Here is a 72,089-nt window from a genome sequence, read left to right as displayed (position 1 = left end):
CTTGGATATTTTCACAGCATTTCAATCTTACACTCAATATAAATAGGTGAGTGTAAAACTAAAAACAAATTTCAGACAATTCAGAAACAGATCAATAACTAAAAATTGATATATAGTAGAAAGTGGCAATAGTTTATTATACTGAAGAAGAACTTAATTTTTTTTCTCATATTTATAGCTTTGAAGCATCAAGTTCTATGTGCAGTCTGAACTCAGCTCTTCAGAACAAAATAAAATCAAGGAATATCTTTACTTTGCATATTTCATCTTTGTGAGTGCAACATTCTCAATTTTTTCCCAAAGAATATTGATTGAGTCGAATTAGATGCATTCTGCTCAAGTGAACTGAAGAAAATCCATAGCAGATACAGTGATTCTTGGAATGAACAACAATTGGAAGCATATCTGATGTTGAATTTAAAGGCAATTCATTCGATTCTTAGATATTTTCTAATCAACATTCAGAGCTGCTCTGGCACAGCTCTGTACAAGTTGGGAATTGAAATTGTACCCTCTGGTCTGGTAGCAGAGACACGACTAGATTTGCACAAGATTCCTTCATAACATTCCCAATCAGGCTGGGCAGGGCTGAAAACTAATCAGATGTTGATTGTGATAATTGGATTGGAATTAAATGGTTGGATACTGTGTGTAATCGTCTGACAATTCAGTAGTATTTACAATAATGATGGGAGTTAACAAATGTCTTAATTAAACATGATTTTTATGCTCACTTGTGGAATGACAGCTTGACAGGATTGTGTGATTACTATGCATTATAAATAAAAAATGAATACAATTATTCTATATGGTCAAAAGTTTCTCATTTTCTGAAATGCAAATTAAAATGTTTTTGCTCTACACGTAAATTGGAACAAACTGATGACTTGGTCAGTCAATGTGCCTATTCAGCTGAAGACAACTTTCATTCTTTCCGAAAATGCACGATTTCTAAGAAGTCACCATTTCTTGTGATTGTTTAATGAAATAAGAGAGATGTGTACTTCAAAAAAATTCAAACGTGTTTCCAAGTTTAAAATGAAAAGCAATATTCAGAATGATTGAGAGATTGTACATTGCAATGTCCTTGCATTAGTTATTATATGGAAATATAGTTCCACAATTACACCCCTTACCGAATTGAACAATTATTAGGTATTGGCAACAAATCGTTTTGAAAACTTTTATTAATGAACTTAAGAATAATGATGTATCTCCTCTTTCTATTCCACTGAGTAATGTACAGAAATGGAGAGAAATATTGCAGTGTAAAGTAACTGGTGTTCTCTGAATTCCAATGGCTGAGAAGAGTGTGATCTTTCAAATGAGCAAAAGTCAGATATTTACAAATGATGTTGCAATGGCAATTATTGGTCTTTTGTGGGTATATTGGCCTGATCAGACAGGTTTTAATATTGTAGCACTCACACTAAGAAATATGGAAGATATTAAAAGCACATTGTGCTTGTTATAAAGCCTAAGTTAAAGTATCACGTAATTATTGTAATTGATCATTGTTTCTAAAATCCTGATAGATAAATTGACTTAATATTTTGAATACACTTTGCTCTGATGACAATTGTATATTCATTAAGATTAATAAACTGAAAATTAAAATATAAAACGTGGCTTTAATAACTAAAAAAAACTCAGTAATGATTGGACGCAGTTCAACATGTTTTTTGCTCGTTTCATGCTATTTTATTAATGTAACTTTTATCATGATAAATGTTTAGACAAGTGTCAGATCTACCAAGAAAACAATTAGGCCGGGAAAGTGAGTATTATTATGAACAAAACATCGAATTAATGACATTTGGTACAGGAAGTCATTTTGTAGCAAATGACTAATAATTGTGTGATTATTGTTCATTGACAACTAATGTTGGAAGAAATTAACCTATCTCCAAATGAAATTAAAATAATTATCATTCAGGAGGTCACATGATTTGAAAAACGGAAACTGTCACATTTGAGCTGAAAAATCGTTCTTCCTCCATCACCCCCCCCCCCCACCCCAGTGTAGTCTTTTCAATCATTTAAAATTTAGTATTAGTTGAACTAAATAACAAATGGACGGACCTACATTGTTTTCTTGCTCACGAAAAAAGTAAAACAATTTTAACATGAAAATGACATCGCTCTGCAAGTAATAATTTCACAGTTAATAAGTGTTTGTATTGAATTTAAATGTCACCATAAATGTAGGAGTCATTTCCCCTGACAGAGAATGAAGACTCAGGAGACAGACAGAACTCAGGCAAGTGGAAGATGTTTACTCATGCTGAAATCAGTTAATGCAGGGATCATCCCCCGAGGCCAAGCTCGGAAGGGAGTTCCATGACACACTGTAACGTGTACAGTAAAAAGCAGTAATTTTTGCACACTTTCTGTATTACAATGGCCACATGGTTACAGTTCTTCCCTCCTTATACAGACTCCCGATCCTGTAGAACACCTAATCTCAGATGGACGTCGCTATGGATAGCCCCAGCTTCCTATTGTTTCATGTTGTTATACAAGTGCTATAATCTCCAGGCCTTGGGATCTCTCTGTGCATTTTATTTCCGCAGATTACAAAATTAATTGCTGCAGTCCTTTGGGCCTCTCACTCTGCCTTATTTACGATTCTCAAGAGTATGTAATTAGAAACTTTTAAAATGTTCTGAGCAACTTTAAAATAGTAACTATTTCTGACAATCAAACCCTGTCTGTTTCCCTGATAGCAGCTGTGGAAGTTAGCTGGGCTCTATCCTGCAGTTGGTGTTTATTCATTCACTGAGACAATTATTCCTTCATTAATGAAGTCAGGGTTGGTCATTTTTCTGTATGCTGGCATTCTCGTATCACTATCTGGAATATGACTGTCTGGAATGGCATGCTTATGGCATGCTTATGGACTTGGAGTAGGATTGTACAAAATGTTCTTTTTTTTTACTTAAGACTGAAACAGACTGTTAGTCTTGTTTATCTCCCCTCCACCATTTATGTTTTAATTCCAAGGCAGGCTGCTCAGGGCATCCCTACAGCAGCAAATCAACAAGGATTTCAGCATAAAAACAAAAATCAACATTCGCTACCATTAGGAAACAGTACCATGCAATATGCTTACGTCACTGAGACTTAATTCCACACTTAAAGCCGATTATACTGATTTGATCAATGATTAAATATTAGATATAAGTAACAATTAGTGTTGAAACTGGTCACTGTAAACATAAAATGATTAGAAATGTCATATTGCTATCCGTAACATGTAGAATTGAAGATTAACTATTGGAGTCTAAAACAATCAGACATATCTTCATTTGTAAGGCCGAATATTAATCCAATGATTTCTGTGAACATTAAAATGAGAAGATATCAGATATTTTCTGTCAGTGTTGGATGAGGAATCATTGTTTGGTTTGTGATTGTGTTGAACTGGAATGAAAGATCCATTTTTCTTTATAAAATTGGCACTAAGTAATAATGCCTTAAATTGAAATATGAATCTCACGATATTTGTTACAAAACCTAAACTGAATTACTGTGTGATTGTTGGACAATCTATTTTAGAACACTGACACATTAAGTGATTCAATAATCCCGAACGGGTTTGCTGTGATATTGATTACATAATAATTAGTATCAGTGAACTGAGAATTAGAATGCTGGCACGATATTTTGGAAAATACATTCGATGTGCAATCATTATTGATCATTCAACATTCTCAGAATGTCCTGCAATCCGTACTTGCTGTCTCAGCTTTTCTTCTGTTGAAATACAATATATAATCCATGCAACTTTTCATGTGATCAATATTCAGACATTTGTGTCAGCATTACAAAGAAAATAAATCAACAAGGAACATGGGTAGCATAGCAAAAAACAGTCGACAGCATTTATAGAGGACATTTTTAAACATTGTCTCTGAGTGAATACATGAAAAAGTTTAATAGGGATCTGTACAATGTCCTGAACCGCAATTACATTTTTATCATGATGACTGGGGGGAACCTATCAGAAAACTCGCCTATATTTAAAAAAAACATGTTTCTATCAGCATCCTTAGTCGTAAATAATGAAGTCTGATTAATGGGGTGGGAAAGATGTGTGTAAATTTTAAGAAGGTATCTCTTGTATATATTTGGGATGGTGTGAAAGTGTGATGTTTGTTGTGGTTATTCATCTTGAGAACAATACAATACTGACAAAAAGTTTTGCACTGAACAGTAGTTAGGTGGCCTTGAATCCCATCGTGTGGCTTTATGTGCAGTGATGAATTTATTTCAAGAGCTTTGAGATATTTTCCATGATTTGTATATGATTCATAATTTTGTGACAAACATCCACATGTGGTCATGAGCTGGATTTAAAGAATCTACTGTATTGGTGTGAAAACCCTTCATTATTGACATTTCCAAGAGAGGTGTATAATACTCAGGCACTGGCTGGAAGTCAAGGTGTAAGAAAATCTGATTCTTCCTGGAGCTGATTGATTCTCGCTGCTGTTTCATTGAGTTTGATTGATTTTGTATTTGTCCCGATTTCTCTGCCTGTAGGTGAATTTAGAACATCCAATTTCTGTCCAAGGGTCACTTCACATCACTGGAGAGTTAAAATATAATTCATATATTGTGATAACAATGACTTTTCAATTAAAGTTTGTGTTTTAACAAACAAAATGATTTGAACTTTTCCGGGAATTTACACTGATATTGATTAGATATTTATGAAGATAGATAAACTGGGAATTATAATCTCGTTGCAGGATTGTTGAATTGTTCAACCACAGACTTAAGAGTTTTATTTTTTGAATGATTTGGAGGCGCCGGTGTTGGAGTGGGCTGTGCAAAATTAAAAATCAAACACCAGCAGGTTACTAACCAACATGTTTTTTTTGAAGAACTAGCTTTCAAAGCGCTGCTCCTTCATCAGGTGGTTGAAGGAGCAGCGGTCCGAAAGCCAGTGCTTCCGAATAAACATGTTGGACTGTACCCAGGTGTTGTGTGATTTTTAACTTTGTTTTTTTTTTGAAGGAATGTTTTCTTTATTCAAATCGACAGGCTATTCAAGAATTCTAACTCGCCTTTCGTGATTTTCTTTTAAAAACCACGCATGTATAAGTCATACAATTTTCACTGTAATCAGTATTTCAAATTTCCATCAGATCTAAGATGAAAATGAGGACCAATTAATGAGAACTTCTATGAATGGAAAGCACAATAAATTCACTTTACAGAGGCAAGATTCAAATTTGATCTGAATAAGCAAATAAACAATTTGAATGGAAAATATCTGAAAATGCTTACATTTAAATTTGAACGATGTCAAATTACTTCTTTTTGAAATATATTGCCTGAAAACGTGTTTGAAAACATGAACAAATCAAGACTATCAATATGTCTTGCTGTCAGTAACCTTGGCCAATTGTCATAAAGAATAAATACCACTTTCAGCAACAAGTATAATGTGTAATTACTGAACTGAAAAGTAAGAGGATAGCTCTTGTAATTATTGGCAAGAATGATAACCAGATGTTTACTGTGGTTACTGCACTCAGTAACAATAAGATCAAGATCAATGGCTGTTAGAATCATTGGCCACTCGTAATGAAGAATAGACACTGCTTTGAGCAACAAGTATCATGGATAATTACTGAACAGAAATTTCAGAGGACACCCATTTTATTTATTGGCGGGAATGATGAACAGATGCTTACTGTGATGATTAATCTCAGGAACAATAAGACAATTACTCAGATTATTTCCTGAACAGTAATTAGATGGTCATGAAGACCATTGTGTGGCTTTATGTATCGTGCTTTGTGTGAGCATCCATAATGCATGGATGTTTCAGGTTAGGTGCATTATATTTTGTTAGAGTGGTGCTGGAAAAGCACAGCAGTTCAGGCAGCTTCTGAGAAGCAGTAAAATTGACGTTTCGGACAAATGCCCTTCATTAGGAATACAGCCAGTATTCCTGATGAAGGGATTTTGCCCGAAACGTTGATTTTCCTGCTCCTCGGATGCTGCCTAAACTGCTGTTATTTTCCAGCACCACTTTAATCTAAACTCTGGTTTCCAGTGTATGTAGTCATTGTTTTTATCTAGGTTAGGTGCATTAGTCAGGGAAAATGTCGAGTAATACAGCAAGGGAGAGTCTTGGTTGGTTACTCTTCAGATGGTCAGTGTGGACTGTTGGGCCAAATGGCCGGTTTCAACATTGTAGGGATTCTATGATTCTATGATTTTGGATTAAATTGATAAGTGGGTGCTAAACATAATACTTAAAGTCAACAAAATATTTTAAGTTTAGCAAGGTACATTGAAGCCATCACGAATGAAGTGAGATAAGTGAGAGAGAGAGAAAGACAAATTAAATGTTCAAATGAAAACACGCCAATAGTTTCACAGCATGTCAATCTTACGTTCAATATGAATAGGTGAATGGAAAATAAAAATAAATTCCTGACAATTCATGAATAAGTAATAAATCGAAAATAAATTTGATCTAAGCACATACCAGTATTTAGATGAATTGAAATATTTAGTTATAAATGTAGGTGATCAGCTGACCAATGAATAACATGAAGTTCCATTTGGTTATTTTGCTAAAGAGGAATTTCGACTGTTAATATTTTCCTCTTTATACTACCGGAGAATAAGTATTTATGTGCTTGAAACGTTTGAACTTGGTTCCTTTAAATAGTAAAATAAATCATGATTTCCATGTCTTAGACTCTTCCAACTCTAAGGTTGCAACATCATCAACTATTTTTCCAAGGAATATAGAACCAGCAGAATTAGATGCATAAGTTTACGAGTGAACTGAAGAAAATAAATAGGATGATTGAAATGCAGAACAGATTGAAGAATATCTAATGTTGTTTTGAAAAGTAGTTCAATGTATATTCCATAAGACCATAAGACATAGGAGTGGAAGTAAGGCCATTCGGCCCATCGAGTCCACTCCGCCATTCAATCATGGCTGATGCGCATTTCAGCTCCACTTACCAGCGTTCTCCCCGTAGCCCTTAATTCCTCTAGACAACAAGAACCTATCAATCTCGGCCTTGAAGACATTTAGCGTCCCGGCTTCCACTGCACTCCGTGGCAATGAATTCCACAGGCCCACCACTCTCTGGCTGAAGAAATGTCTCCGCATTTCTGTTCTGAAATGACCCCCTCTAATTCTAAGGCTGTGTCCACGGGTCCTAGTCTCCTCGCCTAACAGAAACAATTTTCTAGCATCCACCTTTTCAAAGCTATGTATTATTTTGTACGTCTCTATTAGATCTCCCCTTAATCTTCTAAACTCCAACGAATACAATCCCAGTATCCTCAGCCGTTCCTCATATGCTAGACCTGTCATTCCAGGGATCATCCGTGTGAATCTCCGCTGGACACGTTCCAGTGCCAGTATGTCCTTCCTGAGGTGTGGGGACCAAAACTGGACACAGTACTCCAAATGGGGCCTAACCAGAGCTTTATAAAGTCTTAGTAGTACATCTCTGCTTTTATATTCCAACCCTCTTGAGATAAGAGACAACATTGCATTCGCTTTCTTAATCACAGACTCAACCTGCATGTTTACCTTTAGAGAATCCTCGACTAGCACTCCCAGATCCCTTTGTGCTTTGGCTTTATTAAGTTTCTCACCATTTAGAAAGTAGTCCATTCCTATATTCTTTTTGCCAAAGTGCAAGACCTCGCACTTGCTCACGTTAAATTCCATCAGCCATTTCCTGGACCACTCTCCCAACCTGTCTAGATCCTTCTGTAGCCTCCCCACTTCCTCAGTACTACCTGCCTGTCTACCTAACTTTGTATCATCGGCAAACTTCGCTAGAATGCCCCCGGTTCCCTCATCCAAATCATTAATATATAATGCGAACAGCTGTGGCCCCAGCACCGAACCCTGCGGGACACCGCTCGTCACCGGCTGCCATTCTGAAAAAGAACCTTTTATCCCAACTCTCTGCCTTCTGTTAGATAGCCAATCCTCAATCCATCCCAGCAGCTCACCTCGAACACCATGGGCCCTCACCTTGCTCAGCAGTCTCCCGTGTGGCACCTTATCAAAGGCCTTTTGAAAGTCCAGATAGACCACATCCACTGGGTTCCCCTGGTCTAACCTACTTGTTACCTCTTCAAAAAATTCCAACAGGTTTGTCAGGCATGACCTCCCTTTACTAAATCCATGTTGACTTGTTCTAATCAGACTCTGCTCTTCCAAGAATTTAGAAACCTCATGATGGATTCTAGAATTTTACCAACAACTGAGGTTAAGCTGATTGGCCTATAATTTTCCATCTTTTGCCTTGATCCTTTCTTGAACAAGGGGGTTACTACAGCGATCTTCCAATCGTCCGGGACCTTTCCTGACTCCAGTGACTCTTGAAAGATCTCAACCAATGCCTCTGCTATTTCCTCAGCAACCTCTCTCAGAACTCTAGGGTGTATCCCATCGGGGCCAGGAGATTTATCAATTTTAAGACTTTTTAACTTTTCTAGCACTATCTCTTTCGTAATGGCAACCATACTCAACTCAGCCCCGTGACACCCTTTAATTTTTGGGATATTACTCATGTCTTCCACTGTGAAAACTGACGCAAAGTACTTGTTAAGTTCTCCTGCTATTTCCTTATCTCCCATCACGAGGCTCCCTGCATCAGTTTGAAGTGGCCCAATGTCTACTTTTGCCTGTCGTTTGTTTCTTATGTACTGAAAGAAACTTTTACTATTATTTCTAATATTACTGGCTAGCCTACCTTCATATTTGATCCTCTCATTTCTTATTACACTCTTTGTTATCCTCTGTTTGCTTTTGTATCCTTCCCAATCTTCTGATTTCCCACTGTTCTTAGCCACTTTATAGGATCTCTCTTTTTCTTTAATACATTTCCTGACTTCCTTTGTCAGCCAAGGTTGTCTAATCCCTCCCCGGTTAATCTTTCTTTTCTTGGGAATGAACCTCTGTACAGTGTCCTCAATTATACCTACAAACTCCTGCCATTTTTGCTCTAGTGTCTTCCCGGTTAGCCTCTGCTTCCAGTCTATTTTAGTCAGTTCCTCTCTCATGCCCTCATAATTACCTTTATTCAACTGTAACACCATTACATCAGATTTCGCCTTCTCCCTTTCAAACTCCAGACTGAACTCTACCATATTATGGTCGCTACTTCCTAAGGGTTCCCTTACTTTAAGATCTTTTATAGAGTCTGGTTCATTGCAAAGCACTAGGTCCAGAATAGCCTGCTCTCTTGTGGGCTCCATGACTAGCTGTTCCAAAAAGCCATCCTGTAAGCATTCCATGAATTCCCTTTCTTTAGATCCACTAGCAACATTATTTACCCAGTCCACCTGCATATTGAAGTCATCCATGATCAATGTAACCTTGCCTTTCTGACATGCCTTCTCTATTTCCCGGTACATGTTGCGTCCCTGGTCCTGACCACTGTTAGGAGGTCTGTACACAACTCCAATTATGGTTTTTTTGCCTTTGTGGTTCCTCAATTCCACCCACACAGACTCCACATCATCCGACGCTATGTCATTCAATACCATAGATTTAATTTTGTTCTTAACTAACAAGGCAACCCCACCCCCTCTGCCCACCTCTCTGTCTTTTCGATAAGTCGAAAAACCATGGAGATTTAACTGCCAGTCCTGACCCCCCTGTAACCAAGTCTCTGTGATGCCTACTACATCATAATCATTCACTATTATCTGTGCCATTAATTCATCGGCTTTGTTATGAATGCTACGAGCATTCAGGTAAAGTGCCTTAATGCTAACTTCCTTATTAGAGATGTTGTAAGTCATATGTCCTAAGTTATCCTTGCTTTTTTCTGCATTCTCAGTCTGCCTCAATTTTAAATCCGCCTGGAAACATGCTATCCTGCTGCTTATCTTTCCATTTACCTCCATACTCCCTGTTGCTTTCACTTTCCCTTCCCCCCAACTCAGAAGTTTAAAGTCCTACTGACCACCCTATTTATCCTCTTCGCCAGAACATTGGTACCTGATCGGTTCAGGTGGAGACCGTCCCAACGGTACAGATCCCCCCTGTTCCAAAACTGATGCCAGTGCCCCATGAAGTGGAATCCCTCTTTCCCACACCAATCCCTTAGCCACGTGTTTACTTGCCTAATTTTCTTGTCCCTATGCCAATTGGCACGTGGCTCGGGCAGTAATCCGGAGATTATGACCCTTGAGGACCTGTGCTTCAATTTCCTGCCTAGTGCTTCGTAATGCCCAAACTAGTCCTCCACCCTAGTCTTGCCTATGTTGTTGGTACCAACGTGGACCACAACAACTGGATCCTCCCCCTCCCGCTCCAATATCCTTTCAAGCCGGTCAGAGATGTCTCGCACCCTGGCACCGGGCAGGCAACACACCATGCGAGACTCCCGATCCGGCTTGCAAAGGATACTATCTGTCCCCCTAATTATAGAATCCCCTATAACCACTACCTGTCTATTAGCTCCCCCCTCTTGAATGGCCTTCTGCACCATGGTGCCTTGGTCAGTTGGCTCATCCTGTCCAGAGCCCTTTTCCTCATCCGAACAGGGAGCAAGAATCTCGTACCTGTTGGACAAGGTCAAGGGCTGAGGCTCCTCCACTCCTGAACTCTGGTTCCCCCTACCTGCCTCACTTACAGTCACACTCTTTTGTGCCTGATCACTAGCTGAGTGGGAATTAATTAATCTCCCAGGTGTGACTGCCTCCTGAAACAAAGCGTCCAGGTAACTCTCCCCCTCCCGGATATGCCGCAGTGTTTGAAGCTCAGATTCCAGATCATCAACTCTGATCCGGAGTTCTTCCAGCAACCAACACTTGCTGCAGATGTGGTCACTGCCGTTCACAATGGGATCAGCCAGCTCCCACATCATACAGCAACAGCATCATCATCTGCCCAGCCATCTCTGCTTAGTTAGTTAATTACTTACTTAGTACAAGTATGAGTTAGAATACCTTCTGATACCTCTCTGCTATAGTTTTGTTTTACCCTACGTAAGGACTTGATGTATACACACAAAAAAAAACACGAAGTAAATTTTTTAACTAGTCCCCAGTAAAGAAATAAAAATTCTTACCTTAAAAGAAAAAGCAGAGTAGTTAAGAAGGTTAGAGGAGGGCGGCGGGTGGGAGATACTACAGGTGTAGAATCTCGGGTTTAGCCGCCTTCCGGACTTATATACTCACTTTTCCGTCCCGGCTGCCCCTCTGCTCGCCGTCACTTCCTCTGCAGCTCCCGGTCTTTCTGTGGAGAGAGGGGGAAAAAAAAACACCGCTGCCCGCTACAGGTAAGCAATTTTAAAACAAACTGTATTACCTTTGCTGTAGTCTTGTTACCCCCTTCTCCTGTGCATCTCTCTCTTTTCATAATCCTCTTAGACCTTTACAGTTATGCCTTTTCTAGGAGATATCCCCCCTTCCCATTCTTCCAAGCATTTACTAGGAGCACTGGGCAGTGGGAAGCAGGCAGAGCTGCTATCTTTTTAGGGATACGCTTTGGAGTGATTGAGAGGATCTTCCTACCCATTGGTCAGGATGGAGACAACGTGCCCATCGTTAGGCATTAGCCTTTCACACCCGTGTCTTATTGATGAGGCAGAGCGGCAGCACGGAATGAAAGAAAAGAAAGTCATTCTTGTTCCCCATATCTCACTGACGCTTGGATCATTTTCTCCAATGTGTCAAAGAACAGCTGTGTTCAGTCACATGAGATCTCAAGTTGGAATCTCCTAGAAACCCACAGATCTCCCTCTGAGTTGACTGCTAATGTCGTCATGGGAAATATGTACAGTAATCCTGGGCGACGAGGAGGGGATGGTGTGAGTCTCTAACTTGAACTGATAGTGACAGATTTTATAAACTTGTATTAGTAATCTCAGTAAATATTCTGCTAAACTCTGATTGAATTACTCAGTATATCAGGATCTGGATATTCGCATTGTGTGTGTGAGTATTGTGTTCCAGATCAATCCCATTTGCTGCTTAAAAACTCTCCTTTGAATCATCGCATTCTCTCAAAAGGTCTCCCCAAACCTTCAATGTGTCATGTAATCCTTTTATGATGACCTGATGAGTGTAAGGTTTATTACTCGAATGTGTAATTTTTGTATAAGGATGTCTCCGAGAGGGAGCAGAATATTCTTAAAGGGGAGAATAACCATTTTGAGGGGAGGCTGTTGTTTATTGGTATCAATGACATAGGAATAAAAGAGTTCACATTATTGGATCATTGGAATCTCTTGTGGGGTAGAATTGACCTCCATCCGAAGGTTGGATTGTCCTGGCACTGGAAGGGAACAGTTGCTAGTGCTATTCAGGAGGCATTAAACCAGTGAAGGAATGTGGGTAAACCCAGAGAGAGAGTGAGGGAAGAGCTCAGTCTGACGCTGGTACAGTTCAGACGTCAAACAGTCAAGGCAGACAAGGGCAAGGCACAGAATGAGCAGTTTCACTGCATTTATTTCAATGCAGGAGGCCCGATAGGTCGGGCAGAGGAGCTCAGGGTATGGTTTTGAACATCGCACTGGGATATTATAGCAATTACAGAAGCATGATTTGATGATGGATAGGACCAGCAGCTTAATGTTCCAGTGTATAGATGCTATAGCAAAGATAGAAAGGGGGCAAAAGGGCAGGGGGAGAGGTATTTTTGATAAGGGATAACATTACAGCTGAGCTTCAAGAGGGTATTCCTGGGAGTACATCCAGGCAGGTTATACAGGTGGAACTGAGATATAAGAAAGGGATGATCTCCTTATTGGGACGGGACTATTGACCCCCCCCCCCCCACCCTTCCCCAATAGTCAGCAGGGAGTTGAGAAGCAAATTTACTAACAGATCACTTATCTGTAAGAACAGTATGGTTGGGTACAAGACTTGACTTTCTTTGTTATTCATTCACAGGTTGAGGGTGTCACTGGCTGGGCCCAAAGGGCAGTAAAGAGTCAACCACATTGCTGTAGGTCTGGAGTCACATGTAGGCCAGACCAGGTAGGGATGGCAGATTCCTTCCCTGAAGGATATTAGCGAATCTGATGAGGTTTTTTTTTCGCAATAATCAACAATGGATTCATGGTCTTTAATAGATTCTTAATTCCAAATTTTTATTGAATTCACAGTCCACTGTCTGCCGTGACGGGATCCAAACCCTGGACCCCAGAATGTTATCTGGGTGTCTGGGTTATCCATCTAGTGATAATCTCGCTAGGCCATTTGGCAGGGTGAGTGACTGAGGTATCCATGGGGCAGCACATCAGCACCAAAGATCCCATGGTCTCTGTGGAAGATAGAAAGGGTTGGGGAAGGAGCTATATCCCTGGTGGTGGGGTCTGACTGTAGGTAGCGGACATAGCAGAGGTTAATGGAGATTAGTGGGTGGCAGGTGAGGACCGGGGGATTATATTCTTATTGTGGTTGGAGGGGTGGGGGGAAGTCGGAGGTACAGGAAGTGGAGGATATGCGTTGGAGTGCATTGTTGATCAAGTAAGAGGGAAATCCGGTCCTTGAAAGAGGAAACCTTTCTGGGATGTCCTGGAGTGGAATTGCTTCTCCTGGGAGCAGATATGGCAGAGGCGGAGGAATTGGGAGTACAGGATCACGTTTTTACAGGAATATACTCGAGGGTAATCAGGAGTGCAAAAAGGGGACTTGAAATATCTCTAGGAAATAGTTTAAGGAGAATCCAAAGAGATTCTACAAATACATTAAGGATAAAATAATAACCAGACAGAGAATAGGACCCCTTAACGATCAACAAGGCCATCTGTGGAACAACAGGAGGTGGGAGAAATACTATGCTATTCTATTCTAGAGAGTTTGGGGAAATAAATAGTGATAACTTGAAAAGTGTCTATATTACAGAGGAGGAAGTACTGGATGTCTTAAACAGTAGCAAGGTGGATAAATCCCTGGGACCTGATCAGGTGTATCCCAGAAATTTGTGGAAAGCTAGGAAGGTGTTGGCATTGCCCCTCCCTAAGGTATTCATATCATTGTTTGTGACAGGTGAGGTGCTGGAAGATGGGTGCCATTATTTTAAAAAGGTGGTAAGGAAAGGCCAGGGAACAAGAGAACAGTCAACCTAACGTCAGTGGTAGGTAAGTTGTTGGAAGGGATTCTGAGGGACAGGATTTACATGTATTTGGAAAGATGAGGATTGATTAGGGATAGTTAACGTGGCTTTGTGTGTGGGAAATTCTCTCTAACTTGATTGAGTTTTTTTGAAGATGTGACAAAGATGATTGATGAAGACAGACTGTGGACGTTGTCTGTATGGACATTGAATGATGTTCCACAAAGCAGACTGGTTAGCAAGGTTAGATAACATGAACTGTTGGGAGAACTAGCCATTTGGATACAAAACTGGCTTGAAGGTAGGAGGCAGAGGGTGGTGATGGAGGCTTGCTTTGCCGACTGGAGGCCTGTGAGCAGCATTGTCCTGCTGGAATGGATATTGGGTCCTTAAATAAATGAGTTGGATGTGAATATATGAGATATGGTTAGTGGGTTTACAGAAGACACCAAAATTGGAGGTGTCGTGGACAATGAAGAAGGTTAGTTCAGAATGCAACAGTATCTTGACCAGATGGGCCATTGGAGCGAGGAATGGCAGACTGGGTTCAATTAAGACAAATGTAAGCTGTTGGATTTTGGAAAGGCAAATGAGAGCAGGTCTTGTACACTTAATGGTAAAGTCCTTGGGAATGTTGCTGAACATAGAGACCATGGAGTGCAGGTTCATTGTTCCTTGAAAGTAGAGTCGCAGGCAGGCAGACTAGTGAAGGTGGTGTTTGGTATGCTTATATTTATTGGTCAATACATTGAGTACAGAAGCTGGGACATCAAATTGTGGCTGGACAGGACATTGATTAAGCCATTTCAGGAATTATGTTTTAAGTTCGAAATTCCCTGTTCTGGAAAGGATGTTGTGAATCTTGAAAGAGTTCAGACAAGATTTACAAAGACTTTGCTAGGGTTGGAGGATTTGGGCCACAGGGAGAGGGTGAATAGGCTAGGGGTAATTTCCCTGGAGAGTCAAAGACTGAGAGGTGACTTCATGGAGATTTATAAAATCATAAGGGGCATGGATAAGGTGAACAGCCAGGGTCTTTTCCCCCCAGTTATGTGGGTTCAAAACAAGATCACATGGGCTAAAGTTGAGAGGGCAAGGATTTAAAATGGATCTAAGGGGCAAAGTTTTCAAGCTGTGTGAGGTGTATGTGTGGAATGAGCTGCCAGATGAAGTAGTGGAGGCTGATACAATTACAACATTTGAAAGGCATCCGATTGGGTACGTGAATAGGAGGAGTTTCCAATGATACGGACCAATAGCTGGCAAATGGGGCTCCATTTGTTGAGGATTCCTGGTTGGCATCGACCAATTGGACCAAAGGTCTGTTTCTGTGCTGTACATCTCTATGACACTAATAAATGAAAATAAGAAGTGTTCCTCTTTTGTGGAGAGCTAGCAGAAGCACAGATAATTGTCCTTGGAGCTGAGAAGGTTAAGCAGTGATTTTGACCAGGTGCAAATTTGTTTCTAGGATCTCTAAGCTGCAGAGAGAGGGGAATTGTTAACAATGTCACAATTTTCATAACTATTTTCAGGTAATTGGCAAATAATATGTGAACATTATTTTATTCAGTAAGTTCTGAGTATCTGGAACAGTCTGAATGGCAGCTGGACACAGACTCAGCAGTTATTCATTAACAGATTTGGAATTTTACTTTTTAAGGGAAGATTTGGGGGGCTATGGGCAAATGGGAAGGGAATTGGGACAGATTTGCAGCATCTCCAGAGGGAGAGGGTACATCCCAAATGGGCTGAATAGCCCCAGCCTCTGTGCTCTGTGATACTGCCCCATTGACTGTGAATGTTAAAGCTCATCCCAGGGCAGAGAGAGGGAGGATCCCACCACTCACCTCACAATGGGCCTCGATGATTGATGTCAGCGCAGGCCAATAGTGGGCAGAGGGCAGTACTGGAGGACCAGGTCGTACCAGTTTGTCCTCCAACCAATCGGAGTGAATGAGGACATCCTCAAGGCTGGAACTAAAGAAAGGCACATATCGCAGAGATCTGAGAAACTGGAGGACATGAGATAGGGAGCGTTCTGTGGCTGGTGAGGAATTATATAAATAAGGAAGAATTGTGAGGCTGGATGAGGTGACAGTGATCTGGAGAGTTGAGGATGGAGGAATTTAGAGTTAGTGAGGATTAGAGCCATAATGTTATACAGCAAGGAAACAGGCCCTGTGGTCCACCCAGTCCATGCCAACCATAATTCCAAACTGAACTAATTGTACCTGCCTCTGATTGGTCCACATCCATCCAAATATTTCCTATTTATGTACTTATCTGAATGTCTTTTAAATATTGTAATTGTATTCACAGCTACCACTTCCTCTGGAAGTTCATTTCACACGTATAAATTTTTTTTAAAACCCTAATGTTTTTTCTCAAATCTTTCTAATTTCTTCTCAAAACGAATGCACCCGAGTTTTGAATCCCCCTCTCCCCCAGCTATTCACCTTATCTACACTCTTTCTGATTTTGTAAACCTCTAATAAGGTCACCCCTCAACTCGTGCACGCCAGTGAAAAAAATTTCCAGCCTATCCAGCCTCTCCTTAGAACACAATCCCTCCATTCATGGCAACATCCTGGTAAATCTCTTCTGAACCTGCTCCAATTTAATATCCTTCCTATAACAGCACAACCTGAACTGGACAGAGTATTCCAGAAGAGGCCTCCCCAACGTCCTGTACATCCTCAACATAACGTCCCAACTCCTGGACTCAAAGGTCTGAACAATGAAGGTAGGTGTGCTAAGCAAAGCACCTTCTTCACCACCCTGTCTACATGTAACACAAACTTCAAAGACGTGAAGCTCTCAGTCTCTTTGTTCCCATATCACTACTCAAGGCCCTATTTTTATTGAGTGTAAGTCCTACCCTCGTTTGTTTTGTCAGGATGTTATATTTTGCATTTATTCCAATCCAAAAAAATTTTGAATATAATTAAGAGGGAAATCAGGAGGGAAAAAAGGGCCGTGAGATAGCTTTGGCGCATAGGGTTAAGGATAATCCAAAGGGCTTTTGTAAATACATGAGGAACAAAAGGCTAACTAGGGAGAAAATAGAGACCCTCAAAGATCAGCAAGGCAGCCATTGTGTGGAGCTGCAGGCGATGGGCGAGATAGGAAACAAGTATTTTGCATTAGTGTTTACTGTGAAGAAGTACTTGGGAGATATAGAATGTGGGGAAATAAATGGTGACATCTTGAAAAATGTCCATATTACAGAGGAGGAGGAGGTGCTCAATGAGTGGCTAAGGAGCTGGTGCAGGGGAAAAGGATTCACGTTTTTTGGATCGTTGTGATCTCCTGGAGTAGAGTTGACCTGCATAAGAAGGATGGATTGTACCTGAATTGGAAGGTGTCTAATATCGAGGCAGGGAGACTTGCTGGTGATACTCGGGAGGCATTAAACCAGTGAGGGAGTGGGTGTACACCCAAGAAGGTAGTGAGGAAAGAGATATGTCTGTGGCTGGTATAGTTCAGAAGTCAAATAGTCAAGGCAGGCAAGGGCAAGGCACAGAATGAAGTCGGACTGAGCAGTTGCACTGCATTTACTTCAATAGAAGAGGCCTGACAGGGAAGGCAAATGAGCTCAGGGTATGGTTTTGAACATGGCACTGGGATATTATAGCAATTACAGAGGCATCACTCAGGGATGGATAGGACTGGCAGCTTAATGTTCCAGGGTATAGATGCTATAGGAAGAATAGAAAGGGGGAGAAGGAAGGAGGGGGGTGGCATTTTTGATTCGGGACAGCATTATGTTTTTGCTTAGGGAGGATATTCCTGGGAGTACGCCCAGTGAAGGTATTTAGGTGGAACTGGGAAATAAGAAAGGGATGATCACCTTATTGGAGTTTTCTGCATGGATCTCGTCTGGGTCCTCTGGTTTCCTCCCACAGTCCAAAGATGTGTAGGGTAGGTTGGATTATCCAGGCTGAATTGCCCACAGTGTTGTGGGATGTGCCCATTGGGGGGATTTTGCAGGCTGAATTACCCATAATGTTCAGAGATGTGTAGGTTGGGTGGCCCTGGGAAATGCAATGTTCTAGGGGGAAGTTTGGAGGCTCTCAGGGTCAGTAGTAATATATGGGCTGAATGACTTGAAAACACAGTTTGGAATTCTGATATTTCTACTAGTTTTAAAATAGTTACAGAAAATAATACACCAGATCTAAACGTTAAGGTTCTGAATTGGACAAAGGCCAATTTTGATGGCACAAGGCAAGAACTTTCATCTGGCCCCTCAAGCCTGCTCTGCCATTCAATAAGATCAGGGCTGATCTTTTCATGGCCTCAGCTCCACATTCCTGCTCTCTCACCATAATCCTTAATTCCTTTCCTGTTCACAAATCTACATTTTGCCTTAAAGGCATTCAAGTTGATAACGTCAAATGCTGCACTCGGCAGGGAATTCCACTGATTCACAACCCTTTAGCTGAAGAAGCTCCTCCTGAACTCAGTCCTAAACCTGCTCCCCCTTATTTTGAGGTTATGCTCTAGTTTGACCCGCCCCCAGAGGAAATAGCCTCCCTGCTCCAAGCTTATCCACTCCCTTCATAATTTTATTTTTTTCCTCTCCAACCTCCTATTCTTCTAAATTACAATGACTATCAAACCAGTTTTCTCAATCTCTCCACATATACCAACCCTCTCAACTCCCAACTCAAACTAATGACTCTCCACTGTACTCCCTCCAGTGCCAGTACATCCTTGCTAATGTAACGGGACCAAACCTGTACACAGTACTCCAGGTGTGGCCTCCCCAGCACCCTGTACAGCTACAGCATAACCATCCCTCTAGCAATGAAGGACAATATTCCCTTCACTGCCTTAACTACCTGCTGCACCTGCAAACCAACTTCCTGTGGTTCATGCACAAGGACACCCAGCTCCCTCTGCACAGCAGCCTGCTGCATGTTTTCACTATTTCATCAGTTAGCTGTTAGTCCGACCAAAATGGATGACCTCACATATCCCACCATTGTCATCCATCTGCCAGACCCTTACCTACTCACTTAACCTATCTGTATCCCTGTGCAGACTGACAGTGGCCTCTGCAGACATTGCTCTACCTCATCTTTGTATCAAATATGAACTCTGACACTGTACACTTGGTCCTCAACTCCAAAACATTTGTGTAAATTGCAAACAGTTGTAGTGCCAACACTAATCCAAACACCCATTTATCCCCATTCTTTATTTTTTGTTGGTTAACCAATCCTGTATCAATGATAATACATTACCCATAATGCTGTGCATCTTTACCTTATACAGCAGCCTTTTGTGTGGCAACTTATCGAATACCTTCTGGAAATCCAGATACACCACATCCACCAAGTCCACTTTGTCCAATGCGCTCATTGTATCCTCAAATAATACCAGTAAATTCTTAAACGTGACCTGCCTTTCATGAATCCATGCTGTTTTTGCAAAATGAGACAATTTCTACCCAGATAACTCACCACTACTTCCTTGAGAGATTCAAGCATTTTCTCCCCTCAGAAGTTAAGCTAACGGGTCCTTTTTGAAAAATAGTGGCACCATATTTGCAGCTTCCAGTCTTTCAAAACCATCCCAGAATCCAACAAATTTTAAGTGAATTATCACAAGTCTATTTGTTATTCACCACCCCCTCCAACCACTACCCCCGCCATCTACTTTAGTCCCTGGGATGTATTCCATTAGAGCCAGGAGACCCATCTACCTTTAGGCTGTTAACTTTCCCAATATTACCTCTTTACTGGGAATGATTGCATCTCTGTCCTCATCTGCCATTGCTTCCATAGGCCTGCGACAACAAGAGTACAAAGACAGTATGTTCCTGTTAAGGCCAAGGCTGGAAGGTGTAGGGAATGCTGTGTATCGGAAGAAATTGAGGGCCTGGTCAAGAAAATGAAGGAGGCATATGGCAGGTACAGAGAGCTGTTTTTGTGTGAATCCCTAGAGGAGTATAGGGGCAGTAGGAGTAGACTCGAGGTAAACCATGAGGGCAAAAAGGGGACATGAGATAGCTTCAGGAAATAGGTTTAAGGAGAATCCAAAGTGATTGTACAAAAACATTAAGGACAAATGAGTAAGCAGGCAGAGAATAGGTACCCACAAAAATTATCAAGGTTGTCTGTGGAACCACAGGAGGTGAGAGCGATTCTGTATGAGCGGAGAGGTTTTACAAACAAACTGTGCACGTCGGAAAACACAAATTTGAACGTCCCAGTCTCTTGTTTTCAGTAAACGGTGAATTGCCTCAGTGTAGCTGCAGGCATGGGTGCGTGCCGCCATCTTTATTCGGGGCAAAAATTCACTGGACACGTGTGGAGCCGCCAGCTTTGTAGGGGGCAAGGTGCAGCCAGGCGCATGTGCAGCCTTTCTCTGGTACAGAGTCATTGGGCAGGATTTACACAGAGCACATTCAAACTCCGAGAAATGGATGTTTATTTCTGGATTTGTTTCGTCATTCATTTAAATGATTTGGTATCATAAATGAGTTTGCAGGTCATACAAAATGGGAGGTATTGTGGATAATGAAGAATGTTACCTCAGATTACAATGAGATATTGATCAGATGGGGTTTCATTTAGAGAAATGTGAGGTGCTGCATTTTGGAAAAGCAAATCAGGGCAGGACTTATACACTGAATGGCAAGGCCCTGAAGACGTTTGCGCAACAAAGAGACCTTGGACTGTAGGATCATAGTCCTTGCAAGTCAAGTTGCAGGTAGATAGGATGATGAAGAAGGTGTTCAGTGTATTTTCTTTCTTTCGTTCGAGCATTGAGTATAGGATGTGGGAGGTCATGTTGCTGTACAGGACATTCGTTAGGCCACTTTTGGAATATTGTGTGCAGTTCTGGCCTGCCTCCAATCAGAAGGGTGCTGTGAAACTTGAAAGGTTTCAAAAAGGACTTACAAGGATGTTGTTAGGGTTGGAGGATTTGAGCTACAGGGTGAGGTGTAAAAGGCTGGGGCTGTTTTCCGCTGAGTGGTGATGTTATGGAGGTTTATACAATCATGAGGGGCATGGATAGAGTAAATGAACAAGGTGTTTTCCCTGGAGTGGTGGTGTCCAGAAGTAGAGGGCATTGCTTTAGGGTGAACAGATAAAATTTCAAAGGGCCCTAAAGGACAACTCTTTCATGCAGTGGGTGGAATGAGTTGCAGAGGAAGTGGTAGAGGCTAGTACAATTAAAACATGTTAAAGGCACCTAAATAGACACATGATATGATTAGGAAGCATTTACATGGATATAGGCCAAGTGCTGGCAAATGGGAATAGACTAGGTTCGGATACCTGTTTGGCAAGGATGAGTTAGACTGAAGGGTCTGTGTCGGTGCTATACATCTCTATGACTGTGGGATCATAACAGCTTATACTGCTCTGCTTCATCTCTGGGTTCCCTCATGACCACTTTGTCAATATCTAGCTTCCTCAATTTCGAACAATGGGTGTATTTTTGGTCTGTTTGGTATTTTACTATTATTTTTACAAACATTTCTGTAAGTTAATTTTTCACTGCCGCCCAGCCCCTGACCATGTGCTGCTTATCAATATTTTCTGGAAAATCTTTAACAGTCAAGAATTCCTTTTTCTAATAAGCAAGTGTATCTTCCTTCCATTTCTGGCTATCTCATTCTGCACCATTTTCATTCCCTGTAATCCGTTTTGCACTCCCTGAAACATCAACTGTGTTTCTCCTTCCACAGATACCAGTGATTAATGCCAAAGCCCTGTTGCCTGGGGAGAGGGTGATGTTTGACTTTCTTGTACAGCTACAGTTTGTGTGGTGTCGGTGCTCCCACAATGTGGTTGGTTCAGAGACATTACAGAGTATTCATTCAGCAACAGTAAAGATCTGAAGATAATGTCCAAATCAACAACAGTTCATATTTTTATTGTCATGCTTATAATTCCACAAAAATATTATTGAGAATTTTAAACAAAAGGCCAGAGAAGGATGATATTAGGTCAGGTGACCAAAAGCATTGTCAAATAAGCAGGTTTTGAGGAATGTCTTAAAGGAGGAAAGCAGACCTGAGAGGTTTTAGCTGCAAATTTCAGACCTTGTTGCTTTGGCAACTGTAAAAGCAGCCACGCAGGTGAAGTAATGAATTAACAGATCATTGGGAGTCTCGAACAGAATGGGTTGTCGAGGTCTCAAAGGTTGTCTGATGCAGCGAGCTAGGGATGATCACAACCAGGAATTAAATCAAGAGTGAGAATTTTAAATTGAGGGATGTGGGCTGGATGCTGGCAGGTGAGACTAGATTGAGTTGGGATATCTGGTCGGCATGGGCGGGTTGGATTGAAGGGTCTGTTTCCATGCTGTACATCTCTGTGGCTTTATGTTGTTGATTATGAATAGGAGCCTTTTGATGGATCAACAAGTTTTGGTACAAGGGAGTACTTGGGCAGCAGAGATTTAGTTTTTCTTGAGATTACAGGGAGGTTGAATGTGGGAAGCTGGCCAGGAATATGTTTGGATAATGAAGTCTGGAGATAACACAGAGATGGATGAAAGTGTATAAGCTGAGACAAGGGTGGAATCAGCTAGAATTAGTGATCTTGTAGTGGGACTGGGCTGTCACACTCACCTCGCCTCTGGGATTCAGTTAGTTGTCAGGTTGTGAATCAGGGCGGTTACACAATCGGGAGCTGAGTGGCCCTGGTGGAGCCTAAAATGAGTGTCACTGAGCTGGCTGTTGCTGAGCAGCTGCTGCTTGGTAGCCCTGTTGATAACATCTTCCATCACGTTACTGCTGATCGAGTGTGGACTGACAGAGGGAAATTGGCTGGGTTGGATTGCCCTGTGTGTTTGTGTTGAACATCCCTGGGCAATGTTCCACATTGTCGGTAGATGCCAGTGCTGGAGCGGTACGTGACTTGGTGGGTGGTAAGTTCTGGAGCACAAGCTATCAGTATTATTGCAGAATATTGGCAGGGCCCGTAGCCTTTGCGCTACTTAACCATTTCCTGATGTTATTCAAACTCAACCGAACTGGCTTAAAACTCACATCTGTGATGTTAGAAACCACTGGAGAAGGCTAAGATGGATCATCCCATTTTGCACTTCTGGCTGCAGATTGCTGCAAATGCTGTTCTCTTATCTGGTGCATGGGTGTGTGAGGCCCCTCCATCAGTAAGGGTGGGGATATCTGTGATACTTCCTCCAGTGAGTTGTTTAATTGTCCATCACCGTTCACAACTGGTTGTGGCAGAACTGCAGAGAGCCGATCTGTTCCACTGGATGGAGGATCACTTAACTCTGTTGCTTGCTGCTGATGCTGTTTGAAATGCAGATGGTCCTGTTTGGTAGCTTCACCAGGTTGGCACTTCGTTTTTAAATCTGCCTGGTGCTGCTCTTGGCATGCCCTCCTTTCCTGTCCATTGTGATGGGTGAGAGCAGGATTTACAAACCCATGAGATTACAGATCGTGCTGCAGTACAGTTCTGCTGCTGTTGATGTCCCACAGTGCCTCATAGATACCCAGTTTGAGATCCTACATCTCTTCGAAGTCTGTCCCATTTCGAACGGTGATAGTGCCACTCAACACAATGGAGGTTTTTCTCAACTTTGGAGACTTGTGTCTCCGAAACGAATGTGTGATGGTCGCTCTTACCGATACTGTCATGGACAGATGTATCTGAAGCTGGTCAATTCATAACAATGAGATCAAGTATGTTTTTCCCTCTTGGATCCCTCACGACCCCCTGCAGACTCAGTTGAGCAGCTATGTCCTTCAGGACATGGCCAGCTCAGTCAGTAATTCTGTTGCAGAGTTAGTCTCGATTGTGAACATTGAAATCCTGTACCCAGAGGACCTTTGACACCTTTTTACTTCCTCAGTGCTTCCTTCAGATGTTGTTCAACATGAAGGAGAACTGATCCATCAGCCAAGGGAGGACGGTACGTGGTAATCAGCAGGAGCCGTGAGACTTCCTGGACTCCGGAGTCAATGCTGAGTACTCCCAGGGCAAATCCTCCCTGTCTGTGCCACGACCTCTGCCTGGTCTGTCCTGCCGGTGGGGCAGGACATATCCAGAGATTTCAGGAGAAAGTGAAGACTGCAGATGCTGGAGATCAGAGTCAAGAGTCTGGTGCTGGAAAAGCACAGCAGGTCAGGGTGATGAAGGGCTTAGGCTCGAAACATCGATTCTCCTTCTCCTCAGATGCTGCCTGACCTGTTGTGCTTTTCCATCACCACAATCTCAATCTCTTGGGATGGTGATGGTGGTGTCTGGTCATTGTCTGTAAGGGTTGATTTCATGAGTATGAGTATGTCGGGCTGTTCCTTGATTGGTCTGTGAGACAGCTCGGCACATTTTGGCCCCAAAATCCGGATGTTAGTGAGGAGGACGTTGCACCATCGAGAGGGCTGATTCTGTGGTTGTATTTTCTGGTGCCTTCTTAGATGACGAGTGGTCCAACCAGTTTCATTCCTTTGTTGAGACTTTGCAGTGATTAATACAGAGAGTAGCTGGCTGGGCCACTGTCAGGTTGACAGGGTTTTTTCTGCCATTGACAATGATTCCATGGAGATCAGGAGTTTCCTAATTCCAGTTATTTTTTCTTAAATTCAGATTCCACTGTCTGCCAAGATGGGATTCGAACCAGGACTTCAGTCATTTGTTTAATATTTTGGTTAAAATTTAAAGACATTAGGTTTGTTCACTCACTTTAAATATCACTTACCCAGGTTTTGTTTCTTTGTGAAACACTGTTCATCATCGTGTCTCCTCCATCCTTCTCTCCAACAACAAGAGTTTGGAGCACATGGAGTTTCTCTGTCACTAAGACTGAGATAATCTGATCTGCTGCTTCCCTCCCTCCCACTAGCCCACGGAGCCAAACTGCCTCACGTGGTGTTCCCGGTTTTTGTCCAAACCGACATCTTTCTCCAATCTCATCTCATGTCCAGCCTTATCAGAACTCACCTTGACCCTTTACCCTAATCTCACTAAACCATAGACTTTCCAACTCTCTTTCCTCCTCCACCTCATCAGTCCCCCTCACCGATTCACAGACATTGTTCCTTGTTCTATCTTTTCTGGTTATGTCCTTCTCTCCCATTCTGTGAAAAATTGATATTTGACCTCACCGTTGTTGGAAAATCCTGCTCCATCTCCACTCTCCCTTTTGTTTCTGAATTCCTTGTATTTGGTGTCCCTCATGGATCTATCCTTGGCCCCTCCTGTGTCTCACCTACACACTGCCAGGAGGTGACATTGTCCAAAAGCACCATGTTAGGTTTCACATGTACACTGACGATGCCCAACTCTCCCTCCCCATTATCCCTCTCCATTACTCCACTGTTACTCAGTTAACGAATTGCTTACCAAATTCCCACTACTCGATTAGGTGCAGTTTCCTCCAATGAAACATTGCAATGTTTAAACCCGTTGCCTTCCAAATTCCTTTCCCTTCCTGCTGAACCTCTCCCTCTCACTGGGAACTATGCAACAGAACTAGACTCTTCACAATACTGCTGTTATATCTGACGCGAAGCTGACCTTCTGATTAGACATTGACACAATCCCAAACACCAGGAATTCCAATCTCTAAACCGTTGCTTATCTCCTCTTCACCCTAGCTCCATTGCTACTGAAACCCCTTACCCATGTCTGTGTTGCCTTAAACTTGATGAATCCAAAGCAGAACCCTTGATTCTGTGACTGGCTCAGAATCTGGTTTCAGACTCCCCTCTCAGTATTTACCCTCAGAGACATCAGTATTTATTCTGTCAAACCCCTTAAGAATCTGGTGGTGTGGTCTGATTGTAGGTGGTGGAAATGGCAGAGGATGATGTGTTGTATCTGGGTGGAAGGTAAGGACTGGGGGGGGAGGGGGGAGGTGTTCTATCCTTGTTGCAGTTGGAGGTGTGGGTTTCAAAGGCAGAGGTGCGGGAAGTGGAGGGGATATAGTGGATGGTGTTGACCACATGGGAGGGGAAATTGCAGTCCTTGAAATACGGGGCAATTTGGAATATTCTGGCTTCACTGGAACACAGCAGTAAGCATGAGACAGAGATGTTGGCCAGGGAACAGGTTCGTGTGTTAAAGTGGCATGTAGCTGGAAGATCAGGGTCTGTTTTTGCAGCAGAATGTAGATCATCTGTCGCCATTTTTGGCACCTCCACTGAGATGCTGCCAGACACAGCTTCCTGTCCCCTCCATTAACAGCTATGCACCCTCCCAGCCAGATCGTAATCCACTCCTTTGTCTTTCCAAATGTTCTGGTCTCTCTTTGGGTTCTGTCCCTGCCTATTATTGACTCTTTAACCCCTATCTCCTGCAGTACAAAGATCTGCAGGTTAGTTGAATTGGCCAAGCTAAATTTCCCATAATGCTCAGGGATGTGTAGGTTAGTTGCATTAGTCAGGAGAAATATACAGTAATAGGGTAGGTGAATGGGTCTGGGTGGGATACCCTTCGGAGGGATGCTGTGGACCTTTTGGGCCGAATGGCCTGTTTCCACACTGTCAGGATTCTAATTTTCCCAGCTCCCATCGGTTCTGAGGAAGGGCCACTGGACAGATTTCTGTTCCCAGATGCTGCCAGACCTGCTGAGCTTTCCCAGCACCTTCTGCTTGTTGTTCCTGATTGACACCATCCATACACCTTCTGGGTTTAATTCAGACAGGGGGAGGATCCCACCACTGACCTCACAATGGGGTCCAGCTGGAAGGGGAAGAGTGGCCTTGGAGACGGAGATAATGAGTCACTTTAGACTGGGAAGTTTTAATTACTCTCTGTGCGGTTCGTTAGTCTGAATTAGAAACTCTTAATCCCGCGTTTTCAGCAGATGGGAAAACGGCTGCGGACATCAGGCATTGACAGTTCCTGGGATATGGCTGCCATCGTTATTGGGAGCAAGGTACAGTGAGGCACATGTGCATGTCCCCTTCCTAGGATTGTGGGGGGAGAAGGTTTGAAGAGAGGCATTTACACATCAAGCACATACCAAGAGAAAAGTATGTCTTTATATTCTTCCTGCACTGACTGTGAGTTTTGTTTTGTGAGTTCATTTCATAGGATATTAAATCAGAATAATTGAGGTGGGGATCTCAAAAGCAAGTTATTAGAGTCAATGGAGTCATTAGGATCTGAATGTCATTGGCATTTTACTGTGGAAGGAGAAAGGTTTGTCTATTCTGTTTGTGGGAAGATATCTCCAATATTTTTGTTAAGCAGAAAGATGTACAAATTCGTGATTGGATTACCCTTTGGGTCTGTGCTCTGTTCTGGGCCCTGCAGCTGAGGAAGAAGATATTTGCCTGAGAGGGAGCCCAGATTTATCCAAATGACACCTCGTCTCTTTGTAAGAACTCTCAGATTTAGACCCAATCACCCACTTCATGATGTTAACCTGTAAACTTCATATTTTCAATTACCTGTAAACTTCGCTTTAAAAATCCTTTTGGACTCAAATTCCAGTACCTTTTCAGGTGGAATGTTCCAGCTTCTGACAACTGTCTGTTCATTCAGAAACTGCTGAGGTCCATGTTGACTCTGGGGTTACAAAGGGCTGAATTGAAAGGTGAGGTGCTGTCCCTGAGCTCCCATTGTGATGCATTGGAACAGTACAGGAGGCTGAGGGCAGTGTAGGTGTGAACAGACAATGAAAATGACAGGGCTGCACTGTGAGGGCTGCTTGGCTCAATGAGAGTGTTCTGGAGTTGGGTGTAAACAGAGGGAGGTGAGACAGGGAGAAGGTGAAGCTGAAAATCAGTTTGAGTTCAGGCCGCTCAGAAATTCACAGTCCCAATGGGAACAGCCAGTTTTTAAGTGATACCTGCGGAGTATTTGTTAAGAGTTTTTAAAGTATTTTTCCTGACGGCAGTTGAGAGTTAACCACATTGCTGTGGGTCTGGAGTCACATGTCGGCCCGACCAGGTGAGGATAACCGTTTCCTTCCCTACAGGACATTAGTGAACCAGATGGGTTTCTAACAATCAACAATAGTTTCATGGTCATCATTCGCCTTTTCATTCTAGATTGTATTGAATTCCGATGCTGCCATCAGCCATGTTGGGATTCTAACCCTAATCCTCGGATTTTCGAGCAGTAAGACTGTGCCTTTGTTTTGGTCTGTAGATGAAGGCGGAGAGATGGCCTGTTGCAGAGTGGCGTGCTGTTCCTGTCGGGTGTGGGAGATTAGGGAGAGTTTCAATGTCCCTGATGATGATGTCTGCAGGAAGTGTGATTGCAAATCCTATTGGATTGCATGGATTGGTGGAGGAGTGATTTAAGGCAATGAGGAATTGAGAGGAGCCGGGGGGGTGTGATAGGTGGCAGTCTCAGGAATGCAGGATACTGCAGATACAGTCAGGTAGATGGGTCACTGCCAGGAAAGCTAGGAGGGGTAGGTCGGTACTGCAGGAGTCTCCTGTGGCTATCTCCATCTCAGACAAGTATACTGTTTTGGAAAATGTAGGTGGTAATAGACTTTCAGGGGAATGTAACACTGACAGCCAAGTTACTGGTACTGAGACTGGCTTCTAACATAATGTGAGGTATATCCAGTTCCACACGATCAATGGTGATAGGGGACTCTCTAGTCAGGGGCACAGTCTGCTGTTTCTGCAGCTGACAGTGAGACATCAGAATGGGGTGATGCTGCCCTTGTGCCAGTGTCAAGGATGTCTCACAGAGGGAGCAGAATATTCTCAAAAGGGAAAATAGCCAGTGGGAGGATATTGTACATTGGTACCAATGGCATAGGTAGGGGAAAGCATGGGGTCCTGAAGAGCAGGGAGATTTGCTAGTGCTACTGGGGAGGCATTAAATCAGTGAGGGAGTCAGGGTAATCCTAAAGAGATAGTGAGAAAAGAGGTGAGTCTGAGGCTGGTACTGTTCACCAGTCAGACTGTCAAGGCAGGCAAGAGCAAGTCACAGAATGAGGTGGGACGGACCAGTTGCACTGCATTTATTTCAGTGCAAGAGACCTGACAGGTCAGGCAGGTGGGCTCAGGGTATGGTTTTGAACATGGCACTGGGATATTACAGCAATTACAGGGACATCACTCAGGGATGGATAGGACTAGCAGCTTAATGTTCCAGGATATAGATGCTATAGCAAGGATAGAAGGGGGCCAACAGAGCAGGGAGAGAGGTGTTTTTGATTAGTGATAACATTATGGCTGGGCTTCGGGAGGATATTCCTGGGAGTACATCCAGGCAAGTTATTTGTGTGGTACTGAGAAATAAGAAAAGGATGACCATCTTACTGGGATTGTATTATAGACTCTCTCCCAATAGTCAGCAGGGAATTGAGACACAATTTTACCAGGAGACCTCCGTTATCTGTAAGAATAATATGGATGCAATGATAAGGGGTTTTAACTTTACCAACATGGCCTATGAGTGCTGTAGTGTTAAGGGCTTGGATGGAAAGGTATTTGTTCAGTGTGTACGAGAACATTTCAGATTCAGTTTGTAGGATGTACCTACTAGAGAAGGAACAAAACCTGAACTGTTTTCTTTATTCATTCACAGGATGAGGCTGTCACTGGCTCGACCAGCATTTATTGCTGCGTTTACCCAGACGGCAGGTAAGAGTCAACCACGTTTCTATAGGTCTGGAGTCCCATGCAGACCAGACCAGGTAAGGATGGCATTTTCCTTCCCTAGAGGTCGTGAGTGGACCACATTGGTTTTTCCAACAATTGACAATGGATTCCTTGTCGTCACTAGATTATTTTTTCCCAGATATTTATTGAATTCACATTCCAAAATCTGCTGTGATGCGATTCAAACCAGGGTCCCCAGAACGTTATCTGGGTCTCTGGATTAACTGTCTAGCAATAATTTCACTCCGTCATCACTGCTTCTTAGAAAATGAGGTATCAGTGGGGCAGCACATCAGCACCAAAGATCCCACAGTATTGTGGCTCAGTGGTTAGCGCTGCTTCCTCAGCACCAGGGACCTGGGTTTAATTCCAGCCTCAGGTGACTGCCTGTGTTCACGTTGGCACATTCTCCCCAGTGTTTGTGAGGGTTTCCTTCGGGTGTTCCAGTTTCCTCCCACAGTCCAAAGATGTGTAGGTTAGTTGGATGAGCCATGTTTAAATTTCTCATAGTGTCCAGATGCAGTTGATGAGGTTTTGGGATGTGCAGGCAAATCTCTGCCTGATGTGAAAAGATCCTTTTGTGGTCTTGGACAGTGGTCAGAGGGAGGTGTGGCCGCACGTTTTACATATCCCGTGGCGGCAAGGGAGGGTCAAGGGTGTGGAGGGTGGGTTGGTGGGTGGGTGTGGACCGAACATGGGAGGTGCAGCGGGAATCGTCTCTGCGGAACACAAATAGGGTTGGGGAGGGAAATATGTCTCTGGTGGTGGGGTCTGACATGAGGTAGCAGAAATAACAGAGGTTAATGTGCTGTATCTGGAGATTAGTGGGGTGGAAGGTGAAGACCGCAGGGTTATATTCTTTATTGTGGCTGGAGGGGTGGGGTAAAAGCAGAGGTGCGGGAAGTGGAGGGTATGTGTTGGAGGGCATTGTTGATCAAGTCAGAGGAAAATTACGGTCCGTGAAGTCGGCCTTCCTGGGATGTCCTGGAATAGGATCCAAAGAGATTAAACAAATATATCACAGACAAAAGATTAACTGGACCAGAGAATAGGACCCCTTAAAGGTCAACAAGGCTGTCTATGGAACCACAGGGGGTGCGAAAGATATGCAAATATTTCACGTCATTTTTACTGGAGAAGTATATGGAAGCTCGAGAGTTTGGAGAAATAAACAGTGATAACTTGAAAAGTGTCCATGTTACAGAGGAGGTGGGACTGAATGTCTTAAATCGCATCAAGGTGGATAAAGCCCTGGAACCTGATCAGGTGTATCCTGGAACTTTCTGGAAATCTAGGGAAGTGATTGTTGGGCCTCTCCTGAGGTACTTGTATCGTTGATAGCGACAGGTGAGGTGCCATTATTTTTAAAAGGTGGTAAGGAGAGGCCATGGAACAAGAGAACAGTGAGCCTGAAGTCAGTGGCAGGCAAGTTGTTGGAAGGGATTCTGAGGGACAGGATATCCATCTATTTGGAAAGGTAAGGAATGATCAGGGAGAGTCAATGTGGCTTTGTACATACACAATTGGGTCTCACTAACTTGAGTGAGTGTTTTGAAGTGACAAAGAAAATTGATGAAGCCAGGCGGTGAATGTTGTTTATATGAACATTCAACAAGGTTCCACAAAGCAGACTGGTTCGCAGGGTTAGATAACATGGAATGCAGGGAGAGCAAGCCATTACAAAACTGCCTTGAAGGGAGGAGACAGAGGATGATGATGATGGAGGGTTGCTTTGCGGACTGGAGGCCTGTGAGCAGCAGTGTGCTGCAAGGATGGATATTGGGCCCTTAAATAAATGACTTGGATGTGAATATATGAGTTATGGTCAGTAGGTTTACAGAAGACACCAAAATTGGAGGTGTAGAATAAAGAAGGTTAGTTCAGAATACAACAGGATCTTGATCAGATGGGCCAGTGGAGCAAGGAATGGCAGACAGAGTTCAATTTAGATAAATGTGAGCTGTTGTATTTTGGAAAGGCAAATCAGGGCAGGACTTATACACTTAATGGTCATGTCCTGGGGAACATTGCTGAACAGAGACCTTGGAATGGCAGGTTCATAGTTCCTTGAAAGTAGAGTCACAGGAAGGTAAGGGAGTGAATGCAGCATTTGGTACGCTCCCCGTTATTGGTCAATGCATTGAATGCAGCTGTTGTGATGTCATATTGTGGGTGGACAGGGCACTGATTACAGCTCTTCTGGAATTCTGTTTTCAGTTCCAATCTCCCTGTTCTTGGAATAATGTTGAGAAATTGAAAGGGTTCAGAAAATATTTGCAAGGATTTTGCCAGGGTTGGATGGTTTGAGCTATTGGGAAAGGCTGACTAGGCTGGGACTATTTTCCCTGGAGAGTTGGAGGCTGAGAGGTGATCTCATAAAATCATGAAGGGCATGGATAAGGTGAGCAGTCCGGGACTTTTTCCCAAGTTCGGTGGGTCCAGAACTAGAGGGTAAAGGCTTAAGGTGAGAGGGAAAAGATTTAAAAGGGATCTAAGGGGCATCTTGTTCATGTTGAAGGCATTGCAAGTATGGAATGAACTGCAGAGGAAGGGGTGGAGTCTAGTACCATTGCAGCATTTAAAAGGCATTTGATTGGGTACTTGAAGAGAAATGTTTTTAGAGTGATAAGGGTGAACCGCTGGCAAATGGGACTCCATTAATGCTCTCCGTTATTGGTCAATGCATTGAATACAGAAGCTGGGATGTCATATTGTGGCTGGACAGGACATTGATTAAGCCACTTCTGGAATTCTGTTTTCAGTTTGAATTACTCTGTTCTGGGACGGATGTTGTGGAACTTGAAAAGGTTTGGACAAGATTTACAAAAACGTTGCCAGGATTGGAGGATTTGGGCTACAGGGAGAGCCTGAATAGGCTGGGGCTATTTTCTCTGGTGAGTCAAAGACTGAGAGGTGACTTCATGGAGATTTATAAAATCACGAGGGGTGTGAATAAGGTGAGCAGCCGGGGTCCTATTTCCTCAGGTTAGGTGGGTCCAAAACTAGAGCACCTGGGTTTAAGTTGAGAGGGAAACAATTTAAAAGGGATTTATATGGCAACGTTTTCAAGCTGAGTGTGGTGTGTGTATGGGAGGGGCTACCAGATGATATAGTGGAGGCTGATAAAATCACAACATCTAAAAGGCTTCCAATTGGGTACATGGTTTTGATGGATACAGGCCAATAGCTGGTAAATGGGAATCCATTAGTTTAGGATTCCTGGTTGGCACAGACGAATTGGACTGAAGGTCTGTTTCTTTGATCTTAATAAATTAAGATGCATTCCTCTCTTTTGTGGAGAGCTAGCTGCAGCACAGATAATTATCCTTGGAGCTGAGAAGGTGAAGCAGTGATTTCGACCTGGTGCAGATTTGGTTCCAAGGTCTTGAATTTGCAGAGAGAGAGAGGAATTGTTCACACTGTCACAATTTTTAGTAACTTTCAAGTAATTGGCAAATAATACAAGGTGAAAATGTGAACACTATTTTATTCAGTAAGTTCTGAGCATCTGGAACAGTCTGAACGACACAGATTCAGCAGGTCTTCTGAAACAGACTTGGAATTTTACTTTTTAAGGAAAGATTTGGGGGGCTATGGGCACATGGGAGGGGACTTGGGACAGATTTGCAGCATCTCCAGAGGGAGAAAGTACAGCCCCAATGGGCTGAATAGCCCTCAGGCCCTGTGCTCTGTGATACTGCCCCATTCACTGTGAATGATGAAGCTCATCCCTGGGCAGAGAGAGGGATTAGCCCTCCGCTCTCATCACAATGGGGCCTGGCTGATTGACGGCAGCTCCAGACCAATGGGAGGAGAATCTGTGTAGTCCTGCAGCCAATGGGATTGAATGAGGGGTGTGGCCAGCAAGACGACACCTGTCCATGAGCTGTGCAGGTGCAGTGTCACTGGGTGGGGTTGGGAGAGACAGCAGAGACTGGGACAGAGGCTGTGGGACCTGAATTACAAACTCACCGTAAATTAAAACCAAAAGAACTGCGGAAGATGTAAATCAGAAACAACAACCAGGAGGTTCTGGAAAAGCTCGGCAGGTCTGGCAGTATCTGTGATGAAAAATCAGAGTTAAAGTTTCAGACCCAGTGTCCCTTCCACAGAAGAGATATTACTGAGAAAAAAAAGGTCAGTTTATGTGCAGAAGTTACTGTGGGGGGAAGATAAAAGGAGTAAAGGATAGGTGGGGATAGAGTGAGAAGAACGGTTGGATAAAGGAGTGGATAACGATCTGGCTGGGGGAGGGTCTTTAGCTGTTAATGGAGACTGTTATTGGCTAACCATAGGGAGTGTGTAATGGCAGGCTGTGAGAACAAGGACTGGTGTGTGGGGTAGGGGGGCTACGACATGAGGTTGTTAACTTATGGTTAGCCAATAACTGTCTCCATTGTAAGCTGTTGCCCACCTTTCTCACTCCACGATTGGAGCTGCCGAGGACACAAACCTTTGGAATATCTTCCCTAACTCCCTCTGTCCGCCTTAAAGATGTATCTAAAAATCGTTCTCTTTAATCAACGTTTCCATCATGCGTGAAGCATTTTAGGAGATTTGTCAATGTGAAAGGCTCCATACAATGCAGGTAGTTGTTGTTATTGTCTGACATCAGGAGAAACAGGGATGAGCCCTCTCTCTCTCTGACCTGATGAACAACAGCAAAATCAGGAAGCACTGAGCATGCTCCAGCCCACAATGGGACTCGGATTATTGATGTCAGCGCAGGACCAGTAAGAGTGGGGGAACGGGGCTGGAGGTGCTAGTTGGTCCTTCAACCAATCGGAGTGAATGAGGGGCGGGACAATACTCAACCATGTTATAAACTTCACTGGCAGCACAGTGCTGTTGTGACCAAGGCATTGGAAATGTGTGAAGGTGAAGGGCAGGGGAAAGGAAAGACATATTGACCAGGAAGAGGAGGAAATTTTCACGGTATGGAATGAGAGGTTTTACAGAACTTAGTGCACTTTGTAAAACACAAATTTGAAAATCCCAAATTCTGCACCATTTTCCCTCCCTATAATCCATTTTGTGCTCCCTGAAATATCAACTGTGTGTTTCTCTCTCCACAGATACCAGTGATTAATGCCAAAGCCCCATTGCCTGTGGAGAAGGTGATGTTTGACTTCCTTGTACAGCTGCAATTCCTGTGGTGAAGGTGCTCCCACAATGTGTTTGGGTAAGAGCTGTTATAGATTATTCACTCAGTAATATTGAAGAGTCGACATTGTGTGTGCAAATCAACAACAGTTTTTTTTTTATCATGTTTATAATTCCACAGAAATACTATTGAAAACTTCTGACATAAGGCCACAGATGGGGATATTAGGTCAGGTGATCAAAAGAATTGCCAAATAAGCAGGTTTTCAGGAATACCTTAAAGGAGGAAAGCAGGTCTGAGGGGGTAAGGATGGGAATTCCAGACCGTGTTGCCTTGGCAACAGTAGAAACAGCCAGACAGGTGAAGCAATGAATAAACACATCATTGGGAGTCTGAAAGAAAATAAGATGTTGAGGTGTCACAGGTTGTGTGGTGCAGGGAGACAGGGATGTTCACAGCCAGGAATTACATTAAGGGTGAGAAGTTTAAATTGTTACTTGTTAATAGGAGCCTTTTGATGGATCAACAAGTTTTGGTACAAGTGAGCACTTGGGCAGTAGGGTTTTAGATACTCTTGAGATTACATGTAAGTTGAATGTGGGAGGCTGGCCCGGAGTGTGTTTGGGTAATGAAGTCTGGAGATACCACAGGGATGGATGAGTATTTCAGTAAATGAGCTGAGACTAGGGTGGAGTTGGGTGATGTCACTGATGTAGGAATAGTGCTTTTGGAGTTGGGCTGCTCCTCCTCCTCATCACCGCCCCTCCCCAAATCACAGATATTGTTCCTTGTTCTGTCTGTCTGTCTTTTCGGGTTATGTCCTTCTCTCCCATTCTGCTACAAACTAATATTTGAACCCACCGTTGTAGGAAAAACCTACTCCATCCCGACTCTCCCTTTCCTTTCTGAATTCCCTGTATTTGGTGTCCCTTAAGGATCTCTCCTTGGTCTCTCCTGTTTCTCACCTACATACTGCCAGGAGGTGACATTGTCCAAAAGCACCGTGTTAGGTTTCACATGTACACTGACGATGCCCAGCTCTCCCTCCCCATCATCCCTCCCCATTACTCAGTTATCAAACTGCTCATCACACTCCCACTACGGGATTGGCTGCAATTTCCTGCAATGGAACATTGCAATGGTTAAACCCATTGCCTTCAGTTGCTATTACAAATTACTTTCCCTTACTGCTGAGCCCCTCCCTCTCCCTGGGAACTGTCTGAGACAGGAACCACACTCTTGACAATATTGCTCTCATATCTGACCCCAAGGTGACCTTCTGATCAGACATCTACACAATCACAAACACCAGGAATTCCAATCTCTTAAAATCTTTCTTGTCTCCACCTCCCCCCAGCTCCATTGCAACTGAAACCCCTGACCTGTGTCGGTGTTGCCTCAAACTTGACGAATCCAAAACAGAATCCGTGATTCCGTGACTGACCCAGAATCTGGTTCCAGACTCCCTCATGATGGGCAACATCCTCTCCGTATTTACCCTGTCAAACTCTTTAAGAATCCTACATGTTACAATGAGATCACCTCTCATTCTTCCCAAATCCAGTGAGTAGAGTCCCAACTTCTTCAGCCTTTTCTTAAAAGATAATCCCTGTAAACCAGGGATCATCCCAGTCAATCTTCTGTGAAATGCCTCTGATGGAATGATGTATTTCCTTAAATAAAGGGACCAAACCTTCTGTCATTACTCCAGATGTGGTCTGACTCGCACTTTATAAAGTTCCTCTCAGGTATATACTCCAAACAACTCCCTTTAAACTTGCACAGATGTTGTTGGAAATGCTCAGCTGGTCATGCAGCATCTGTGAAGAAAAATCAGTTAAAGTTTCGGGTCTGGTCACCCTTCCTCAGATATGTTAACTCTAATTTCTTTTCACAGATGCTGCTAGACCTGCTGAGCTTTTCCAGAAACTTCTGTTTCTCTGCCTGGTTTCCACCATCTTCAGTTGGTTTCGGTTTTCACATCCTTTAAACTTGCCATCTCTCCTCTAGAATTTGTCATTTCCACCTTGGAAAAAAGATTCGCATTTGTTTGGTCTCCCCTACTCTGGGGGAAAAAAAAGAAACCATTGCTATCATTGCTCCTCATAATTTTATAAAGTTCAATAAAGCCACCTAAAGTGTCCAGTGCTGCAGGGAAATAGCCTCAGCCTATTCAGCCTCTCCCTATGGTTCAAATGTTCCAATACTGGCAACACCCTGGAAAAACTTTTCAGAACTCTTGCAAGTTTCCCAACGTCTTTCCTATAGCAGGGAGACTGGAATTGAAAGCAGTCTGGGGATTCCAAATTTGGCTGAGCCAATAAACTGTACAACCGAAACATGATCTCCCAACTCCTACACTTAATGCACTGCCCAATAACAGCTAGCATACCAAACACCACTTTGACCGACCTGTCTACCTTCAACCACACTTTCAAGGAACTATCAACCCACACTGCATGGTCTGTTTGTCTGTCAACACTTCCCAGGAACTTGTCATTAAGACGTTGAGTCCTATTCTGGTAACATCTTTCTGAAATCAGGGAGACCACAATTGAATACAGTATTCTAAAACTGGCCTCAGCAATGCCCTACTCAGTCACAACGTGACCTCCTAATCCCTATACTCAGTGACAGAATCCCTACAGTGTGGAAACAGGCCTTTCGGCCCATGAAACCATACCAACCATCGGAACAGCATTCCACCCTAACTCTGTAACCTGCCATTACCCATAGCTAATCCGGCTAACCTGCATGTCTTTGGATTTGTGGGAGGAAATTAAGAGCACCCAGAGAAAGCCCACGCAGACACACAGGGAGAATGTGCAAACACCACACAGACAGTGGAATCGAACCAGAGTACATTTATTGATCAGCACATTCCATTCAATGGTAGTGTCCCAAATGCCACGTTGAGCACCTGATCTCCCTGAAACTCTACTTTCCAAGAACTACGCAGTTGTTCTGAGACTTTCAGAGGGAATTAAGGTGAGGAGGAGAAAACAGGAACAGGGTTGAGTTTTAGATCTATAAAATAACTCTCCATCTTCTCCGCATCTTCCCCTGCTCTGTCTGCTGTCCCACCCCCCCCCCATCGGCCTGTCTCTCCCCCCTCAACTCGTCGGCCTGTTCCGTCTGCCCCCCCACTTCCCTCCTTTGTTGGTTGTCTCTCCACCCCCCCCCCCCCGTCGGCCTGTCCACATTCCCCTCAACCCGTCGGCCTGTTTTTCCCCCTCTGTCGGCCTGTTCCTCCTGCCATCTCCCCCCACCCCGGGTCTGTTTCCCCTTTCTGTCATTCGCCCCCCCCTTTGTTCCCCCTGTCTGTTCCCCTCCCTTCTAATCCCACTTTCTGTCCTCCTCATCTGTCTCTATGCCACCCCTCTCTGTCCCCCCTCTCTTTCCCCACCCATTTCAGTCCCACCCCTCTCCACCCACCCACCCCCTGTCTACCTGCCTATCCTCCCTCCCAGTCCCCTAGTTCTGTACTCCCCCACTGCAGGGCAAATATCTTGTCTATTTACCCTATCCACGCCCAGCCTGATTTTAAAAATCTCTTTAGGTCACCATTCAGCCTCTGCCGCTCCAGGGAAAACAGCCTATCCAACCCTGGCAACATGCTATACTTCATTTCTGATCTCTTTAAAGTTTAAGAACATCCATCTGATAGGAAGGAGAACAGAATTCTATGGTATATTGATTCGGCACCTTTTGCAATGTCCGGTACAGCCGCAATATGACCTCCCAACCCCTATACTCAATGCTCTGACCAATAAAGACAAGCAGACCAACTGCCGCCTTCACTATCCTATCTACTTGCTACTCTACTGTCAAGGAACTATGAACCTGCACTCCAAGGACTCTTTGTTTAGCAGCACTCCCCTGGAACTTACTATTAACTGTATAAGTCCTGCTAAAGTTTGCTTTTCCAAAATGCAGCAGCTTACATTTTTCTAAACTGATCTCCTCAGCCCATTCACCCATCTGATCCAGATCCTCTTGTACTCTGAGGTAATCTTTTTCACTGTCTACTACACCTCCCATTTTGGTGTCATCTGCAAACCTACTTACAATACCTCTTATGTTCACATCCAAATCATGGATATAAATGATGAAAAGTAGTGGATCCAGCACCAATCCTTGTGAGACTCCACTGGTCACAGGCCTCCAGCCTGAAAAGCACCCTCTGCCTTCTACCTTCGGGCGATCTAACTTGCTGACTAGTCTCCCATGAGGAACCTTGTCAAACACGTTACTGAAGTCCATGTAGATCATGTCCATGCTCTGACCTCAGCAATCCTCTTTGGTACTTCTTCAAAAAAACTGAGTCAAATTCATGAGATATGATTTCCCATGCACAAAGCTGTTATTAGTATCCAGGATTTAACTCTGTACATTGGGGTCTGCGTTGCCCAGTTATAGGTGTTAATATTCTGGATGAAGTTCAAGTACACCAGCATTTTGTCAGTGACTCTGTATTGAGTCTTGTTAATGTCACCAACACAGGTGAGTTCCTTTTGAAAGGCAGTCTCTTTATCCCTTGCCCACCAGGAAATGGTGGTGTCCTTACCTCTGGACTAGGAGGATCAGTCTCAGAGTTGAGAAACAGCATCTTTGAAGAGGCTGATTAGTAAACCTGCCCAAGCCCTCAGGCCATACAGTCTCCCAGCTGTCCCTGCCTGAGTCTCCAAACAGAACCTTCCTGTAGTTTCTCTCCTGTCAGACTCTCCCATTGCTCAGTTTGTCCAGGATCCCCTCCTGCTGCTGCACTGATCCTGTCCCTCACTGACCTGTCCATCGCCCAGTGTCCTCCACTTTCATTCACTGTTCACAATCCCATTCACCCAGTCCTCCCGCCCCGCCCCCTCCACTCTATAGAGACTGCTCAGTGGTTAGCACTGCTGCCTCACAGCACCAGGTACCCGGGTTCGATTCCGGCCGCGGGCGACTGTCTGTGTGGAGTTTGCGCAATCTCCCCGTGTCTGAGCGGATTTCCTCCCACAATCCAAAGATGTGCAGGGCAGGTGAATTGGCCATTTGAAATTGCCCATAGTATTAGTTACATTATTAGGGGGAATGGGTCTGTGTAAGTTACTGTTTGGAGGGTCGGTATGGACTTGTTTGGCCGAAGGGCCTGTTTCCATACTGTAGGGATTCTGATATATTGGGCAGCAGCTGCTGTCAATCACCCAGACTCCTGTATGATCGGGAGCACGTGCTGTAGGAGGGGAGACCAGTGCACGGGCGCAGTGCTGACCAATTGTGGGAGTATGCGCAATATGGGTCAGTGCCTGGGAAGGAGGCTGTGGGTGTGAGGGATTAATCTATCATTAGCAGCTTCATCCCTCTGGGAGCAGGACCCAGGGGAATGGCCCTTCTCTTGCTACCCTGACATGTGATCAGACTATCAGTGGGGCAGCGTTTTGCAGAAAGTTATCAGAACTCTTTTGTGAAGATTCAGGGTTGTTATGGAAAGAGACAAGGATGGGCCTGCAATTAAAATTCTAATTTGACTCATTTTAGTAAGATGGGTCTTAGCCAGAGTGAGCAGGAAGCAGTGTATGCAGGATGGTTCTCATCAGGAGCTAGGAAACTGAGTTCGAAGAAAGTGTGTGTGAGAACTGGGTGTGGAGGAAAGGAGTGGGGGGATTGGTTTGGATTTCAGTTCACAGAAGAGAGAAATTGTGAGACTGAGGTTTAAAGCTTTGGGGGAACAAGGAAACTACAGTTTAATACTACAATTGTCTTATGAATTTCCATCCTGTATTAACAGTGGTAACTTGTGTGCTCTGTTGTATGGTACTGAAAGGGTTGATTTGCGGATGAGAAATACAAATTGAACTTCATGTTCAGATCTGATGGTTACTTGATCTGTGCCGATCTGAATATCATTGGCCTTTTCATCTGGAAGGAAAGGTGTGCATTCTGTCCGTGGGCAAATATTTCAAATCTCAGTGTGACTGGAAAAGTACTGAGACACTGCCAAGTCCATGTCAGCATGGTGAGTGTGGAGAGAGATTTCATTTGCTTTTGAAAGTCTGGAAAATCATGCCACATTTCCCAGGAACAATTAAGCCACAACTTTGCTTTGTAGAAGGACAAGTCTTTCTGGCTGCATGGTTCATTAAAGACACAAGGATACCTACACCATGGGAAGCACTATGAAAGCAGGATTGTTGTCAAGGAGTTCATTGTCGAGCATGGATTGTAATCCATTGGCATTGTCACGTTGGTTCCAGCGCTGTGGGGAAACACTGGAAATATGATGAATGTAATGTAGGTTTCAGTTATTAAACTGTAAAAAGTGCAGAACAATTTACAAGGATGTTGCCAGAGCTCAGCGGTCTGAGTTATAGGGAGAGGTTGGAGAAGTGAGGATTTTATGTTTAGAGCAGAGGAAACTGAGGGGGTTCTTTTCGAGAAGTGTATAAGACCATGAGAGGCATGGATAAGGCGAATGCACTCAGTCTTTTTCCCAGGAACTCAAGGATTGGACGGCTTGATTGGATCAGTTTAAGGTTAGAGTAGAAAGAATAAAAGGGAAGCTGAGGGGCAACTGTTTTACACAGAGGGTTGTATGAATATAGAATGAGCTGCCAGTGGAAGTGGTTGAGGTGGGTACACTCACAACAGGTAAAAGACATTTGGACAAATACATGGATAGGAAAGGTTCATAAGCAGATGGGTCAAGTGCAGGGAAATGGGGTTAGTGTGGATGGACATTCTGGTCAGCATGGGCCAGTTTGGGCCAAAGGTCCTTTCTCTGCTGCAGGATGCTATGACTCTAAGTGCATCTGCTATTTCTCCCACTAACTCTGTTGGTATCCTGGGATGTATTCCATCAGGGCAATGAGACTTGTCTACCTTTAACTCCATTAGCTTGCCCAGCTCTAACTCTTTCACGATAATGGTTATTATCTAGGTCCTCCCCTTCCTCATTCTCCTTATCAATTACTGGCATGTTCTTCATATCCTCCACTGTGAAGACTGACTGCTGTGTGCTCATATTCCTGAACCCTGCTGGATAGGAATAATCAGGCACAGAACTCAGAGGTCTTCTTTGAGTCTTTATTGATGAAACATGGCAGGTACATGGATAGTGCACATGCAAAACGCCTCCAGGCAGCATCAGGTAACTCCCCACCTGTCCGATGTACGGCTCCCATTCTTATACCTTGGTGGTTTGGGACTTTGAATAGAGACTGTCTCTCAGTATTATCTCCATGGCAACGGCAATTAGAAAGTCCAGTTCAGTTTAGCACTTTGTGGTTAAAACACACACCACTCCCCCCACACCCCTGTGGCTCCCTCAAGTATCTGACAGACGCTTCAGCTTCAGTGGGGTATCTATCAGGATTCTGATGTGGAGGAGCCGGTGGTGGGGTGGACAAAGTTAAAAACCACACATCACCAGGTTATAGTCCAACAGGTTTATTTGGAAGTACAAGCCTTTGGAGTGTGGTGTGATTTTTAATTTGATCAGGATTATCTCTATGGTAACAGTTAAGTGCTTCAGCAATTACAGAGGCCATATGTTCCACACACAATAGGTTCCCCTCTAGCAGGGTAAACTGCTATTCTGGCCCTGGGGATAGCTACTCATCACTTTTTTCTCCCCCAATCCCATTTCGCTTTCTGTTGATCTTTAAAGTTTTTCTAATCTCCTAGTTTCTCCTTGGTCTTTGCCAATTTGTATGCCTTCTATTTCAATTTGATAGACTCCCTTGTTTCCTCAGAAACCCACGGCAGATTACGCCTTTTCCTACAGTCCTTCCTTTTCACTGATATATACTTTTGCTGAGCACTTTGAAAAATTGCTTTGATATTCCCCCACTGTCCTCAACTTTCCCATACATAAAGCCTTTGCTTCCAGTCTACATTAGCCAACTCCTGCCTCATCCTATTGTAGTCTCCTTTGTTTAAGCACTGATCTTGGGATTGGATCTAATCTTCCGGCATTCCAGCTGTATTCTAAATTCAACCAGATTTATCAGAAGTCTTTTATCAGATTACGAGGTGCGACAATGTTACCTGGGTGTTTTGCATTTCATTCTCAAAGACCTTGGCTTTGTAGTAAAGTATAGGATAGATATTCACAACAGAGTATTCTGGACGGTGTGAATGTACTGCACAGTCGAAAACTATAAATCACTGTCCCCCTCAGTTTAAAATTGCAAAATCATTATCTCCTACACGCTTCCTCACTACCTAAATTTGGAACGCTAATCCACCTGACTATCCTGCATTTTCCCAAATCTCCTTTAGTGAAGATGGTGAGTTTTAATTCAGCATTCCAGTTATTACCGTAAGAAGATAAGCCCTGGGCACAGGGGAGGCAATGCAGCCCTTTGAACCAGCTCCACCATTTAATACGGTGTTGATTGAGCTCACCTCGGTCTCAGCTGGATTTTCCCACCTGTTCTCTCTCACCCTTCATCTCATTGCAAAATAAACATCTGCTTCGCTTCATTAAATCTACTCATTGTCCTGGCATCCACCGCATTTTGAATAGGGAATTCCACAGATTTGCAACACATTGAGACAAGTACATTCTTCTTCATGAGAATATAATAGAGTCCCTGTAGTGCAGAAACAGGGTATTCATCCATGGAGTCCACACCAACCCTATGATGAGCATCCCATTCAGACCCACTCTATCCCTGTAACCCTGCATTTCCCATGGCTAATGGCCTAACCGGCACATACATGGACACTGTGGACAGTTTAGCATAGGCAATCCACCTAACCAACACATCTTTGGACTGTAGGAGGAAGCTCGAGCACCCGAGGAAACCACCGAGACATGCTGAGAACGTGTAAACTCCACACAGTCGACTCTGGCTGAAATAAAAGCCGGGTCCCTGACGCTGTGAGGCAGCAGTGCTAACCACTGAGCTACATCTGCTTAAAATCTGCTACCCCTTATTAACCTCCCCACTCCGCAATTGGCTAAATCAATGTTCCTTATGTCAGAAATCAGGTTGTGGAAGCAGATGTCTCAGTAAAATCCAGTACCAGCCCGTGTCTGAATGGGGATCCTATACACAAGACCCTCCATCCCTCACTTTTCATTCACTATCAATAAACATATCTCCAGTGGCTTCATGGGGGCTACATCTCCCACAATCCCTGAGGCAGGGACCACGCGTGTGTGGGGAAGCCTAGCACTGCACATGTGCAGAATATGGGCGGATTTTGGAGCATGTGCTTTGGGGTAATTAGCGGAAAGCATTTGACGTTGTGATTTCCTGGAGAAGGAACGTATCAGCTTGTAGTATTGATGGGTTGGGGGGGGTCAAAGTGTCACCACACCCACATGGGCCCAAGTTCCATCCCCAACTTGTCATAATGCTGGGAATCGACCAATGGGAAACAAAGAAGGGTCTTACCCATTCTCCCAGACTGAAGGTTCCTCTTCTGTACAGGATCTGCTACCACCCTTTCTGTTTCCTTTTGATTTATTCTCCTGTTACATTATTGACTTGCAGTAACTGAAGGGAAATGGAGTGAACCCAGAAAGGGTGCAGAGTCTATCCAGGGACGGGAAGTGGTGGCATGGGTCTGTTTACCAGTCACTCCATGAGAATGGGGAGGGTGTACATTAGGGACAGCAGAGGCAGAATGGTGGGAGAGAGTAATAAGTGGGCTGGAGCATTACAGCTTTGGGGGGAGAAAGGGGGAAAGGATATTCCAGAGAAGCTAGAATTGTCTGTTCTGAATTTCTAACCTGTACATATTCCTTTATACAGGGTGCTAGATGGTGAAGATTTGCTGACTGAAATCTCAAACTCATGTGCCGATCATGATAAAGTTAACCAGCATTTGAAGAACCAAAGATAGAGAATCACTTGACCAAAATCCTGCAACACTCTCCCTCACAGGATTGTCGGTCTATCTGCGCCAAATGGACTGTGAATGGTTCAAGACAGCAGCTCACTACCATCTTCTCAAGGGTAACGAGAGATGGGGAATAAATGCTGGCTGAGACAGTGATGTCCACATCCTGGAAATGGGTTCTATCTCTAGTTGCTGAAATCCAGTTGTTGTTACTGCAGGATGATGAGGGAGGCTGAGTGCATCCTCCAGGAGGCAGCATCATCACATTACCCTTGCCTACACCCACACAGTAACACAGCAACGTCACTGGAACAAAAGCAGTGAAGCCAAAGGAGAACATAGATATAGTTCTTAGAGATAAAGTCATAAAAGGGGATTGGAACGCAGCAAGAAAAGGAGACTGAGCTGGATGGTCACCTGTTTCCCCTTGAATGGTGGAGCAGGATTGAAAGGCCGAATGGCCTCCTGCTATCTCCAGGTCTGTATATAGCCATGGAGCCCGCGTAGGAATAAGTAGGCAGGGATTCTCCAGGAGATTGCACCTCGACATCCGTTTTCTGTGAGGGTTGGTTTGATGGATTTTATTTCACATTTGTCTTTAACAGAAGGTTTGTGAATATGATATTAAAATATTGTAGCTATTTAATCCACAATAAATAAAACTAAAAGAAAAGAAATGAAACTATCTGAACATAGCAGTTTTTAAAATTTTCAAACGCCATGTGAAACAAAATCCTGTCTATTCCCGGACGCCATCACTTTCCAGTTATTCCAGCTGCAGGGAAATATTCCCTCCCTGTCTGAACCTTTGGTTTGATTTAACTTCTTTTCAGTTCTCCTTTGAGCTGTGAAGCGTTCTTTCTCCGCCCCCCCCCCCCCCCCCCCAGAGGTTATCTCACACAGCTGAGCAACCTTCCCACGTTCATCATTTCGCCATTTTGGGTTTTTGCTAATATATGATCACCAGCAGTAAACCACCCATGTAACCAATCGAATATTTACACACAAAGCCCATTACAGGCAAAGCAAACCATTACAAATGACAGAGTGGGAATGGACCAAATCAGAGTTAGGGGTGAGGGGGCAGCAGTGGAGATAAAGCACTGTATCCCCTGCGATGCCCATACCAATTGATACATACCAATTGCTGCTCTCCAAGGACACCCTGCTTTATCCTCAATCATAGAATAGCCTTTATCCTCAATCATAGAATAGAATCCCAACAGTGTGGCAGGACAGCATTGGCCCATCAAACCCCACCAACCATCCAAAGAGCATCCCACCTGGAGCACTCCATCCTTGTAACACTGCATTTCGCATGGCTGCTCCACTGAGTCTGCACAATCATGGAGACTGTGGACAAGTCCACACCGACCCGCCGAAGTGCAACCCACCCATACCCCTACATTTACCCCTTACCTAACACTTCGGGCACACACAGAAACACAAAAGATAGCATGTGTACCTGAGTTGAATGAACCTGGACTTAGGAAAATGTGACAACAATCACGACTAGTTAGAATTACAGAATCCCTTAGGCGCACAAAGAGACTATTCGGTCCATCAAGTCTGCAATGACCTGCTGTCCCACCCTACCTCCATAACCCCACATTTAGCATAGCTAACCCAACCCATCTAACCTACACACTACAGGTCATGTTAGCACGGCCAATCCATCAAACCTGCACATCTGTGGGAGGGTCACATATTATGTCTAAGTGCTCAGGATTGTGAATGAAGGATCGCAAATACTTGACTCTGACGCAAATCCTCTTTTATTTTCAAAAGAAAATCTGGAGGATATTGCAGCCAGAAAGATTTCCGATTACCTCATGAGGAAGAGAATTCAAAACTCGTGCCACTGACCCAGGGGGCGCAGTGAAGTCACAGAGATCTGGGAACCATCAGAAATGTAACAGGTTGTGAGCAAGGTGGGAGTGAGACAAGGACAAAAAGACAGTCTGTCACATGGGGGAAGGCAGGAGAGATTAAGTTGCAGAAATGGTAGTCCCTCAAGGCCATGGGGAATGGAGTTAGGGCTGGGAAAGAAACCAGGAAACAAGGTGAGCAGCTGTGAAAGAAATACATTGAAAAAACAGATTATAACCACATAGAGGGCAGAGTACACAGTCTGAAATTGTTGCTCTCATTGGTGAGTACAGAACGCTGTAAAGCCTGGGTCATTCTATTACAGCCAACACATGCAGGATAGGCCAAGTGGCCTCGATCTGTGCTGTAACTTTCTGATAAATTTATTCGGACATTTGGAATTCAGGTCAGATGATCATAAATTCTCAAATTGGACTTGAGTTTAATATTCTGGAGAAATGTTAAATAAATCACAATGATCCCATTCTGCAGACTTTAGTCCACAGCCCTGCATGTTCCACCATCTCAGTTACATCCATGTCCTTTTATTCTAATGTGATGCTGGTTACTGCCTCTGCCACCTCATCAATGAGTTCCTGCTCCCCACCATCTCTGAGTGAAATGAATTCTCCCCTCCCCTTCTTTCTGAGAATTAGTTTCAATCTAAATCCTCCAGTTTCTGACCTCTCAGTTAATGAATAGCTCCTTCCTATCCACTCGATCTGGATTCCTCAGCATTTTATCACTTCAATTAAATCTCACCTCATCCTCCTCGGAAATCATCCCCAGCCTATCCAACCTTTCCTCAGAGCAGAAATTTTCCAATTGTAGAAACATTCTGATCAATCTCCTCTGTACCCTCTCTGGTGTGATCACATCAACCCTGGAATAAGGGGATCAGAAGTGTGTGCAGTACTTTAACTGTGGTCAAACGAGTGTTCCTGACATTTCCCGTGTCACGTCTGTGTTCTTGTGGTTGTCGCTCAGACAAGAAGTGTCCTGGTTTTCCCACATGGAACTGGATGTGCATTCCATGGGGCTGGGATTCCCTACCATGTGTTTATTTGTTAACTAATCCTAAATTAACTTCAGATTAAAACAACATTATCAGCTGCTCAAGTCACCTTTTTAAAATAACTTTAAAATTATTACTATCTAAACACAACAGCCTTTAAGTTACTGATCCAACTAGTCAGATGTCTCCACTGTTACAATCACTTGAAGATTATCTTTACCTTCAGCTACATTTGGTGAATTGAAAACTGATTGTAAATATATGAATATCAAACAGATTTGAGTTTTATGATAATTAACCCAGTCTGACATTCTTGTTGGTTAATATCTTGAAGAGAACTGTCCTCAGAACTCCAGCTGTGCTCTGACTTCATTCACAACTGGATGTGGCTGGACTGCAGATCTTAGATCTGTTCTGTTGTTTCCCGGATTGCTTCACTCTGTCTATCACTTGCTGCTTATGCTGTTAGGCACAAGTAGCCCTCTTTGGGAACTTCATCAGGTTAACACCTCATTCATGCTGCTGTCACTGACATGCCCTCCTGAATTCTCTCAGTTGAATGAGGATTGATACTCTGTTTGATGGCATGAGGTAAGTTGGGGAAAATGGGGGGCCGTGATTCTGTAAGTTTTGCTGGAGTACAATTCTACTGCTGTTGTTGGAAGGAAAGAGCTAAACTCTTGCACTCTTGACCCTATGTACTACATGCAGTATCATGAACACTGATAGGCCAAGACATGAAATACGAGCAACACTGTACAATGATGCAGAATCACAACTGCAGCAAGGGGAGTTCAAGATCCAACTTGACATAGGAGTTGGGAAAGAAGCAGTTGATCAGATTGTCTCATTCATAGTCACAAAGAGACTCTGTGAGATTAATGTATTGTTGGAGGTGAGGGTGGAGGAGGTTGGGGAGATAGAGAGCCCTTCAAAAGAAACTAATCTGCCTGAGAGTTGTGAGATAGAATTGATTGCCATGCATTTAACAGAAAGCTAATTGAAACTGTTTTTATCCCCAAAAGATAACAAGATTGATGGTGCTTCCAATCATCCCCAGAAACACACCCCAGAATACATGGTTCGGAGATGGATGTCAATAGCCCATCAACATCCAACTCCTGTAATCATTGAGCAAACATATGTGTGATTACCCTGTTCTGATGAACCAGAAAATCACTGTTCACTCTGTGCAGATGTACAGCGATGTGGGGAAGGATTGGCCTCATGGTGTTGTCGTGAGACAGGGTTAATATAAACCCCAGATAGTGTTCTGGAGAGCTGGGTTCAAAGCCTGCTGCAGCAGATGAGGGGGATTTGAATTCAATAAAAAAGCAACTTGTGAATTTAGAGTCTAATGATGACCATTAATCGATTGTCAGAAAAACCCATCTGGATCACTAATGCCCTTTCAGGAAGGAAGTTGCCATCCTTACCTGGTCTGGCCTACATTGTGACCTCAGACCCACAGTAATGTGGTCGACTCTTACCTGCCCTCTGGGCAATTAGGGATGGGCAGTAAATGCTGCCGGACCAGCGACACCCTCATCCTGTGAATGAATAAAGCAAAATAAAAGTCTCTACCCAGTGTGAATCTGCGTGTTCAACGATGTTGTGAACATTTCCAAAACTAAGATCTCTATGTGCACAACTTTATGAGCTGCCAAAACCATTGTTCATTACTTGGTGTGAAAAAGAGAAAAAAAAATCCTTCAATTGTGGCTATCAGTAAATTGACTGGGGTCTCAGCAGGATGGATGCCGAAGTGAATCCCTTCCCACCCCACACACACACAGAGCAGGTGAACAACTCCCTAGTCTGACTGGTTTGGCCAGTTTCCAGGTGGGATGGGTAAAGAAGTCCCTTCTGGCATTCCCCACATTTCCAGGGTCTGTCCCTAGTGTGGCTGCACTGGTGTTTTGCCATTTCAGACAAATGCTGGCAGACTGTTACACACACCGTTAGCCAGCCCCCAAAAGAACCCAGTATGAAGCAGTAAACATTATCTCCTGCTGTGGAGGGACAGACTGTATTGGTCTGAGTAGGAACATTGAACAGATTTACCTAAATGACAACGTAATCGGTGGCCAGAGCAAGTTAAGCAAGTCCAAATAAAATGCATTATAGCACAGACAGAGGCCCATCAAATCCAGGCTGGCTATCTGTAGCAGAATCCCATATTCTCACTCCCCATACGTACCCCAAACTCTGCAAGTTTATTTCCCTCAGAACTGATCTAATTGTTTTTATCAATCATTGATCTTCTCTACTTGCACCACCATCGTAGGCAACATGTTCTGCATATTTCCAGCCAATACAGTCAGCAGAAACACTTGCTCATCTCCCACTGTCTCAAAACCTCACATCTGGTCTTAATTCTTGTGCCATCACCTATCAAATACAGATATTTTTGTCTGCTATATCTAGGTCTGTTATAATCTTATACAGCTCTATCGAAAATATATTTAACTAGTTTATTTCAAAGAAAATAGCAATTTCTTCAAATCAATCCAGTGACTGCATTTTCTTCATCAGTGAACCACTCCAGTAAGTCTGTACTCCACACCCTGAAGATCACTCATATCCTTCCTTGTTAATGTCTGTTTTGTTCCACAAATCCAGCCGACACAAGTTTTCTGTACAACAGCAGTAGCTTTATTATTGGACAGCTGGCAAGGATTTCAAAGCATCTCTAAAGTAGCCGAATGTCTATTTGTACAGACTCATCTTCACAAATCTCTGCCTTACGCACAGAGACAATATATTTAATAAGAATTAGACAAAGGCATATCAGTCACATGGGCGATTGCCATTACATAGTTTAAAGCTGGTAATTATGAATTTACAAAGCTTGATGAATACCATTGTCCTGTGATAATGTGTGATGGATTACAGAAACTGATTATCGTATTGTCCATGATTATGTGTTGACGGGAAGAGATTAAGGCAGAAGGGTTCTTCCTTCAGTAAATGGGGGATTCACTTACCTATGCTCATATGGAGGGGAGGTAAGACAAGGGAGCAGGAGGCAGTTTAACAGGGTTGTGCCCAGGGCTCTCAGTCTTGTTTGGAAAGGGCAAATTGCTCTATCTGGGGTTATGGTAGAATCCACATGTGTGGCTCCAAGAGGTTCTAATTCGAAGATACGGTCTGCCTCACCCCTACTGAGGTGGTCAGTCTGTATTGGAAGAGTACAGGCCTTGTACTCTTACATTACGGCAGGAAGACCTTTGGCAGGAGAATGTTTAACCCTTGAGTCGCCAATGCATCCTGAAAGAGAAGCAAAGTATGGAACAGGCCCCTCTGTGGTATTTTAACTTCCTCATCCTGACCAGGAATTTGGTGACCACAATTGGATGCAATGATTGACTGTGACCTAACTAGAACTTCGTCAACGGTCAGCATCTTTTCCATGAGTATGTTATCATTCCTTCTAGTAATGAAGCCCAGTATCCTATACGTTTACTCAAAACACTTTATGTTATCTCTCCTTTAAGGATTGGTACACATTGTCCCCCATTCCTGCTGTCCTGCTCTCTATGTCTGTGCCATTCAAATATATATTCCCTTTCGACATTGCTTCTCTCAAAATGCATCAACTTACTGTGTGTTCTAAAGAAGAGACATATTATACTCAAAATATTATCTCTCACTCCACACATTCTCCCCCCAGGAAAACAGAACAGTGCAGCACCGGAATAATCAACCCACCATGTCTGTGCGGACCATGATGCCATTCCAAACTGATTCCATCTGCCTGTATATGATCCATATCCCTGCCAACCCATGCCTGCTTATCTGTCTGTCCAAATGCCTCTTAAACATTGTGATTGTTTCTGATTTTACCATCTTTCAGGCAAGTACATTCTAGTCACTGACCACCTTCTGCATAAGAAACTTGTCTGACACAACTCCCTTTTAACTTGCACAGATGTTGTTGAAAATGCTCAGCAGGTCATGCAGCATCTGTGAAGAAAAATCAGTTAATGTTTCGGGTCCAGTCCTCCTTCCTCAGAAATGTTAACTAACTTCTCTTCACAGATGCTGCGAGAACTGCTGAGCTTTTTCAGAAACTTCTGTTTTTCTTTCTGGTTTACAACATCTGCTGTTCTTTCGGTTTTCATTTCCTTTAAACTTGCCCCCTCTCCCCTTAAATCTATGGCCTGTGGAATTGGTAATTTCCACTTGAAAAAAGATTCAGATTATTCACTCTGTCTGTGCCTCTCGGATCACTCCACAGCCACTGACTTTCCAAAGACAACAATCCAAGATTTTCCAACCTCTCCCAATCCAGGCAACATCCTGGTAAACCCATTTCCACCCTCTCCAAAGCCTCCACATCCTCCTTATAATGCGGTGCCCAACACAGCACACACAATACTGCAAAGGTGGCCTAATGACAGTTTTATATTCACTCCCCTGACAGAAGAAGGCAAGCCTGCCATCCACCTCCTTCACCACATTCAGGGAGCTGTGAACTTGCACCTGAAGATCCCTCTGTGTATCAATGCTGCTCAGGGCACTTCCTTTTAGTGTATACATTGCTCTTACAATGAGCCGCCCAAAAAGCATCACGTCACACTTGTCTGAATTAAAATCTATCTGCAATTTCTCCGCATAACCTTCCAACTGATCTCGTCCTTGATGTTTCCTTTGACAACATTCTTCACGACTCACAACTTCTTCACTTTGTGCCATCTACAAACTTGCTAATTAAATCATTTACATTTTCAGGCTAATCATTTATATGTATTACAAACAACAGATGTCCCAGCTCTGACCCTTGTGGAACAGAGGCACTGGTCACAGACCTCCAGCCACCAACATACCCCTGCATAACTGTTACTGGGAGAAATATCAAAGAGGAGCCTTGAGTTCTGTGCTGAGCAGCACGACCAATGTTTATTCAGAGCTCCTTACGAATGCATGATGGAAGAGTTCCCTCTCTGGAATTCTGTGGCTCCCCCAGCCAAGTCCAGCATTTTTATGTGTTTCTTTCATACGTTCCACTAATATTCCCCCCCCCCCCCTCCGACCCGATCTCCTGGTTTCGGGATGTCAGCTCGGATGTTTATGAGCTCCCTTTCCCAGTCTCTGATTCTCTGTCCATCTGCAACTTCCCCTCTCAGCTCATGCAGTTGCTTTGTCAGTTCTTTCACAAATTGTTTCATCCTATTCTTGCCATTGTACATCTCCTGCCCTCCCACTACCATACCCTCTGGCAGCTGCATAGTCCAAATTCAAAGGGGGATTGCTCGGTTCCCTTTGCTGGGGATGACATCAGTTTCATTAGGATTGTGGGGTGTACACTAACCCATCCCGGCCTGTCTCTGTCAGGGCCTTAGTCAGACTAGCTTTCAGTGTCTGCTTTATTCCTTCTACTGTCCCTGAGCTCTGGGGGTGGGATGTGAGATGGGATTTCTGCTCAGTACCAAACAAGCCACAGAGCTGCTTAACTTCGTTTCCTGGAGCATGTGTCCCTTGGTCAGAATCTGCAGGGGAATGCTTCCACCCAATGAGTAAACCTGTTTATTAAGACCCAGCAGGATTTCCTTCCCTGGGATTGGGATGGGGGTGTATGTAAAATCCATCTGTAATTGTTCCTGTGGGCCCCTGGGTCCCTGCTGCTGCCTCCATTTTATCCTGATTCTCTTCCCTACCTCACACTGTGTACAGACTACACCCCTTCGACAAAAACTTCTTGTTCCAGAACACCCCTATAGTTGATCATCCGATATTGCATTTTATCCTGATCAATTTGGGCCATTCCATGATATGTTTTTCATCATGTTTGTCTTATACAGTGGCACTGCTGGATCATCCTATGTCCTATTACTGCCCCACCCTTTTCCCATTCTTGTTTCTCCTGCTATGGGACTGTTTCTGGAAATATCTTTAAACTTTCCTTTCTCGCTTCTGTAGGTACTGCCACTGCATCCTCCTCAAATGTCTGCACTGTTTCAATAAGTATGCTCACCCACGCTCACCAACTACCCCGTTGGTATGGGGTTTCTACTTTCCTGTGAGCTCTAATCTTCATTAATGCTGTTTCACTGGGAAAGTTAGCTGCTTCCACTAACTCTCTGACCTGTTCTTCATGCTCAATGTGGCCCCCAGACAGGGTGATATACCTTCACCGAGCCCAGTCATGAACTATACCAAAGGCATGCTGACTGCGTGCATTTTGCCTCCCTCACCCCTGCTTAATGTCCGCGCTTCTGCCAGGGCTCCTGATGGTTCTCTATTTCTGGATAATTCCAAAACAAAATTCTCACAATAATTAAACAATCCTAAAGTTTGCCTGATCCCTTTACGGTGTGTGGGTAGATAATTTTATAATCATAGTTTTTGTTCCCTCTCCCTTCCTGATTTGATGTCCCAGTTCCGTCTCTCCCTACTTTTCCAGTTACACTCTCTGTGTGTTAATGTTAAGCCTGTCCTGTGTAACCTGACCCAATACTCTGTCTAATATCTGAATATGTCCTTTCTCACTGCTTGAGGTGATGAGGTATTGGTAAGATCAGTGTGACTCAATCCATCAAACACACATCGGTGGGATATACTGGAATATTGTGGGATCCCTGAGGTAATAGTATCCTGGTGGACTGTTCTCCTCGGTCAGTAAATACCACTCTCTTCTGCCATTCAATGTCCACAGGTATTGACCCAGACTATTTCCAGCTTCTGTCAATCTATCACTGTCACAATTACTGCCTCTTCAGCCCCAGCTTTGATGCGATCCCGTTTGTGTGGGGAGTGAGAGGGCCCTCAATCTTTACAGGGTCGATAGATAACAACCCACTTTCCTGTTTGAGTTACACACACCGCTGAGTGGGTCTGAGCTATAACCCACCAGATTCTCTGACTGTCCCAGTCTCCTTGCAATGTAGCTACTCCAGAGAGGTTGCCTCTCCTTTTCTTTCTGTCCCAGTCCTGGCCGGAGCATCCCCATGTTTAAATTCGGGTGTTGATGTCAATAGTTGCCATTTTAGAATAAATAGGAGCAACTCCCAGAATGGTCTCTTTTTGAGTGTCACACCTCCATCCCTGAATACATTTTGTCATACTCCCGGTCGACATCGGAACAGGTTTGCTTCATCCAGCTCCCTCGGTTCCCTCTCCGACTGTTCTCATTTTAGTAATTGAGGGGGTGAGGGGTAAATCCTTATCGGTAACTGACAAAGATGCTCCGGTGTTAGAATCATGCAAGTGTTGGCCCCTTAACAGCACGTCAATGAATATTCATGGGCTATGCATATATCGACATGAATACAGTCCACTCACAATATGAACACCTATCTCCCTCTCTCTGCCTACATTCCTTGTCTATGTGCCCTTTCCTGCTTCCCTTGTAACATTGTGGGTCTGATTACCCTCCCTGTACTGCAGCTATTCCCCTGTGTTTCTGTGTTTGCCTCAGCTCTCATGACCCAATTCAGAATGTGGTTAGAATTATCTCCCACTGAGAGTCCCATGTTTATAATTACAGTTAAATAGTGTCCCATGTCATCTTTTAAATACATCAAACCGGTTTCATCATCACAGGTTAGGGTTTGGTAATCCCCCGTGGTCCTTACACACCTCAGGCTTCCTCTCTGTATGATTCTCAATATTACCCTTGATTCCCTGAGACACCAAGTTTATTTTAGCCCATTCAGCCTGTCCCCTCCCCAGTGTGTCCCTGTAATATATGTAAATGCCTGGCGCCATGGATCAGCTGTACTCTGGGGGGATCCGGCTCACACCCCCATCCTCTCATTGCAGGTACAGTTTCTGCTGTACACTTCAGGGCATCTTGGGCCGAGGAAGGGTCCGTACATCACCTTCGGTGAGACTGTGTACCTCCACTAATTCATCCATATTGTCCCAATAAGGCCCATTATTACCATTTCTCTATCAGGCTGGGTGTTCATTCACCAACATCTGTCATTCAGCGGGTGAACGGTTCAGGTTTGGTTTCTGTCAGTTCCCTTTGTTGCTCCCTACTGTCTAAGTTGAACTTTCATGTCCCAGTGGTGCCATAGAGAGGGCCTTCTGGACCTTATAGGGCGGTGGGTCATCCCACCCATTGCCGTCCCTCTGTCCATACGTGGGTGCTTTGTCATCTAACCCGTTCCAGCCAGTGTCACCATCCTCACTGTCTTCTGAGGAGAGCGGGGCACTAGGTACTTCCCCCCATTGTAACTACCACCTGGCCCTTTGGCTTTAAGGCCTCACGTCTGAGAGTCACCACCTTTACTTGTTCCTGTTTATCATAATAATGCAACATTTTCCGTCATTCCTGGATTCAAACAGAACATAATGTAATTTTGGTTTGACTTGAAATATTAATAATTTGACATTCACTTTGCATATCTATAGAGGTGAAAATTCTACTGTGATTATTTAAGTGAATTTAACGTGATCATACAATGAAAATAACTGACAAGCTTCAACAATGAATGAACTAAATAATATGTAATTATTTGTACAAGTTCTTGCAATGAAAATTCAATTTTATTTAATGTTTGTCACCCATTACACCATGGGCATTGTTATTAGGGAATAAAGTAATGGAAGGATATCAGAGAAAATAAATAGACTTTAATTTTAGCTTCACTGCAATAATGAGCCAAAACAATATTTGGAAATATGGTTAAACTACATAACAAAGTTTCCAGTGTTATTATTGACATGAAAACTACTTTAGTTTGCAAGTCGTTTTGCACTAAGAATAATTGGAAATGAATTGTGATTTAGAGTACACCATTTAAAATATACTTTGAAGAGAATAATCAGGTACATTTTTTGGAGAAAATTAGGAATGGAAATAAATATATATTCATTGATATTAATAGTTTTAAAATGTTTAGAAGTTGACTAGGATTATTTGATTGAGAGAGGCTGCATGAGTATAAAGACCAATTCGCCGTTTTCATTGCATTGTTGGTTTCACTAGAATCTGTTGTGGTCTGAGCTCTTGCTGTGTGCAGTGGACTGTCACTAATAGCTTAATTAACCTGCGAGTCTCAGATCAGGTTTCTTTTGTCTGTAAGTGAGCAACACACCTCCTTTTGTGAGGGGAAACAGATTCTCTTCAAAGGAAATAAGTGGCAGTTCACCCTGAGAATGGTTTCGAGCACACACCATCAGCAGGGAAGAGTTTTTTTTAAAGATTTCCAATCTTTATCTACAAATCTGATTTGTCAGTTTGTGGAGGATTCAGCCCCTTTGTTCAGAGCTATTTTTATACAAGAACTTGGTTCATTCTGTCTTTGCCAAGAATGTTGTTTACTTTCCACTTTTACTATGATTCTACCGGTTCACATATTCTGTGAGTCAATAATGTTCAGTAACTGAACATTGAATGGTTTTGTCTCTAACAGAACAGTGGCCTTATTTTCAACTAATTATTCACTTTCCATTTCCTGGTTGTGTTGAATGTTCCAGAACCAGACTCTGAGCAATGTTTCCATTCACTTGTGTTGGATTCACTGACAGCCACGTGGTCAGTCAGTTTCAGTAGTTTGAATTCAATAATCATCTAGAGTTATGAGTCTATTGATGAAATTATTCTCGATTGTCAGGAAAAACCCATCTCGGTCACTGATGTCCTTCAGGGAATGAAGCTGCCATCCTTACCTGATCTAGTCTACATGTGACCCCTGACCCACAGCAATGTGGTTGACTCTTACCTGCCCTCTGGGTAATAAATGCTGCCCATAGCCAGTGGCACCTACATCCAGTGAATGAATTTTCAACAAAGCTCTTAATCCTGTGTCATGTGAGAAAGAAGCAGAAGGTGACCTTTCAGCCCCTCAAGTCCATCCACCAATCAATAAGGCCAGGCCTGATCTGTTAGTGATTTGTGTTCCATCTTCTCCCAACATCCCTTAACAAGAACCTATCAACCTGTGTCTTAAAAATATTCATTGAGCCCACCTTCTGGGGCAGAGAGTTCCAAAGTTGCATAGCCCTCTGAGAGGAAATAAATCTCCTCATCTCTGTCCTGAAAGGGTGAATCTAATTTTAAAGCAGTTCTCTCGAGTTCACGTATGACCCACAAGAGGAAACATCCTTTCCACATCCTCCTTAACAAACCAAGCAGGATCTTAGACACTTCAGTCATGTCACCCCTCACTCTCCCAAACTCCGGTTGAAACAAATCCAGCCTGTCCAACCGATCCACATTTTATTACTGTTACGCCGGGTTGAAATGTTGTATTGTGTTTATTATGCAGTGAATGTGTTGTTCCACTGTGTGGGGTCTAAGAGTCAACGTGAGCCATACTAGCTTTCCTGTCTCACTGTGTTACATATATCTTACATCACTGTGGTGATCCCATCCCTCCCTACCTCATATAACCAAAAAGAATGGCAGAGAGAGATCAAGAAAAGTTGTTAGAAAATTTGTTGTTGCCGAAAAAGTACTTGGTCTGTTTGTAGAGATTGCATTGTAATTGAAGTAACTAGTTAATGAAAAGTTACTGACAAAATATTTTAAGCGGAGTTGCTGCTGGTGATGGAAATGCTGCTGGTTGGTATAAGAGAGGGCTGGGGTGAATACTGTAATGATGAGAAAGTTGAGCAAGGTAACCTTTTATCTTTGTCAATAAGAAGAGGCAGAGACTGCAGCTAGGACAGTGTTGAAGCTGTTTTTATCTTGCAGACATTATTTTAATATTTATTTGATGTGATTTGGGTGTCACTGGCTGAGCCCAGCATTTATTGCCCGTCCCGAGTTACCCTTGAGAAATTGGTGCAGAGCTGTCTTCTTGAACCGCTGCAGTCTACCTGCTGTGGGTTGACCCATGATGCCATTGGCGTGGGGATTTCCAGGACATTCACCCACCGACAGTGAAGGAATGGCAATATATTCCCAAGTCAGGGTGGGTTAGTACCTTGGAGGGGAACTTGAAGGTAGTTGCCTTTCCATCTAGCTGCTGCCTTTGTCCTTCGAGATGGAAGTGGCCATCAGTTCCTTGAGTGTTGTTAGGGTGGCACTAATCCAGGCAAGTGGGGAGTATTCCATCACACTCCTGACTTGTGCCTGGTAGCTGTTGGGCAGGCTTTCAGGAGCCAGGAGTTGAATTACTCTTGTAGCCACTGTGTTTGTGTGGTGAGACCAAATCAGTTTCTGAGCGATGATTATCCCCAGGATAATGTTGATAGTGGGTGTTCAGTGATGGTAACAGCACTGAATGTCAAGTGATGGTAGTTAGGTCATTTCTTATACGTGATGGTGGCAGCCTGCATTTGTGTGGCATGTATGTTACTTGCCCCTTGTCAGCCCAAATCTGGATATTGTCTAGATCTTGTTGTTCTTGGGGTTGGACTGCTTCAGTACCTGAGGAGTTAATTGGTTAACAATGTTCAATAATTACAAGATTATGCAAATTCCTTTTTCTATCAAATGTCATGGACTGTATCTTGTGGTCACTCTAATATTAACTTTCGTTATCTCCTTATTTTCTTCCTAATTCAGACACAAATGTTTGAACATCGATCAGGATAAAATTAAATAATTTAAAAACATACGTTTCTACATGTAAACTAATTGAATGAAATACATTACTTCTGTATTGTCTGCATTTTGAGCAAAAGTCATTTCTTTTCAATCATTACCGAATGGCTCATTTATTGTCCTCAATCCATCAATCCAGCTGTTAGATTTTAGTCTTCAATTTACCGATCTTAATGATGTCTAATCAACATCAGAGCAAAGTGCTTTTTAAAATGTTGAGTCAGCTTGTTTGTTCTGATTACAACATTTATTATGAATTCATTATCCTTATAATAATTACAGAATAATTTGTTTGTCTTTCTAACATGTATAGTCAGATCCATATTTTAATTTAATCCATTGTATCAATACTATTTTTTTTAGGTCAAGTATCCCACAATGGAACCAATGATTTTGCATCCAACATGCTTTGAAAACTGACTTTTGCTCATTTGAATAATTACAGTAATCTCAGCCTTATAAATTCAGAGAACTGTAATTACTTTTCACTGCAGTGATTGCTGTTCATGTCTACACATTGCACAGTCACATAGCAACATTAAATATCTCCTTCTTTGAAGTGCACTGATATATTTTCAAAAATCTATGTGTTGCTAATATGTAACTCTTGTTCAGTTCAGGAAGGGGTATAAATGTGCAATAATAGCTCAGTACGTGAACTGATGTGAATATATTACAGTGTACAAACTCACAATCATTGTGCAAATCAATTTTTATTTTAACCATGGAAACACAGTTGAATTAATTCAATTATATTTCACTTTTGTGCTTGCATTCATTGTATTTCTAATCACAGTAAGAGTGAACTATTTCATGTGACACAATTATTTAAAATTCATGTCACTTTTTTATGGACACAAAATAGAATTAATACCCGTTTTTGCTTTCCTTTACCTTTCACAGTCAAGTTTGAATTGTAGAAAGTTAGACTGATACAGCACGGAAACAGGCCATTCAACCCAACTTGGCATTCCGGCCAGGTTTCCGAAACTAAACTAGTCCCATTTTCCTGTGTTTGTCCCATATCCCTCTGGATGTTTTCTATCCATGTAACTGTCTGAAAGTATTTTAGATGTTGTAATTGTACCAGCCGCTGCCTTTCCTCTCACAGCTCATCTCAATATGCCAAACACATGTTGTGAAAAGAGTTGCCCCTCAGATCCCTTTTAAAACTTTCCCCCTCGCCTTAATAACATTCATACTTTAATCAGTGACCTGAAACAAATAAATTCAAGATATTGTGACCATTATAATCAACAACAGATACAAGTTGAGAAAATGTTGGATTGAAAAGTAATTCAATTGACACTTAGATATGTTCTAATCAACTCTGAGGTGCTTTGACACATCTCTGTTTAAGGTAGGAATTGAACGCCTGCCTCATGGTCTATTTGTACAGACATTACCAGAGCCCTCCATAATGTTCCCATGCAGGAAGGGCAGGACTATAATCACATACTTACTGTGGTTACTCACAGGGAAAACTGCTCAGATATTTATCGTGATAATTGGACTAGGATTATATTAGACACTTCCAGTGTGTAATGGATAAAAAGAATTCCTAATTTCTCGTAATGATGGAACGAAGCGACAATGATCTTAAATAAATATAAGTCTCATGATAATCAAATAATTTAATATGTTTGAAGCAGTTATTCATATACATAAATTAACATTGACCTGCTTTGTAACTCACATGAATTGGAAATAAAGCATTCGCCATTCAATGTAACTACTCAGCAAAAGACAACTTTCCTCACTTTCACAAAATTGTGATTTCTAAGAATTCAAGATTTATTGTAAAAGAATAGATCAAACATTTGTAAATTCAGGTTTGTGTACACAACAATCACATGAAATTTAAATAATGTTTAATGTGAAAAATAGTTAGCTCTTTTGTAATAATCAGAAATATAGAAATGTTAGCATTGAAGTGAAAAACAATCAGTACAAGAACGCAAAAATCTGTGGATGCTGGAACTCAGAAACAAAATCAGTAATTGCTGGAAAACAACACAGCAGGTCTGGCAGCATCTGTGGGAAGCATTCAGTGTTAATACTTTGGGTCCAGTGACCCTTCCTCAGAATGTATTTTTGCTCACAGCCAAGTCAATCCAACTAAGCTTCCATACTGAAAATTATTTTGCTAAGATTAAAAGATTATCGAGTGCAATATTGTTTGTCAGTTGATGTATTGAGCCATTGTTCCACCTCGACAGCTGGATATATTGCATTTAAACAATGATTACCAGTTAGACATTAGTAATAATTAGTTTTAAAATGGCTGAAACCAAATTTAAGGTTGATAAGAAAATCCTTATTGCAATGTAATTGTGCAGTATATCTGAAAAAATTGAAATATTGAAGTGAAAAATAATTAGCCATTTCTTAATTGATAAGGCTGATTAATAATCCTTCCATTAATGTGAGAATTCAAATGAAAGAGAATGAGATAGTTACTATGAGTGTTGGGTGAGAAAACTCTGGTTGATTGCATGTGTGTTGACCTGAAAAGAATGTTAATATTTCATTGTGATACTGGCACTAAGAAATAATGGATTCAACTAAAATGTGAATCTCATGATGATATGAGAATTGAAATGACAATCAAATAATAATTAATGTTAGAACTCAACGCTTAAAATGATTCAATATATTCAAAGCAGTTTGTACTGGATATTCATTAAGATCAGTAAACTGAGAATTAAAATATTGGGTTAATTTAAAACAAAAATCACAACTTCAGAGATTATTCATCAGAATTGTTTTGTCATTGAAAAAAACACATTTATTCAAGAAATTCCCCTCATTTTCTGTCTTTTTTCCACAGGCATCTGTACTGGAACCCTTCTGGTTACGATACAAATATATAGAAGTGACATGAATTAAAACCTAATTGGGTGAGTTAATAAGCTTGCAGATGATACAAAGTTCAGTGCAGTTGTGAATAATGTAGAAGGTTGTCAAAGAATGCAACAGGAAAAAGATAAACTGCAGCTATGGGCAGGGAAATTAAAGGTAAAGCTTAATCCATACAAGTGTGAGGTGTCACACTTTGGGAGCTCAAATATTAAAGAAAAGTAGATAGTTAATGGCAGGACCCTGAACAGCTTTGTTGTTCAAAGGGATGTTCGCTTTCAAGACCATGGCTCCCTGAAAGTGTCCATGCAAGTAGATAGGGTGGTAAGGAAGGCAACTGGCAGGTTTGCCTTTATTGGTCAGGGAACTGGTTACAAGAGTCAGGATATCATTTTGCAACTTTGTAACACTTTGGTTAAGGCATACTTAAAGTATTGTATTCACTTCTGTTTGCCACATTTCAGGAAGGGTATGGAGGCTTTGGAGATGGCACAGAGGACGCTTACCGGGATGCTGCCTGGATTTGGAGAGGCTGCTTTTTTGTGAAGTGGCGGTGGCTGAGGGGAAGAATTGATTGAAGTCTATGCAATCATGAGATACATAGGTAGGGTTGTCAGTCAGGACGTTTCTTCCCAGAGTTGAAACGTCAAAACTATGAGGCATGTATTTAAGGTTGTGGGGGGTAGTTCGAGGGGCATGTGAGGGACATTTACTTTTTACACAGGGAGTGGTAGTTGTCTGGAATGAACTTCAAGGGTTGGTGGTGGAGGCAGATACATTAAGGCTATTTAATGTTCATGGAGATAATTTGGACGGATATGGACCAAGGATAGGCAGAAGGGATGAGTTTCTTTTGCATTATATTCAGCACAACGTTACGGGCCAAAGGACCCATTCCTGTGCTGCACACATCTTTCAGAGAAAACTAATACCTCACTCATATGACATTTAATCTAATCAATATTTAGCCACTGGTGTCAGAAATAGGAAGAAAATAAGTAGAGAACAAACTTGACTATAATCTAAAGATAGAGTCCAGGACATTTACAGCGGAAATTTTTTTGGGTTTTTTTGAATGATAAGATTAATAACTTTGGAGATGTGTTGAAAATGTTTGCAGTTACTGATGTGCTGAGCCAAAATTACCCTTTTTAAATTGAAGATTGGACTAGAAACCTTTTAGAAAACTTGAAAATATTCAGTAAGGTGTGATGCACATCATAATTTAATCCATTGATTATTTCTGCTAATGCTACAATAAAAAAATTCAGCTCTACACCAAAAAGCATCAATTTTCCATCCAATGCTCATTGGAAATATTGGAATGCTACTTATTTCAACAATCAAAGTAATCACAGCCTCATCGATTAAGTGATATCTAATGACATTTCACCAATAATTACTGTTTATTTTGACACATTGCTCGTTCAAACGGCAATGTGAAGTTTCTCATTAATATTCAGTTCACTGACAGCATATTAATAATTGATTTATTGCTAATATCTAACCATTGATCAATCCAGTCAGGGATAGAAAAGTGGAAATATGGCTCAGTACATCAACTGATGGAAAGATATTGCAGTGTTCACTCTGCAAATTATTGTGAATATCGATGTATATTTTGATTTGATTTGATTATATTTTTCTTCAACACAAAGATTTATTGTAATTCTGATGTCAGTAAGATTATTTAAATTTGTGACTTTTTTGTAAACAAAAAAAAATAGAATTTTCAGGCGTTTGCTCTTTCCTTTATCAGTCAGAATACATTTGGAATTGTTGCAAGTTATACATTTGTGGAAGGAAGAGAAGATGTCTGCAGCTGAATAGTCACAGTGAATGACCTTTTCTTCCGATTCCGTCCGACTGCTAAACATTCTCATTGTCTTTTTCTTTATAAGAAAAACTGCTTTAAACGTATTCAGCAGTTGTATTTTTTATGAATTTACAATAAGCTCATGATATGTCGATTTATCTTTCTTCCCATTATTCTGATATTAATTTGTAAGTAAGAGCATATGTGCTTAGTACCATTATTATAGTGAATTACTATTTCATTCTCAGTCCATTACACAGAAACAGTCTAATTCTCGGAATGAACACTGGTTAGTTTTCATTTGAGTAATCCCAATTGATTATAATCCCACCCTTCCTTGTTGGGACGATAATGAAAGGCACTTGTGTATCTCTAGTAGTGTCTCTCCTAAGAGACCAGATCACCAGATGCAGAGCCATAGCCTTTAAAGCTAGTGCTTATAAATAAACCTGTTGGACTATAACCTGGTGTCATGTGATTTTTAACTTTGTCCACCCTAGTCCAATACCGAGATCTCCAAATTATTGTTGCACAAAGGAATTCTCGTAATTTTTAAAAGAAAATATGACTTTAATTAAGATCTTTAACACACGATTATTAATCCCTTCCTATATTCTTAAAATATAGTTGTAATTGAAAAAAAATGCTCACTGAACACGGCACACACAGCTACACAAATGTCTTCCTGGTCATCTAATTACTGCTCCAGAGAAAAACCTGAGTAAGTAGATTATTGTTTCTGAGAACAAGAACCACAATAAACATTTGGTGAGCAGTTCCATCCAATAAATGCACTTGATTTCTTATATTTCACTTCAGTAATTGCACACGAAATATTTTACTAAAAACAATAACAATGCTTGTTACAAATGAACGAGGACACTAACGTCAGCATACATAGCAGATTTCCAATCCAGTTGAAGTATCGCAAAATAAAATGATGTATTTTGGCTTCGTACAACTGTAGGTGAAAACACTTTGAGCTTGCACCTTAAAAATCTTTATCTGCTTATTCAGAGAAAATAATGAAAGATGGCACTGTAAATTTATTTTGACTTTCACTCATGAAAATACTCATGTGAATCGCTTCTCATTTTCTTCCTAGTTCTGATACAAATGTCGAAATATTTACGATAATAAAACTTTAGGAATAATAAGAGTGTTCTTTGCAAGAACGACATGAAGATGTTCAAGGTCCTCGAATTCCTGTTGAGTAGAATCCCCTTCATAAGGGTCTTATTGTCTCGCCCCGATGTTTTTTGTGACTGGGGACTGATGCGTTTTCAAATCATGTGCACTGCAGAAGGATTATTTTAATTTTCAATTTGTTATGAGCAAAAAAACTGCTTTGAACACGTTGATTTACTTTTTTTACTCCAAAGTTATTTATCAATGTACAATCATCACAAAATTATGGAAGTTCCCTGTATCTTATGTTCACTGTCATACGTACTTTCACTATATACTTATTAACTTCCTACTTCTGACAGGAATGTCGAAACATTGGTCATGATCAAAAGTATATAAATTAAAAGTACGTCTCAAGAAGCAAACCAATGGATGGTAACATGTCATTCTTGTAATCCTGCATGTTTGACCCAAAAACAATTCTACTGAATAAGAACTGAATGGATCATTTTTGTGAATCCATAAAGCTAGCCATGATATTGTATTCCTCAGTTTATCGCTCTTAATGAATATCCAATAATCATCACAGCAAAGTGCTTTTAGAATATTAAATCAATTTATTTTTTCAGATTATAATGTTATTTTTCCAGTCACTGCCATTACGATAATTGCACAATTATTGGAGTTAATCTTTCTAACAAATATAGTGAGAATCGCATTTTAATTGCATCAATTGTTTCTGAGTACGAACCCTACAATATAAAAATCAATTTACTGTTCAGCTGAACGATCCCATAATGGAACCAATGACTTCCCATTCAATTCCTCATTGTAAATATTTGATGATTGCTCATTTGAATGATCACGGTAATCTCAGCCTGAAGCGTTCAGAAAACTGTAATTACTTTTCATTAGAATAATTCCTGGACGTTTCTCCACATTGTTCAGTGAAATAATCAACTAAGATTTCTCAGTATTCTTAAATTAACTGATAGAACTTTGACAATCCAATTGCTGCTATTATCTAATCATTGTCCAATATAGTTCAGGGTATATCTGTGGAATTATGGCTCATGCATGAAATAATGTAAAGATTTGCAGTGTGTGTTGTAAATATCAATTTTTATTTTAACCCTAGCAAAAGTTGAATTGATTTAATTATGTTTCACTTACATGTTAACATTTACTGTATTTATAAACACGATACAAGTTAATCATTCTTCATGGAACAAAATAATTTAAAGTTCTTGTGATGTTTTGAAGTACAACAAAAGGACCTAACATTGTTCCATGAAATAGTCACAGTACATTTTGAACTTTGGGAATTTGAACATTTTGGGAAAGAAGGGAAGTTGTCATCAGATGAATAGTCGTATTGTGTGACTAATTCATTTATTTTCCTATTCATTTATGTTGCAAAAGCATTTTAATTTTCTTTTCATTCTGTGAAAACTTGCTTTGAACATATGGAACTATTTGATTGATTTTTGTTCATCAGTGTACAATGATCAAATGATTAGGCTTTTTTTCCTATCATGGATCATCATGAGATTCATATTTAATTAAAGTCATTATTGCTTTGTTACACCTTTACTGTAAATTACTAATTCATTTTGTCAGTTCATTACACACAGAAAATATGTAATTAATTCCCATACAAATTATTACAATAAACATCTGATTCGTTTTCATTTGTGTTGCCACAGTAAGCATGTGACTATGGTCCTACCCTTCCGGGGGTGGGGACATTATGAAGGGTCCGTGTGGAGCTCTGACAGTGTCTCTACGACAAGATCAGGAGGAATGATTTCAATTCCCACCTTCAGCAGAGATGTGTCAGAGCAGCTTCAAATATTCATGAGAAAATACCTGGCATAGATTTAACTGCTTTTCAAAACAACATGAAATATACTTCAATCTGCTGTGCATTTCAATCATCACCATATCTACTACTTATTTTCTTCAGGTCACGAATAAAACGTATCATATCTGCTAGTTCAACATTCCTTGAAAAAGTAATTGAGAATGTTGCAATCTTAAAGTTGGAAGAGTCTAAGAAATGATATTCACTGATTTTTTTTTTCTCTGTTTGAAAGAACCTAGTTCAGACATTTCAAGCACATAAATACTTATTCTCCAGTATTATAAAGATGAAAAAATAAACAGTCAAAATTCCTCTTCAGCAAAATAACCAAATGCAACTTCATATTATTCATTGGTCAGTTGATCACCTACAATTGTAACTAAATATTGCAATTCATCTAAATATTGTTATGTGCTTTGAACAAATTAAATTTCTTATTACTATTCATTCTTGAATTGTCAGGAATATGTTTTTATTTTCCATCCACCAATTCATAATTCATAAGATTGATATGCTTTCAAAATATCGACGTGTTCATTTGAACATTTAATTTGTCTCTCTCTCACTTATCTCACTTCATGCATGATAGCTTCAATGCATTTTGCTAACTAACTCTACGAAACATAAAAATGTTGTTGACTTTACTTCTTTTGTACGCAAGAAAACAATGTAGGTACACCCATTTGTTCTTTAGCTCAAATAACACAAAATTTTAAATTATTGAAAAGACTACACTGGGGGAAAAAACGATTCTTCATCTCAAATATCACATTAAATGACACTTTTTCAAATCAATACAAAATGATTTGTATTTTAATTTCATTATAAGAAAAAAAAACCTGCTTTGGAAATGTTAGAATCTGTTTCTTTTACTTCCAGCATTAGTTGTCAATGAACAATAATTACATAATTATCAGTCATTTTGTGCAAAATAATTTTCTGTACCAAATGTCATTTATTTGACCTTTTGTTCACAATAGTACTCACTTTCCCGGTCTAATTATTTTCTTCCTTATTCTGACATAGATGTCTAAACATTTATCACGATAAAAATTAAAAAAATAAACATGACTCAACAAAAAAACCCAATGTTGAACTGTGTCAATTGTTGCAGAGTATTTTTTATAATTATTAAAGTGACTTTTTATATATTAATTTTCTGTTTATCAATCTTAATTATGACGCAATCGAAGTGCTTTCAAAATATTAAGTTAATTTATCTATCAATATTCTAGAAACAATTAACAATTACAATAATTACGCAGCACTTTGTGCTTGTTACGAAGTCTACATTAATGTGTTATTAATATTTTCCATATTTCTTATTGTGAATGCTACAATATAAAAACCTGTTTGGTCGGGCCAATACACCCAAAAAAAGACTAATAACTGCCCTTGCGACATCCTGTGTAAATATCTGACTTTTGCTCATTTGATAGATCACAGTCATCACAGTCATTGATATTCAAAGAACACCAGTTACTTTACACTGCAATATTTCTTACCATTTCTGCACATTACTCAGTGGAATAGTAAGATGAGATACCTAATTATTCTTAAATTCATTAATAGTAGTTTTAAAATCAATTTGTTGCTAATATTAAATAATTGTTCAATTTGGCAAAGATTGTAAGTGTGGAATTATGGTTCCATATAATAACTATTGCAAGGAATTAGCAATGTAGAATCTCTCAATCATTGTGAATATTGCTTTTCATTTTAAACTTGGAAACACTTCTGAAATGATTTGATTGTAATTCACTTCAATGTTAACATTTATTGTGCTTCTAATCACAATAATAGTTGAATATTTTTCTTGTGCACAATTATTTAAATTCTGATGAATTTTTTTGAAGTACACAAAAAAAGGATTGACATCTTTCTTGTTTCATTAAACAATCACAGGAAATGGTGTCTTCTTAGAAACCAGACATTTTCAGAAACAATGAAAGTTGTCTTCAGCTGAATAGTCCCATTGACTGACCAATTCATCATTTTGTTCCAAGTTACATGTAGAACAAACAAAATTTACGTTGCATTTTATAAAATGAGAAACTATTATGAACATGTAGAATGATTGTATTCATTTTTATTGATCAATTTACAGTAATCACACAAATCTGTCAAGTTGTCATTCCACAAATTATCATAAAATCATATTTAATTAAGACATCTGTTAATTCCCATCATTATTGTAAATTACTATTTAATTTTAAGTACATTACACACAGGATCCATCCATTTAATTCCAATCCAATTATCACAATAAACATCTGATTATTTTTCACTTGAGTAACCACAGTGAGCATTTGATTGTAGACCTGCCCAGCCTGGTTGGGAACATTATGAAGGAATGTTGTGCAGCTCTGATAGTGTCTCTGTTACCAGACCAGGAGGCACAGTTTCAATTCCCACCTTGCACAGAGTTGTGCCAGAGCAGCTCTGAATGTTGATTAGAAAATATCTAAGAATCAATTGAGTTGCCTTTCAATTTAATATTAGATATGTTTCCATCTGTTGTTCATTCCAATAATCACAGTATTTGCTATTTATTTTTTCAGGTCACTAATAACAGAATGTATCTAATTCCACTCAATCAATATTCGTTGGAAAATATTTGAGAATGTTGCAGTCATACAGATGAAATATACAAAGTAATGATATTTGATTTTCTTTTGTTCTGAAGAGCTGAGTTCAAACAGTACATAGAACTTGATGCTCCAGTGCTATAAAAATGAGGAGAAAAAATAAATTTCTTGTTCAGTCAAATAAACAAATGCCAAATCCTTTTATTTATCCATTTTTAATTATTGATCTGCTTATAAATTGTGTGAAATTTGTTTTTCGTTTTCCACTCATCTATTTATATTGAATGTGAGATTGAACTGCTGTGAAAATATCCAAGTGCATTCATTTGAAATTTGTCTTTGCATATTTATCACTGTGGGCTATATGTAAAGCAGCGTTACTTCTGCAATCATAATTGTTTATTCAAGGTAAATAAACTCACACCAATGTATAATTGCTTCAGCCAAGAGCCGAATTAACAAGAATGAAAACTATGTGAATGAAATATATTATTGCTTTTGTATTAGCTAAAATGTGCATACAAGAATGAAATGTGTCTGCAAATAATGGTAGATGTTATAGACAAACAGTTAAGGTATTGTGAGGGGAGGGGTGTAGGATAAGCTATATATGCCTGTACAGTTACAAGCATCTGTTTCCCGCTTCAGCAGGAATAAAAAAAACCATCAAAAGGTCATAAGGCTCGGTGTAAATAAAGAATAAAAAGAAATTATGCTTTGGTTAGCACGGAAACAGATGGCAGTGAAGAAGGATAAATAACAATAAGACCACAGAGGGAGGTGGTCAAACGGCCTTATGAGGCCAGAGATAAACATTTTGTCAGGGACGAGGCTGGATGAGTTCAGAGATAAACAGCCGGTTTAGATTAGAAATAGATGTAGACAGTGGACGAGCAATGGGAGGAGGGAAGAATAACGAATTACATAAATATTGTGTACTCGTTAAATTCAGTGTGTGTGTGTGCCTTGTGGACAGTGGACACCACACCCCTCTTGCAACAGCGTAATAAACGATACTACTGATTCAGGTCTTGTTCCAGACTGAAGTTATTGAAGTGAATGAACTTCATTTCTCACAATCACTTATCTCATTTATTGCATGATGTCTGAAGTGTGTTTTGCTCAGCAATTCTATCAACTATTTAAAAAGTCTAATCGTAAATAAGATCCTTAACACCCAAATATCAATCTATTCCTAATTCATGTAAATATCTCAATTTTCTTGAAGTCAATGTTCACACAACAGTGCACATAAAGCGACACAAAGATATTCATCATCAGCTAATTACTGTTCAGTGGAATAACCTGAGTATCTTATTGTTCCTGAGACTAATGACAACAGTAAGCATTTGTTTACTCGTCCATGCAGTAAATGCATTTGATATCTTACATTTCAGTTCCGTCGTTAATGAAAATTTTTGTTGTTTAAACCAATAATTCTAATTTATCATGGATAGTGACTGTAATACAATAACACTGGAAACATTTTTTTAAAATATTCTAAGAATCTTTAAGCTCCTCTTCTGTTGTGTGTGTGCAAGAGACAATTCAAATTATAACCATTTTGTTGCAAATTCAACAAACACTACATTTTGAATTTATGAGCTTCTTACAGTTTTGCAAAAAGGTTAGTCTTCACTGTATGTCATATTAAAAGACTGCTTTTTCCAATCATGCATGCTACAAAATGATTATTGCTTTCATTGCATTGTAAGAAAAGAAGTGTTGATTTTTTTGTTGTTTCAATTCCAACATTATTCATCATTGTGCAATAATGACACAATTATTACAATCGCTTTATATACCACCCAGCAGTGACTTCATTGTTTGTTTATTTTCATGCTCATTTTCATGATCTATTAATTCTCTTCCTAATTCTGACACTTTGATTATAATATTAATAAACGTACCATCTCTACAAGGAATCCAGTGAAAAGAAATTCGCAATTTGTATATTGCATATATTTTTGAGTTCAGAAAAGAATTTTGTTCAATAATTACTGAATGTCTCATTTTTTCTTTAATACGTAAAGCTAGCTACTATGTTTTATTCCTTAGTTCACTGATCTTAATAAATACTCAATCGACATCACAGCAAAGTGCTTTTGAAATATTGAATCATGTTAATTCTTCATATGTATTGCACTGTACAATCTCTCATTCATTGTAACAATCAATATTTATTTTACCTGTTGAAACATAGTTGTATTAATGTAAATATATTTCACTTCAATGCTAACACTTAAGACTTAAGCATTTTTCATGCAACAAAATCCAATGAAAAAGCATCAGCATCTCTTTATTATTTCATTAAATAATGACAATAAATTTTGAATTTTTGAAAGTTGAACATTTTTAGAAAGAAGGAATGTTGTCTTCAGTTGAATGTTCGTATTGAATGACTTCTTCACAGTATCTGCTGTTTATTCTCTTCTTCGGGTTCCCAAGAAAAGAAATTAACTAGTTCTGCTGGTTCTAAATTCCTGAAAAATATTTGCGAATGTTGTGGTCTTAAAGGTGAAATGGCTCAGTGATTGTAAGTGATTAGTTTTTTGTTCGAAAGAGCTTGATTCAAACATTTCGGACATTCACATTGTTATTCTGCCGTGTTACAAGGAGAGAAAACAAGTCGCTTTCTTCGTCTGTAAAGTAAACATATGCCACTTCCAATTATTCATTAGTCATCTCATTACCTACATTTGTTATTAAAAATTGCAATTCATCTAAATATTGGAATGACATTTGATCAAATTAAATTTCTAATTATTTTTCATTCGTGAATTGTTGGAGTTTTTTTTGTTTTCCATTCATCTATTCGTATTGAATGTAAATTTTATGTGCTTTGACAATAGTGGAGGGTG

The 72,089-nt window shown here is 41.4% G+C and overlaps 2 long non-coding RNA genes across 2 annotated transcripts; both read left to right on the top strand.

The window, feature by feature from the left end:
- Nucleotides 1-12,910: 12,910 nt before the first annotated feature.
- Nucleotides 12,911-21,847, top strand: LOC140478545 (uncharacterized). Its single transcript, XR_011960803.1, has 3 exons — nt 12,911-12,996; nt 16,719-16,823; nt 21,786-21,847. It is a non-coding gene; the product is annotated as an uncharacterized lncRNA (long non-coding RNA).
- A 7,782-nt stretch (nt 21,848-29,629) lies between these two features.
- LOC140478544 (uncharacterized) lies at nt 29,630-44,743 on the top strand. Its single transcript, XR_011960802.1, has 3 exons — nt 29,630-29,683; nt 34,724-34,830; nt 44,499-44,743. It is a non-coding gene; the product is annotated as an uncharacterized lncRNA (long non-coding RNA).
- The last annotated feature ends 27,346 nt before the right edge of the window (nt 44,744-72,089 follow it).

Source organism: Chiloscyllium punctatum, chromosome 6, assembly GCF_047496795.1.
Source record: "Chiloscyllium punctatum isolate Juve2018m chromosome 6, sChiPun1.3, whole genome shotgun sequence".
NCBI classification, from domain to species: Eukaryota; Metazoa; Chordata; class Chondrichthyes; order Orectolobiformes; family Hemiscylliidae; genus Chiloscyllium; species Chiloscyllium punctatum.
The sequence above is the reverse complement of the archived record's forward strand: the minus strand, read 5'-3'. Positions and strand labels throughout refer to the sequence as shown.